The sequence below is a fragment of the Ambystoma mexicanum genome (assembly GCF_040938575.1).
Source record: "Ambystoma mexicanum isolate Mex_15411 chromosome 12 unlocalized genomic scaffold, UKY_AmexF1_1 Mex_chr12_unloc.1, whole genome shotgun sequence".
In the NCBI taxonomy this organism is placed as follows: Eukaryota; Metazoa; Chordata; class Amphibia; order Caudata; family Ambystomatidae; genus Ambystoma; species Ambystoma mexicanum.
This window is the reverse complement of record NW_027182322.1, coordinates 4995705-5067793: the sequence shown is the minus strand read 5'-3', so window position 1 is coordinate 5067793 and position 72089 is coordinate 4995705. Positions and strand designations below refer to the sequence as shown.

The 72089-nt window shown below is 46.2% G+C and overlaps 9 non-coding genes across 9 annotated transcripts; all 9 read right to left on the bottom strand.

Annotated features, from left to right (window-relative positions):
* Positions 1–334: 334 nt before the first annotated feature.
* Positions 335–406, bottom strand: TRNAH-GUG (transfer RNA histidin (anticodon GUG)). The gene has a single exon. It is a non-coding gene; the product is annotated as a tRNA-His (tRNA).
* Positions 407–22506: 22100 nt separating this feature from the next.
* On the bottom strand, positions 22507–22578 carry TRNAH-GUG (transfer RNA histidin (anticodon GUG)). The gene has a single exon. It is a non-coding gene; the product is annotated as a tRNA-His (tRNA).
* A 2160-nt stretch (positions 22579–24738) lies between these two features.
* TRNAH-GUG (transfer RNA histidin (anticodon GUG)) lies at positions 24739–24810 on the bottom strand. Its single transcript has one exon. It is a non-coding gene; the product is annotated as a tRNA-His (tRNA).
* A 2041-nt stretch (positions 24811–26851) lies between these two features.
* On the bottom strand, positions 26852–26923 carry TRNAH-GUG (transfer RNA histidin (anticodon GUG)). The gene has a single exon. It is a non-coding gene; the product is annotated as a tRNA-His (tRNA).
* Positions 26924–29083: 2160 nt separating this feature from the next.
* TRNAH-GUG (transfer RNA histidin (anticodon GUG)) lies at positions 29084–29155 on the bottom strand. The gene has a single exon. It is a non-coding gene; the product is annotated as a tRNA-His (tRNA).
* A 4273-nt stretch (positions 29156–33428) lies between these two features.
* TRNAH-GUG (transfer RNA histidin (anticodon GUG)) lies at positions 33429–33500 on the bottom strand. Its single transcript has one exon. It is a non-coding gene; the product is annotated as a tRNA-His (tRNA).
* Positions 33501–38139: 4639 nt separating this feature from the next.
* Positions 38140–38211, bottom strand: TRNAH-GUG (transfer RNA histidin (anticodon GUG)). The gene has a single exon. It is a non-coding gene; the product is annotated as a tRNA-His (tRNA).
* Positions 38212–40491: 2280 nt separating this feature from the next.
* TRNAH-GUG (transfer RNA histidin (anticodon GUG)) lies at positions 40492–40563 on the bottom strand. The gene has a single exon. It is a non-coding gene; the product is annotated as a tRNA-His (tRNA).
* Positions 40564–64690: 24127 nt separating this feature from the next.
* On the bottom strand, positions 64691–64762 carry TRNAH-GUG (transfer RNA histidin (anticodon GUG)). Its single transcript has one exon. It is a non-coding gene; the product is annotated as a tRNA-His (tRNA).
* Positions 64763–72089: the final 7327 nt, after the last annotated feature.

Below are 72089 nucleotides of genomic sequence, written 5' to 3'. Positions count from 1 at the left end.
CTCGCGGATGTTGTTTTTATTCCCATTTGTAACTGGGAAATACTGTCGCTGCAATACATATGTCTTAATCAAGCTAGTGGTTATTGACGTAAATGGCAGTGTTATAATGTTTCATGTACTGCAAATGTCACCACATAATGCGCTCTTAATTAGATTTGGTTGAAATACATTACAGTCACCCGATGAAAAAGTGTGCAAAGAGCATTAAAGAAACAAAAGGTTCATAACAGTAACAGGACATATCGAATTGTTTCAGTCCTCCACAGAGATTGCCAATGTATTAATGGAAATTCTAAAATATCTGCCCAACTGCCGTGACATTGCCTCACTGCAATGCCGTGACTCGGATTCGAACCGAGGTTGCTGCGGCCACAACGCAGAGTACTAACCACTATACGATCACGGCGAGCTACTTGGGCTGCTACAATGTGACGTTCCACCTCTATCATAAGCTGTACTCCATCTGTGATGTCATGACTCATGTTTGAATTAAAGGTTGGTTGTGATGTTATCCATGAGAATAAGTGGACACCTGATCCCCAGTCACTTATTAAAGATCTCAATAATCAAGTCAGAATCCAAATGAAAGTCATCAAAGTGGAGCCAATTAGAAATAATATAGTTACCCAAACCTGGCAATGGTGCGTCAGCCAGGGCCGATAATGGCCCGCCAGCCTGAGAGCAGGAAAGTGTGAGAGCAGTGATGGTCTTGTGAGAGTTTACAGCTGTTATTGACCCTGTCCCCTTCCATTGCAGAGTTTTCTCCCTATAAGAAGTGCAGAGGCTCCCTCCGGGGTGCTAATAGTACATTTATTTTTTTGCGCAGGAGAAGTGCTCTTCACCAATTGCACGTGCCAAATCACCCGAAGGCCACCACCATAAAATTCAGGTATTCATGTTCATGCGTCCTCCATGTTATGTCCTTATAAAGGGATGCATGTTCATGATGACTCCATGTCACACCTGCATACAAGGATGCATGTTCATGCCGCCTCGTTCTCTTGGCTTCATACAGGGATTTTATCTCCTCCCTGTCTCACCCTCATGCAGGGATGCATGACCAATGCTCCTTCCCTTCTCGCCCGCATACATGGATGCACGTTCATGTCTCCTCGTTCTCTCGGCTTCATACGGGGATTTTATCTCCTCCCTGTCTCACCCTCAGGAAGGGATGCATGACCAATGCTCCTTCCCGTCTCGCCTGCATACATGGATGCACGTTCACGCCTCCTCCTTCTCTCGGCTTCATACGGGGATCATATCTCCTCCCTGTCTCACCCTCATGCAGGGATGCATGACCAATGCTCCTTCCTGTCTCGCCCGCATACATGGATGCATGTTCACGCCTCCTCCTTCTCTCGGCTTCATACAGGGATCATATCTCCTCCCTGTCTCACCCTCATGCAGGGATGCATGACCAATGCTCCTTCCCTTCTCGCCTGCATACATGGATGCACGTTCACGCCTCCTCCTTCTCTCGGCTTCATACGGGGATCATATCTCCTCCCTGTCTCACCCTCATGCAGGGATGCATGACCAATGCTCCTTCCTGTCTCGCCCGCATACATGGATGCACGTTCACGCCTCCTCCTTCTCTCGGCTTCATACGGGGATCATATCTCCTCCCTGTCTCACCCTCATGCAGGGATGCATGACCAATGCTCCTTCCTGTCTCGCCCGCATACATGGATGCACGTTCACGCCTCCTCCTTCTCTCGGCTTCATACGGGGATCATATCTCCTCCCTGTCTCACCCTCATGCAGGGATGCATGACCAATGCTCCTTCCCTTCTCGCCTGCATACATGGATGCACGTTCACACCTCCTCCTTCTCTCGGCTTCATACGGGGATCATATCTCCTCAATGTCTCACCCTCACTTCCAACATGTGTAACTTCTTGTTCTCTTTGACGTCTGGGGCATGGGTGGCTACTGCACAGCTCTAGATGTCGCCCACCTGCAAGGTGCTATGGAAAGCACTTTTCCACATTGGACGTGCTATATTAACCCCCTCTCCCCAAATACAATAAAAATAAAGAAATATATGTGCTTCCATAATGTCTACCTTCTAATGTTTCATATGTGTATGCACATTGTCCTCCTCCTGACCACATTCTAAAACTATGTGCAAATTGTTCCTTCCATAAACTGTCACTTCCTTGGCCCTTTATTTATAATGACTGTTATACTCTCTCTCTTTCCGCCACAGTATAAAAAATCCTAGCACACCTCATGATTGGACTAAGAAATTCCTGTCATTTAGTTGGAAATGATTTTCCCATTATCCCCAAAAACTCCTCACTGTGTCTAAGAACGCTTTTTTTCACAGGACAATACAGATCAGATTGACTTGAAAGGTCCTTTCACGCGACTACAGAATGCCTCTCATTCCACTAAAAGATACGCCAGTGCCTACAATAGCCTAGGACTAGACTATGAGTCCCAATGTAGAAAGACCACAAGTCCACAGATATGCCTGTTTATTTAAACATCTGTATTATCATCAGCGTGTGACTGTAAAGGCGGGACCTCGCGCTCTCTGTAACGCGCTCCATTGGCAACATCAGTTAAATGTCGTTGGTTCAATCCCTCGCGGATGTTGTTTTTATTCCCATTTGTAACTGGGAAATACTGTCGCTGCAATACATTTGTCTTAATCAAGCTAGTGGTTATTGACGTAAATGGCAGTGTTATAATGTTTCATGTAATGCAAATGTCACCACATAATGCGCTCTTAATTAGATTTGGTTGAAATACATTACAGTCACCCGATGAAAAAGTGTGCAAAGAGCATTAAAGAAACAAAAGGTTCATAACAGTAACAGGACATATCAAATTGTTTCAGTCCTCCAAAGAGATTGCCAATGTATTAATGGAAATTCTAAAATATCTGCCCAACTGCCGTGACATTGCCTCACCGCAATGCCGTGACTCGGATTCGAACCGAGGTTGCTGCGGCCACAACGCAGAGTACTAACCACTATACGATCACGCGAGTGGGCTACTACGATGTGACGTTCCACCTCTGCCATAAGCTGTACTCCATCTGTGATGTCATGACTCATGTTTGAATTAAAGGTTGGTTGTGATGTTATCCATGAGAATAAGTGGACACCTGATCCCCAGTCACTTATTTAAGATCTCAATAATCAAGTCAGAATCCAAATGAAAGTCATCAAAGTGGAGCCAATTAGAAATAATATAGTTACACAAACCTGGCAATGGTGTGGCAGCCAGGGCCGATAATGGCCCGCCAGCCTGAGAGCAGGAAAGTGTGAGAGCAGTGATGGTCTTGTGAGAGTTTACAGCTGTTATTGACCCTGTCCCCTTCCATTGCAGAGTTTTCTCCCTATAGGAAGTACAGAGGCTCCCTCCGGGGTGCTAATAGTACATTTATTTTTTTGCGCAGGAGAAGTGCTCTTCACCAATTGCACGTGCCAAATCACCCGAAGGCCACCACCATAAAATTCAGGCATTCATGTGCATGCGTCCTCCATGTTATGTCCTTATAAAGGGATGCATGTTCATGATGACTCCATGTCACACCTGCATACAAGGATGCATGTTCATGCCGCCTCGTTCTCTTGGCTTCATACAGGGAATTTATCTCCTCCCTGTCTCACCCTCATGCAGGGATGCATGACCAATGCTCCTTCCCTTCTCGCCCGCATACATGGATGCACGTTCATGTCTCCTCGTTCTCTCGGCTTCATACGGGGATTTTATCTCCTCCCTGTCACACCCTCAGGAAGGGATGCATGACCAATGCTCCTTCCCGTCTCGCCTGCATACATGGATGCACGTTCACGCCTCCTCCTTCTCTCGGCTTCATACGGGGATCATATCTCCTCCCTGTCTCACCCTCATGCAGGGATGCATGACCAATGCTCCTTCCTGTCTCGCCCGCATACATGGATGCACGTTCACGCCTCCTCCTTCTCTCGGCTTCATACAGGGATCATATCTCCTCCCTGTCTCACCCTCATGCAGGGATGCATGACCAATGCTCCTTCCCTTCTCGCTCGCATACATGGATGCACGTTCATGCCTCCTCCTTCTCTCGGCTTCATACGGGGATCATATCTCCTCCCTGTCCCACCCTCATGCAGGGATGCATGACCAATGCTCCTTCCTGTCTCGCCCGCATACATGGATGCACGTTCACGCCTCCTCCTTCTCTCGGCTTCATACGGGGATCATATCTCCTCCCTGTCTCACCCTTATGCAGGGATGCATGACCAATGCTCCTTCCCTTCTCGCCTGCATACATGGATGCACGTTCATGCCTCCTCCTTCTCTCGGCTTCATACAGGGATCATATCTCCTCCCTGTCTCACCCTCATGCAGGGATGCATGACCAATGCTCCTTCCTGTCTCGCCCGCATACATGGATGCACGTTCACGCCTCCTCCTTCTCTCGGCTTCATACGGGGATCATATCTCCTCCCTGTCTCACCCTCATGCAGGGATGCATGACCAATGCTCCTTCCCTTCTCGCCTGCATACATGGATGCACGTTCACGCCTCCTCCTTCTCTCGGCTTCATACGGGGATCATATCTCCTCAATGTCTCACCCTCACTTCCAACATGTGTAACTTCTTGTTCTCTTTGACGTCTGGGGCATGGGTGGCTACTGCACAGCTCTAGATGTCGCCCACCTGCAAGGTGCTATGGAAAGCACTTTTCCACATTGGACGTGCTATATTAACCCCCTCTCCCCAAATACAATAAAAATAAAGAAATATATGTGCTTCCATAATGTCTACCTTCTAATGTTTCATATGTGTAAGCACATTGTCCTCCTCCTGACCACATTCTAAAACTATGTGCAAATTGTTTCTTCCATAAACTGTCACTTCCTTGGCCCTTTATTTATAATGACTGTTATACTCTCTCTCTTTCCGCCACAGTATAAAAAAGCCTAGCACACCTCATGATTGGACTAAGAAATTCCTGTCATTTAGTTGGAAATGATTTTCCCATTATCCCCAAAAACTCCTCACTGTGTCTAAGAACGCTTTTTTTCACAGGACAATACAGATCAGATTGACTTGAAAGGTCCTTTCACGCGACTACAGAATGCCTCTCATTCCACTAAAAGATACGCCAGTGCCTACAATAGCCTAGGACTAGACTATGAGTCCCAATGTAGAAAGACCACAAGTCCACAGATATGCCTGTTTATTTAAACATCTGTATTATCATCAGCGTGTGACTGTAAAGGCGGGACCTCGCGCTCTCTGTAACGCCCTCCATTAGCAACATCAGTTAAATGTCGTTGGTTCAATCCCTCGCGGATGTTGTTTTTATTCCCATTTGTAACTGGGAAATACTGTCGCTGCAATAGATATGTCTTAATCAAGCTAGTGGTTATTGACGTAAATGGCAGTGTTATAATGTTTCATGTACTGCAAATGTCACCACATAATGCGCTCTTAATTAGATTTGGTTGAAATACATTACAGTCACCCGATGAAAAAGTGTGCAAAGAGCATTAAAGAAACAAAAGGTTCATAACAGTAACAGGACATATCGAATTGTTTCAGTCCTCCACAGAGATTGCCAATGTATTAATGGAAATTCTAAAATATCTGCCCAACTGCTGTGACATTGCCTCACCGCAATGATCGAACCGAGGTTGCTGCGGCCACAACGCAGAGTACTAACCACTATACGATCACGGCGAGCTACTTGGGCTGCTACAATGTGACGTTCCACCTCTATCATAAGCTGTACTCCATCTGTGATGTCATGGCTCATGTTTGAATTAAAGGTTGGTTGTGATGTTATCCATGAGAATAAGTGGACACCTGATCCCCAGTCACTTATTTAAGATCTCAATAATCAAGTCAGAATCCAAATGAAAGTCATCAAAGTGGAGCCAATTAGAAATAATATAGTTACACAAACCTGGCAATGGTGCGGCAGCCAGGGCCGATAATGGCCCGCCAGCCTGAGAGCAGGAAAGTGTGAGAGCAGTGATGGTCTTGTGAGAGTTTACAGCTGTTAGTGACCCTGTCCCCTTCCATTGCAGAGTTTTCTCCCTATAAGAAGTGCAGAGGCTCCCTCCGGGGTGCTAATAGTACATTTATTTTTTTGCACAGGAGAAGTGCTCTTCACCAATTGCACGTGCCAAATCACCCGAAGGCCACCACCAAAAAATTCAGGCATTCATGTTCATGCGTCCTCCATGTTATGTCCTTATAAAGGGATGCATGTTCATGATGACTCCATGTCACACCTGCATACAAGGATGCATGTTCATGCCGCCTCGTTCTCTTGGCTTCATACAGGGATTTTATCTCCTCCCTGTCTCACCCTCATGCAGGGATGCATGACCAATGCTCCTTCCCTTCTCGCCCGCATACATGGATGCACGTTCATGTCTCCTCGTTCTCTCGGCTTCATACAGGGATTTTATCTCCTCCCTGTCTCACCCTCAGGAAGGGATGCATGACCAATGCTCCTTCCCGTCTCGCCCGCATACATGGATGCACGTTCACGCCTCCTCCTTCTCTCGGCTTCATACGGGGATCATATCTCCTCCCTGTCTCACCCTCATGCAGGGATGCATGACCAATGCTCCTTCCTGTCTCGCCCGCATACATGGATGCACGTTCACGCCTCCTCCTTCTCTCGGCTTCATACGGGGATCATATCTCCTCCCTGTCTCACCCTCATGCAGGGATGCATGACCAATGCTCCTTCCCTTCTCGCCTGCATACATGGATGCACGTTCACGCCTCCTCCTTCTCACGGCTTCATACGGGGATCATATCTCCTCCCTGTCTCACCCTCATGCAGGGATGCATGACCAATGCTCCTTCCTGTCTCGCCCGCATACATGGATGCACGTTCACGCCTCCTCCTTCTCTCGGCTTCATACGGGGATGATATCTCCTCCCTGTCTCACCCTCATGCAGGGATGCATGACCAATGCTCCTTCCCTTCTCGCCTGCATACATGGATGCACGTTCACGCCTCCTCATTCTCTCGGCTTCATACGGGGATCATATCTCCTCAATGTCTCACCCTCACTTCCAACATGTGTAACTTCTTGTTCTCTTTCACGTCTGGGGCATAGGTGGCTACTGCACAGCTCTAGATGTCGCCCACCTGCAAGGTGCTATGGAAAGCACTTTTGCACATTGGACGTGCTATATTAACCCCCTCTCCCCAAATACAATAAAAATAAAGAAATATATGTGCTTCCATAATGTCTACCTTCTAATGTTTCATATGTGTAAGCACATTGTCCTCCTCCTGACCACATTCTAAAACTATGTGCAAATTGTTCCTTCCATAAACTGTCACTTCCTTGGCCCTTTATTTATAATGACTGTTATACTCTCTCTCTTTCCGCCACAGTATAAAAAAGCCTAGCACACCTCATGATTGGACTAAGAAATTCCTGTCATTTAGTTGGAAATGATTTTCCCATTATCCCCAAAAACTCCTCACTGTGTCTAAGAACGCTTTTTTTCACAGGACAATACAGATCAGATTGACTTGAAAGGTCCTTTCACGCGAATACAGAATGCCTCTCATTCCACTAAAAGATACGCCAGTGCCTACAATAGCCTAGGACTAGACTATGAGTCCCAATGTAGAAAGACCACAAGTCCACAGATATGCCTGTTTATTTAAACATCTGTATTATCATCAGCGTGTGACTGCAAAGGCGGGACCTCGCGCTCTCTGTAACGCGCTCCATTGGCAACATCAGTTAAATGTCGTTGGTTCAATCCCTCGCGGATGTTGTTTTTATTCGAATTTGAAACTGGGAAATACTGTCGCTGCAATACATATGTCTTAATCAAGTTGTGGTTATTGATGTAAATGGCAGTGTTATAATGTTTCACGTACTGCAAATGTCACCACATAATGCGCTCTTAATTAGATTTGGTTGAAATACATTACAGTCACCCGATGAAAAAGTGTGCAAACAGCATTAAAGAAACAAAAGGTTACATAACAGTAACAGGACATAACGAATTGTTTCAGTCCTCCTCAGAGATTGCCAATGTATTAATGGAAATTCTAAAATATCTGCCCAACTGCCGTGACATTGCCTCACCGCAATGCCGTGACTCGGATTCGAACCGAGGTTGCTGCGGCCAATACGCAGAGTACTAACCACTATACGATCACGGCGAGCGACTTGGGCTGCTACAATGTGACGTTCCACCTCTGTCATAAGCTGTACTCCATCTGTGATGTCATGACTCATGTTTGAATTAAAGGTTGGTTGTGATGTTATCCATGAGAATAAGTGGACACCTGATCCCCAGTCAGAATCTAAATGAAAGTCATCAAAGTGGAGCCAATTAGAAATAATATAGTTACACAAACCTGGCAATGGTGTGGCAGCCAGGGCCGATAATGGCCCGCCAGCCTGAGAGCAGGAAAGTGTGAGAGCAGTGATGGTCTTGTGAGAGTTTACAGCTGTTATTGACCCTGTCCCCTTCCATTGCAGAGTTTTCTCCCTATAAGAAGTGCAGAGGCTCCCTCCAGGGTGCTAATAGTAGATTTATTTTTTTGCGCAGGAGAAGTGCTCTTCACCAATTGCACATGCCAAATCACCCGAAGGCCACCACCATAAAATTCAGGCATTCATGTTCATGCGTCCTCCATGTTATGTCCTTATAAAGGGATGCATGTTCATGATGACTCCATGTCACACCTGCATACAAGGATGCATGTTCATGCCGCCTCGTTTTCTTGGCTTCATACAGGGATTTTATCTCCTCCCTGTCTCACCCTCATGCAGGGATGCATGACCAATGCTCCTTCCCTTCTCGCCCGCATACATGGATGCACGTTCATGTCTCCTCATTCTCTTGGCTTCATACGGGGATTTTATCTCCTCCCTGTCTCACCCTCAGGAAGGGATGCATGACCAATGCTCCTTCCCGTCTCGCCCGCATACATGGATGCACGTTCACGCCTCCTCCTTCTCTCGGCTTCATACGGGGATCATATCTCCTCCCTGTCTCACCCTCATGCAGGGATGCATGACCAATGCTCCTTCCTGTCTCGCCCGCATACATGGATGCACGTTCACGCCTCCTCCTTCTCTCGGCTTCATACGGGGATCATATCTCCTCCCTGTCTCACCCTCATGCAGGGATGCATGACCAATGCTCCTTCCTGTCTCGCCCGCATACATGGATGCACGTTCACGCCTCCTCCTTCTCTCGGCTTCATACGGGGATCATATCTCCTCCCTGTCTCAATCTCATGCAGGGATGCATGACCAATGCTCCTTCCCTTCTCGCCTGCATACATGGATGCACGTTCACGCCTCCTCCTTCTCTCGGCTTCATACGGGGATCATATCTCCTCAATGTCTCACCCTCACTTCCAACATGTGTAACTTCTTGTTCTCTTTGACGTCTGGGGCATGGGTGGCTACTGCACAGCTCTAGATGTCGCCCACCTGCAAGGTGCTATGGAAAGCACTTTTCCACATTGGACGTGCTATATTAACCCCCTCTCCCCAAATACAATAAAAATAAAGAAATATATGTGCTTCCATAATGTCTACCTTCTAATGTTTCATATGTGTAAGCACATTGTCCTCCTCCTGACCACATTCTAAAACTATGTGCAAATTGTTCCTTCCATAAACTGTCACTTCCTTGGCCCTTTATTTATAATGACTGTTATACTCTCTCTCTTTCCGCCACAGTATAAAAAAGCCTAGCACACCTCATGATTGGACTAAGAAATTCCTGTCATTTAGTTGGAAATGATTTTCCCATTATCCCCAAAAACTCCTCACTGTGTCTAAGAACGCTTTTTTTCACAGGACAATACAGATCAGATTGACTTGAAAGGTCCTTTCACGCGACTACAGAATGCCTCTCATTCCACTAAAAGATACGCCAGTGCCTACAATTGCCTAGGACTAGACTATGAGTCCCAATGTAGAAAGACCACAAGTCCACAGATATGCCTGTTTATTTAAACATCTGTATTATCATCAGCGTGTGACTGTAAAGGCGGGACCTTGCGCTCTCTGTAACGCGCTCCATTGGCAACATCAGTTAAATGTCGTTGGTTCAATCCCTGGCGGATGTTGTTTTTATTCCCATTTGTAACTGGGAAATACTGTTGCTGCAATACATATGTCTTAATCAAGCTAGTGGTTATTGACTTAAATGGCAGTGTTATAATGTTTCATGTACTGCAAATGTCACCACATAATGCGCTCTTAATTAGATTTGGTTGAAATACATTACAGTCACCCGATGAAAAAGTGTGCAAAGAGCATTAAAGAAACAAAAGGTTCATAACAGTAACAGGACATATCGAATTGTTTCAGTCCTCCACAGAGATTCCCAATGTATTAATGGAAATTCTAAAATATCTGCCCAACTGCCGTCACATTGCCTCACCGCAATGCCGTGACTCGGATTCGAACGGAGGTTGCTGCGGCCACAACACAGAGTATTAACCACTATACGATCACGGCGAGCTACTTGGGCTGCCACAATGTGATGTCCCACCTCTGTCATAAGCTGTACTCCATCTGTGATGTCATGACTCATGTTTGAATTAAAGGTTGGTTGTGATGTTATCCATGAGAATAAGTGGACACCTGATCCCCAGTCACTTATTTAAGATCTCAATAATCAAGTCAGAATCCAAATGAAAGTCATCAAAGTGGAGCCAATTAGAAATAATATAGTTACACAAACCTGGCAATGGTGCGGCAGCCAGGGCCGATAATGGCCCGCCAGCCTGAGAGCAGGAAAGTGTGAGAGCAGTGATGGTCTTGTGAGAGTTTACAGCTGTTATTGACCCTGTCCCCTTTCATTGCAGAGTTTTCTCCCTATAAGAAGTGCAGAGGCTCCCTCCGGGGTGCTAATAGTACATTTATTTTTTTGCGCAGGAGAAGTGCTCTTCACCAATTGCACGTGCCAAATCACCCGAAGGCCACCACCATAAAATTCAGGCATTCATGTTCATGCGTCCTCCATGTTATGTCCTTATAAAGGGATGCATGTTCATGACGACTCCATGTCACACCTGCATACAAGGATGCATGTTCATGCCGCCTCATTCTCTTGGCTTCATACAGGGATTTTATCTCCTCCCTGTCTCACCCTCATGCAGGGATGCATGACCAATGCTCCTTCCCTTCTCGCCCGCATACATGGATGCACGTTCATGTCTCCTCGTTCTCTCGGCTTCATACGGGGATTTTATCTCCTCCCTGTTTCACCCTCAGGAAGGGATGCATGACCAATGCTCCTTCCCGTCTCGCCCGCATACATGGATGCACGTTCACGCCTCCTCCTTTTCTCGGCTTCATACGGGGATCATATCTCCTCCCTGTCTCACCCCCATGCAGGGATGCATGACCAATGCTCCTTCCTGTCTCGCCCGCATACATGGATGCACGTTCACGCCTCCTCCTTCTCTCGGCTTCATACGGGGATCATATCTCCTCCCTGTCTCACCCTCATGCAGGGATGCATGACCAATGCTCCTTCCCTTCTCGCCTGCATACATGGATGCACGTTCACGCCTCCTCCTTCTCTCGGCTTCATACGGGGATCATATCTCCTCCCTGTCTCACCCTCATGCAGGGATGCATGACCAATGCTCCTTCCTGTCTCGCCCGCATACATGGATGCACGTTCACGCCTCCTCCTTCTCTCGGCTTCATACGGGGATCATATCTCCTCCCTGTCTCACCCTCATGCAGGGATGCATGACCAATGCTCCTTCCCTTCTCGCCTGCATACATGGATGCACGTTCACGCCTCCTCCTTCTCTCGACTTCATTCGGGGATCATATCTCCTCAATGTCTCACCCTCACTTCCAACATGTGTAACTTCTTGTTCTCTTTGACGTCTGGGGCATGGGTGGCTACTGCACAGCTCTAGATGTCGCCCCCCTGCAAGGTGCTATGGAAAGCACTTTTCCACATTGGACGTGCTATATTAACCCCCTCTTCCCAAATACAATAAAAATAAAGAAATATTTGTGCTTCCATAATGTCTACCTTCTAATGTTTCATATGTGTAAGCACATTGTCCTCCTCCTGACCACATTCTAAAACTATGTGCAAATTGCTCCTTCCATAAACTGTCACTTCCTTGGCCCTTTATTTATAATGAGTGTTATACTCTCTCTCTTTCCGCCACAGTATAAAAAAGCCTAGCACACCTCATGATTGGACTAAGAAATTCCTGTCATTTAGTTGGAAATGATTTTCCCATTATCCCCAAAAACTCCTCACTGTGTCTAAGAACGCTTTTTTTCACAGGACAATACAGATCAGATTGACTTGAAAGGTCCTTTCACGCGACTACAGAATGCCTCTCATTCCACTAAAAGATACACCAGTGCCTACAATAGCCTAGGACTAGACTATGAGTCCCAATGTAGAAAGACCACAAGTCCACAGATATGCCTGTTTATTTAAACATCTGTATTATCATCAGCGTGTGACTGTAAAGGCGGGACCTCGCGCTCTCTGTAACGCGCTCCATTGGCAACATCAGTTAAATGTCGTTGGTTCAATCCCTCGCGGATGTTGTTTTTATTCCCATTTGTAACTGGGAAATACTGTCGCTGCAATACATATGTCTTAATCAAGCTAGTGGTTATTGACGTAAATGGCAGTGTTATAATGTTTCATGTACTGCAAATGGCACCACATAATGCGCTCTTAATTAGATTTGGTTGAAATACATTACAGTCACCCGATGAAAAAGTGTGCAAAGAGCATTAAAGAAACAAAAGGTTCATAACAGTAACAGGACATATCGAATTGTTTCAGTCCTCCACAGAGATTCCCAATGTATTAATGGAAATTCTAAAATATCTGCCCAACTGCCGTGACATTGCCTCACCGCAATGCCGTGACTCGGATTCGAACGGAGGTTGCTGCGGCCACAACACAGAGTACTAACCACTATACGATCACGGCGAGCTACTTGGGCTGCCACAATGTGATGTCCCACCTCTGTCATAAGCTGTACTCCATCTGTGATGTCATGACTCATGTTTGAATTAAAGGTTGGTTGTGATGTTATCCATGAGAATAAGTGGACACCTGATCCCCAGTCACTTATTTAAGATCTCAATAATCAAGTCAGAATCCAAATGAAAGTCATCAAAGTGGAGCCAATTAGAAATAATATAGTTACACAAACCTGGCAATGGTGCGGCAGCCAGGGCCGATAATGGCCCGCCAGCCTGAGAGCAGGAAAGTGTGAGAGCAGTGATGGTCTTGTGAGAGTTTACAGCTGTTATTGACCCTGTCCCCTTTCATTGCAGAGTTTTCTCCCTATAAGAAGTGCAGAGGCTCCCTCCGGGGTGCTAATAGTACATTTATTTTTTTGCGCAGGAGAAGTGCTCTTCACCAATTGCACGTGCCAAATCACCCGAAGGCCACCACCATAAAATTCAGGCATTCATGTTCATGCGTCCTCCATGTTATGTCCTTATAAAGGGATGCATGTTCATGATGACTCCATGTCACACCTGCATACAAGGATGCATGTTCAAGCCGCCTCGTTCTCTTGGCTTCATACAGGGATTTTATCTCCTCCCTGTCTCACCCTCATGCAGGGATGCATGACCAATGCTCCTTCCCTTCTCGCCCGCATACATGGATGCACGTTCATGTCTCCTCGTTCTCTCGGCTTCATACAGGGATTTTATCTCCTCCCTGTCTCACCCTCAGAAAGGGATGCATGACCAATGCTCCTTCCCGTCTCGCCCGCATACATGGATGCACGTTCACGCCTCCTCCTTCTCTCAGCTTCATACGGGGATCATATCTCCTCCCTGTCTCACCCTCATGCAGGGATGCATGACCAATGCTCCTTCCTGTCTCGCCCGCATACATGGATGCACGTTCACGCCTCCTCCTTCTCTCGGCTTCATACGGGGATCATATCTCCTCCCTGTCTCACCCTCATGCAGGGATGTATGACCAATGCTCCTTCCCTTCTCGCCTGCATACATGGATGCACGTTCACGCCTCCTCCTTCTCTCGGCTTCATACGGGGATCATATCTCCTCCCTGTCTCACCCTCATGCAGGGATGCATGACCAATGCTCCTTCCTGTCTCGCCCGCATACATGGATGCACGTTCACGCGTCCTCCTTCTCTCGGCTTCATACGGGGATCATATCTCCTCCCTGTCTCACCCTCATGCAGGGATGCATGACCAATGCTCCTTCCCTTCTCGCCTGCATACATGGATGCACGTTCACGCCTCCTCCTTCTCTCGGCTTCATACGGGGATCATATCTCCTCAATGTCTCACCCTCACTTCCAACATGTGTAACTTCTTGTTCTCTTTGACGTCTGGGGAATGGGTGGCTACTGCACAGCTCTAGATGTCGCCCACCTGCAAGGTGCTATGGAAATCACTTTTCCACATTGGACGTGCTATATTAACCCCCTCTCCCCAAATACAATAAAAATAAAGAAATATATGTGCTTCCATAATGTCTACCTTCTAATGTTTCATATGTGTAAGCACATTGTCCTCCTCCTGACCACATTCTAAAACTATGTGCAAATTGTTCCTTCCATAAACTGTCACTTCCTTGGCCCTTTACTTATAATGACTGTTATACTCTCTCTCTTTCCGCCACAGTATAAAAAAGCCTAGCACACCTCATGATTGGACTAAGAAATTCCTGTCATTTAGTTGGAAATGATTTTCCCATTATCCCCAAAAACTCCTCACTGTGTCTAAGAACGCTTTTTTTCACAGGACAATACAGATCAGATTGACTTGAAAGGTCCTTTCACGCGACTACAGAATGCCTCTCATTCCACTAAAAGATACGCCAGTGCCTACAATAGCCTAGGACTAGAGTATGACTCCCAATGTAGAAAGACCACAAGTCCACAGATATGCCTGTTTATTTAAACATCTGTATTATCATCAGCGTGTGACTGTAAAGGCGGGACCTCGCGCTCTCTGTAACGCGCTCCATTGGCAACATCAGTTAAATGTCGTAGGTTCAATCCCTCGCGGATGTTGTTTTTATTCCCATTTGTAACTGGGAAATACTGTCGCTGCAATACATATGTCTTAATCAAGCTAGTGGTTATTGACGTAAATGGCAGTGTTATAATGTTTCATGTACTGCAAATGTCACCACATAATGCGCTCTTAATTAGATTTGGTTGAAATACATTACAGTCACCCGATGAAAAAGTGTGCAAAGAGCATTAAAGAAACAAAAGGTTCATAACAGTAACAGGACATATCGAATTGTTTCAGTCCTCCACAGAGATTGCCAATGTATTAATGGAAATTCTAAAATATCTGCCCAACTGCCGTGACATTGCCTCACCGCAATGCCGTGACTCGGATCCGAACCGAGGTTGCTGCGGCCACAACGCAGAGTACTAACCACTATACAATCACGGCAAGCTACTTGGGCTGCTACAATGTGTCGTTCCACCTCTATCATAAGCTGTACTCCATCTGTGATGTCATGGCTCATGTTTGAATTAAAGGTTGGTTGTGATGTTATCCATGAGAATAAGTGGACACCTGATCCCCAGTCACTTATTTAAGATCTCAATAATCAAGTCAGAATCCAAATGAAAGTCATCAAAGTGGAGCCAATTAGAAATAATATAGTTACACAAACCTGGCAATGGTGCGGCAGCCAGGGCCGATAATGGCCCGCCAGCCTGAGAGCAGGAAAGTGTGAGAGCAGTGATGGTCTTGTGAGAGTTTACAGCTGTTATTGACCCTGTCCCCTTTCATTGCAGAGTTTTCTCCCTATAAGAAGTGCAGAGGCTCCCTCCGGGGTGCTAATAGTACTTTTATTTTTTTGCGCAGGAGAAGTGCTCTTCACCAATTGCACGTGCCAAATCACCCGAAGGCCACCACCATAAAATTCAGGCATTCATGTTCATGCGTCCTCCATGTTTTGTCCTTATAAAGGGATGCATGTTCATGATGACTCCATGTCACACCTGCATACAAGGATGCATGTTCATGCCGCCTCGTTCTCTTGGCTTCATACAGGGATTTTATCTCCTCCCTGTCTCACCCTCATGCAGGGATGCATGACCAATGCTCCTTCCCTTCTCGCCCGCATACATGGATGCACGTTCATGTCTCCTCGTTCTCTCGGCTTCATACAGGGATTTTATCTCCTCCCTGTCTCACCCTCAGAAAGGGATGCATGACCAATGCTCCTTCCCGTCTCGCCCGCATACATGGATGCACGTTCACGCCTCCTCCTTCTCTCAGCTTCATACGGGGATCATATCTCCTCCCTGTCTCACCCTCATGCAGGGATGCATGACCAATGCTCCTTCCTGTCTCGCCCGCATACATGGATGCACGTTCACGCCTCCTCCTTCTCTCGGCTTCATACGGGGATCATATCTCCTCCCTGTCTCACCCTCATGCAGGGATGTATGACCAATGCTCCTTCCCTTCTCGCCTGCATACATGGATGCACGTTCACGCCTCCTCCTTCTCTCGGCTTCATACGGGGATCATATCTCCTCCCTGTCTCACCCTCATGCAGGGATGCATGACCAATGCTCCTTCCTGTCTCGCCCGCATACATGGATGCACGTTCACGCGTCCTCCTTCTCTCGGCTTCATACGGGGATCATATCTCCTCCCTGTCTCACCCTCATGCAGGGATGCATGACCAATGCTCCTTCCCTTCTCGCCTGCATACATGGATGCACGTTCACGCCTCCTCCTTCTCTCGGCTTCATACGGGGATCATATCTCCTCAATGTCTCACCCTCACTTCCAACATGTGTAACTTCTTGTTCTCTTTGACGTCTGGGGAATGGGTGGCTACTGCACAGCTCTAGATGTCGCCCACCTGCAAGGTGCTATGGAAATCACTTTTCCACATTGGACGTGCTATATTAACCCCCTCTCCCCAAATACAATAAAAATAAAGAAATATATGTGCTTCCATAATGTCTACCTTCTAATGTTTCATATGTGTAAGCACATTGTCCTCCTCCTGACCACATTCTAAAACTATGTGCAAATTGTTCCTTCCATAAACTGTCACTTCCTTGGCCCTTTACTTATAATGACTGTTATACTCTCTCTCTTTCCGCCACAGTATAAAAAAGCCTAGCACACCTCATGATTGGACTAAGAAATTCCTGTCATTTAGTTGGAAATGATTTTCCCATTATCCCCAAAAACTCCTCACTGTGTCTAAGAACGCTTTTTTTCACAGGACAATACAGATCAGATTGACTTGAAAGGTCCTTTCACGCGACTACAGAATGCCTCTCATTCCACTAAAAGATACGCCAGTGCCTACAATAGCCTAGGACTAGAGTATGACTCCCAATGTAGAAAGACCACAAGTCCACAGATATGCCTGTTTATTTAAACATCTGTATTATCATCAGCGTGTGACTGTAAAGGCGGGACCTCGCGCTCTCTGTAACGCGCTCCATTGGCAACATCAGTTAAATGTCGTAGGTTCAATCCCTCGCGGATGTTGTTTTTATTCCCATTTGTAACTGGGAAATACTGTCGCTGCAATACATATGTCTTAATCAAGCTAGTGGTTATTGACGTAAATGGCAGTGTTATAATGTTTCATGTACTGCAAATGTCACCACATAATGCGCTCTTAATTAGATTTGGTTGAAATACATTACAGTCACCCGATGAAAAAGTGTGCAAAGAGCATTAAAGAAACAAAAGGTTCATAACAGTAACAGGACATATCGAATTGTTTCAGTCCTCCACAGAGATTGCCAATGTATTAATGGAAATTCTAAAATATCTGCCCAACTGCCGTGACATTGCCTCACCGCAATGCCGTGACTCGGATCCGAACCGAGGTTGCTGCGGCCACAACGCAGAGTACTAACCACTATACAATCACGGCAAGCTACTTGGGCTGCTACAATGTGTCGTTCCACCTCTATCATAAGCTGTACTCCATCTGTGATGTCATGGCTCATGTTTGAATTAAAGGTTGGTTGTGATGTTATCCATGAGAATAAGTGGACACCTGATCCCCAGTCACTTATTTAAGATCTCAATAATCAAGTCAGAATCCAAATGAAAGTCATCAAAGTGGAGCCAATTAGAAATAATATAGTTACACAAACCTGGCAATGGTGCGGCAGCCAGGGCCGATAATGGCCCGCCAGCCTGAGAGCAGGAAAGTGTGAGAGCAGTGATGGTCTTGTGAGAGTTTACAGCTGTTATTGACCCTGTCCCCTTTCATTGCAGAGTTTTCTCCCTATAAGAAGTGCAGAGGCTCCCTCCGGGGTGCTAATAGTACTTTTATTTTTTTGCGCAGGAGAAGTGCTCTTCACCAATTGCACGTGCCAAATCACCCGAAGGCCACCACCATAAAATTCAGGCATTCATGTTCATGCGTCCTCCATGTTTTGTCCTTATAAAGGGATGCATGTTCATGATGACTCCATGTCACACCTGCATACAAGGATGCATGTTCATGCCGCCTCGTTCTCTTGGCTTCATACAGGGATTTTATCTCCTCCCTGTCTCACCCTCATGCAGGGATGCATGACCAATGCTCCTTCCCTTCTCGCCCGCATACATGGATGCACGTTCATGTCTCCTCGTTCTCTCGGCTTCATACGGGGATTTTATCTCCTCCCTGTCTCACCCTCAGGAAGGGATGCATGACCAATGCTCCTTCCCGTCTCGCCCGCATACATGGATGCACGTTCATGCCTCCTCCTTCTCTCGGCTTCATACGGGGATCATATCTCCTCCCTGTCTCACCCTCATGCAGGGATGCATGACCAATGCTCCTTCCTGTCTCGCCCGCATACATGGATGCACGTTCACGCCTCCTCCTTCTCTCGGCTTCATACGGGGATCATATCTCCTCCCTGTCTCACCCTCATGCAGGGATGCATGACCAATGCTCCTTCCCTTCTCGCCTGCATACATGGATGCACGTTCACGCCTCCTCCTTCTCTCGGCTTCATACGGGGATCATATCTCCTCCCTGTCTCACCCTCATGCAGGGATGCATGACCAATGCTCCTTCCTGTCTCGCCCGCATACATGGATGCATGTTCACGCGTCCTCCTTCTCTCGGCTTCATACGGGGATCATATCTCCTCCCTGTCTCACCCTCATGCAGGGATGCATGACCAATGCTCCTTCCCTTCTCGCCTGCATACATGGATGCACGTTCACGCCTCCTCCTTCTCTCGGCTTCATACGGGGATCATATCTCCTCAATGTCTCACCCTCACTTCCAACATGTGTAACTTCTTGTTCTCTTTGACGTCTGGGGCATGGGTGGCTACTGTACAACTCTAGATGTCGCCCACTTGCAAGGTGCTATGGAAAGCACTTTTCCACATTGGACGTGCTATATTAACCCCCTCTCCCCAAATACAATAAAAATAAAGAAATATATGTGCTTCCATAATGTCTACCTTCTAATGTTTCATATGTGTAAGCACATTGTCCTCCTCCTGACCACATTCTAAAACTATGTGCAAATTGTTCCTTCCATAAACTGTCACTTCCTTGGCCCTTTATTTATAATGACTGTTATACTCTCTCTCTTTCCGCCACAGTATAAAAAAGCCTAGCACACCTCATGATTGGACTAAGAAATTCCTGTCATTTAGTTGGAAATGATTTTCCCATTATCCCCAAAAACGCCTCACTGTGTCTAAGAACGCTTTTTTTCACAGGACAATACAGATCAGATTGACTTGAAAGGTCCTTTCAGGCGACTACAGAATGCCTCTCATTCCACTAAAAGATACGCCAGTGCCTACAATAGCCTAGGACTAGACTATGAGTCCCAATGTAGAAAGACCACAAGTCCACAGACATGCCTGTTTATTTAAACATCTGTATTATCATCAGCGTGTGACTGTAAAGGCGGGACCTCGCGCTCTCTGTAACGCGCTCCATTGGCAACATCAGTTAAATGTCGTTGGTTCAATCCCTCGCGGATGTTGTTTTTATTCCCATTTGTAACTGGGAAATACTGTCGCTGCAATACATATGTCTTAATCAAGCTAGTGGTTATTGACGTAATTGGCAGTGTTATAATGTTTCATGTACTGCAAATGTCACCACATAATGCGCTCTTAATTAGATTTGGTTGAAATACATTACAGTCACCCGATGAAAAAGTGTGCAAAGAGCATTAAAGAAACAAAAGGTTCATAACAGTAACAGGACATATCAAATTGTTTCAGTCCTCCACAGAGATTGCCAATGTATTAATGGAAATTCTAAAATATCTGCCCAACTGCGGTGACATTGCCTCACCGCAATGCCGTGACTCGGATTCGAACCGAGGTTGCTGCCGCCACAACGCAGAGTACTATCACGGTGAGCTAACTGGGCTGCTACAATGTGACGTTCCACCTCTATCATAAGCTGTACTCCATCTGTGATGTCATGACTCATGTTTGAATTAAAGGTTGGTTGTGATGTTATAAATGAGAATAAGTGGACACCTGATCCCCATTCACTTATTTAAGATCTCAATAATCAAGTCAGAATCCAAATGAAAGTCATCAAAGTGGAGCCAATTAGAAATAATACAGTTACACAAACCTGGCAATCGTGCGGCAGCCAGGGCCGATAATGGCCCGCCAGCCTGAGAGCAGGAAAGTGTGAGAGCAGTGATGGTCTTGTGAGAGTTTACAGCTGTTATTGACCCTGTCCCCTTCCATTGCAGAGTTTTCTCCCTATAAGAAGTGCAGAGGCTCCCTCCGGGGTGCTAATAGTACATTTATTTTTTTGCGCAGGAGAAGTGCTCTTCACCAATTGCACGTGCCAAATCACCCGAAGGCCACCACCATAAAATTCAGGCATTCATGTTCATGCGTCCTCCATGTTATGTCCTTATAAAGGGATGCATGTTCATGATGACTCCATGTCACACCTGCATACAAGGATGCATGTTCATGCCGCCTCGTTCTCTTGGCTTCATACAGGGATTTTATCTCCTCCCTGTCTCACCCTCATGCAGGGATGCATGACCAATGCTCCTTCCCTTCTCGCCCGCATACATGGATGCACGTTCACGCCTCCTTCTTCTCTCGGCTTCATACGGGGATCATATCTCCTCCCTGTCTCACCCTCATGCAGGGATGCATGACCAATGCTCCTTCCCTTCTCGCCTGCATACATGGATGCACGTTCACGCCTCCTCCTTCTCTCGGCTTCATACGGGGATCATATCTCCTCCCTGTCTCACCCTCATGCAGGGATGCATGACCAATGCTCCTTCCTGTCTCGCCCGCATACATGGATGCACGTTCACGCCTCCTCCTTCTCTCGGCTTCATACGGGGATCATATCTCCTCCCTGTCTCACCCTCATGCAGGGATGCATGACCAATGCTCCTTCCCTTCTTGCCTGCATACATGGATGCACGTTCATGCCTCCTCCTTCTCTCGGCTTCATACGGGGATCATATCTCCTCAATGTCTCACCCTCACTTCCAACATGTGTAACTTCTTGTTCTCTTTGACGTCTGGGGCATGGGTGGCTACTGCACAGCTCTAGATGTCGCCCACCTGCAAGGTGCTATGGAAAGCACTTTTCCACATTGGACGTGCTATATTAACCCCCTCTCCCCAAATACAATAAAAATAAAGAAATATATGTGCTTCCATAATGTCTACCTTCTAATGTTTCATATGTGTAAGCACATTGTCCTCCTCCTGACCACATTCTAAAACTATGTGCAAATTGTTCCTTCCATAAACTGTCACTTCCTTGGCCCTTTATTTATAATGACTGTTATACTCTCTCTCTTTCCGCCACAGTATAAAAAAGCCTAGCACACCTCATGATTGGACTAAGAAATTCCTGTCATTTAGTTGGAAATGATTTTCCCATTATCCCCAAAAACTCCTCACTGTGTCTAAGAACGCTTTTTTTCACAGGACAATACAGATCAGATTGACTTGAAAGGTCCTTTCACGCGACTACAGAATGCCTCTCATTCCACTAAAAGATACGCCAGTGCCTACAATAGCCTAGGACTAGACTATGAGTCCCAATGTAGAAAGACCACAAGTCCACAGATATGCCTGTTTATTTAAACATCTGTATTATCATCAGCGTGTGACTGTAAAGGCGGGACCTCGCGCTCTCTGTAACGCGCTCCATTGGCAACATCAGTTAAATGTCGTTGGTTCAATCCCTCGCGGATGTTGTTTTTATTCCCATTTGTAACTGGGAAATACTGTCGCTGCAATACATATGTCTTAATCAAGCTAGTGGTTATTGACGTAAATGGCAGTGTTATAATGTTTCATGTACTGCAAATGTCACCACATAATGCGCTCTTAATTAGATTTGGTTGAAATACATTACAGTCACCCGATGAAAAAGTGTGCAAAGAGCATTAAAGAAACAAAAGGTTCATAAAAGTAACAGGACATATCGAATTGTTTCAGTCCTCCACAGAGATTGCCAATGTATTAATGGAAATTCTAAAATATCTGCCCAACTGCCGTGACATTGCCTCACCGCAATGCCGTGACTCGGATTCGAACCGAGGTTGCTGCGGCCACAACGCAGAGTACTAACCACTATACGATCACGGCGAGATACTTGGGCTGCTACAATGTGTCGTTCCACCTCTATCATAAGCTGTACTCCATCTGTGATGTCATGACTCATGTTTGAATTAAAGGTTGGTTGTGATGTTATCCATGAGAATAAGTGGACACCTGATCCCCAGTCACTTATTTAAGATCTCAATAATCAAGTCAGAATCCAAATGAAAGTCATCAAAGTGGAGCCAATTAGAAATAATATAGTTACACAAACCTGGCAATGGTGCGGCAGCCAGGGCCGATAATGGCCCGCCAGCCTGAGAGCAGGAAAGTGTGAGAGCAGTGATGGTCTTGTGAGAGTTTACAGCTGTTATTGACCCTGTCCCCTTCCATTGCAGAGTTTTCTCCCTATAAGAAGTGCAGAGGCTCCCTCCGGGGTGCTAATAGTAAATTTATTTTTTTGCGCAGGAGAAGTGCTCTTCACCAATTGCACGTGCCAAATCACCCGAAGGCCACCACCATAAAATTCAGGCATTCATGTTCATGCGTCCTCCATGTTATGTCCTTATAAAGGGATGCATGTTCATGATGACTCCATGTCACACCTGCATACAAGGATGCATGTTCATGCCGCCTCATTCTCTTGGCTTCATACAGGGATTTTATCTCCTCCCTGTCTCACCCTCATGCAGGGATGCATGACCAATGCTCCTTCCCTTCTCTCCCGCATACATGGATGCACGTTCATGTCTCCTCGTTCTCTCGGCTTCATACAGGGATTTTATCTCCTCCCTGTCTCACCCTCAGGAAGGGATGCATGATCAATGCTCCTTCCCGTCTCGCCCGCATACATGGATGCACGTTCACGCCTCCTCCTTCTCTCGGCTTCATACGGGGATCATATCTCCTCCCTGTCTCACCCTCATGCAGGGATGCATGACCAATGCTCCTTCCCTTCTCGCCTGCATACATGGATGCACGTTCACGCCTCCTCCTTCTCTCGGCTTCATACGGGGATCATATCTCCTCCCTGTCTCACCCTCATGCAGGGATGCATGACCAATGCTCCTTCCCTTCTCGCCTGCATACATGGATGCACGTTCACGCCTCCTCCTTTTCTCGGCTTCATACGGGGATCATATCTCCTCAATGTCTCACCCTCACTTCCAACATGTGTAACTTCTTGTTCTCTTTGACGTCTGGGGCATGGGTGGCTACTGCACAGCTCTAGATGTCGCCCACCTGCAAGGTGCTATGGAAAGCACTTTTCCACATTGGACGTGCTATATTAACCCCCTCTCCCCAAATACAATAAAAATAAAGAAATATATGTGCTTCCATAATGTCTACCTTCTAATGTTTCATATGTGTAAGCACATTGTCCTCCTCCTGACCACATTCTAAAACTATGTGCAAATTGTTCCTTCCATAAACTGTCACTTCCTTGGCCCTTTATTTATAATGACTGTTGTACTCTCTCTCTTTCCGCCACAGTATAAAAAAGCCTAGCACACCTCATGATTGGACTAAGAAATTCCTGTCATTTAGTTGGAAATGATTTTCCCATTATCCCCAAAAACTCCTCACTGTGTCTAAGAACGCTTTTTTTCACAGGACAATACAGATCAGATTGACTTGAAAGGTCCTTTCACGCGACTACAGAATGCCTCTCATTCCACTAAAAGATACGCCAGTGCCTACAATAGCCTAGGACTAGACTATGAGTCCCAATGTAGAAAGACCACAAGTCCACAGATATGCCTGTTTATTTAAACATCTGTATTATCATCAGCGTGTGACTGTAAAGGCGGGACCTCGCGCTCTCTGTAACGCGCTCCATTGGCAACATCAGTTAAATGTCGTTGGTTCAATCCCTAGCGGATGTTGTTTTTATTCCCATTTGTAACTGGGAAATACTGTCGCTGCAATACATATGTCTTAATCAAGCTAGTGGTTATTGACGTAAATGGCAGTGTTATAATGTTTCATGTACTGCAAATGTCACCACATAATGCGCTCTTAATTAGATTTGGTTGAAATACATTACAGTCACCCGATGAAAAAGTGTGCAAAGAGCATTAAAGAAACAAAAGGTTCATAACAGTAACAGGACATATCGAATTGTTTCAGTCCTCCACAGAGATTGCCAATGTATTAATGGAAATTCTAAAATATCTGCCCAACTGCCGTGACATTGCCTCACCGCAATGCCGTGACTCGGATTCGAACCGAGGTTGCTGCGGCCACAACGCAGAGTACTAACCACTATACGATCACGGCGAGCTACTTGGGCTGCTACAATGTGTCGTTCCACCTCTATCATAAGCTGTACTCCATCTGTGATGTCATGACTCATGTTTGAATTAAAGGTTGGTTGTGATGTTATCCAGGAGAATAAGTGGACACCTGATCCCCAGTCACTTATTTAAGATCTCAATAATCAAGTCAGAATCCAAATGAAAGTCATCAAAGTGGAGCCAATTAGAAATAATATAGTTACACAAACCTGGCAATCGTGCGGCAGCCCGGGCCGATAATGGCCCGCCAGCCTGAGAGCAGGAAAGTGTGAGAGCAGTGATGGTCTTGTGAGAGTTTACAGCTGTTATTGACCCTGTCCCCTTCCATTGCAGAGTTTTCTCCCTATAAGAAGTGCAGAGGCTCCCTCCGGGGTGCTAATAGTAAATTTATTTTTTTGCGCAGGAGAAGTGCTCTTCACCAATTGCACGTGCCAAATCACCCGAAGGCCACCACCATAAAATTCAGGCATTCATGTTCATGCGTCCTCCATGTTATGTCCTTATAAAGGGATGCATGTTCATGATGACTCCATGTCACACCTGCATACAAGGATGCATGTTCATGCCGCCTCATTCTCTTGGCTTCATACAGGGATTTTATCTCCTCCCTGTCTCACCCTCATGCAGGGATGCATGACCAATGCTCCTTCCCTTCTCGCCCGCATACATGGATGCACGTTCATGTCTCCTCGTTCTCTCGGCTTCATACAGGGATTTTATCTCCTCCCTGTCTCACCCTCATGCAGGGATGCATGACCAATGCTCCTTCCCTTCTCGCCTGCATACATGGATGCACGTTCACGCCTCCTCCTTCTCTCGGCTTCATGCGGGGATCATATCTCCTCCCTGTCTCACCCTCATGCAGGGATGCATGACCAATGCTCCTTCCCTTCTCGCCTGCATACATGGATGCACGTTCACGCCTCCTCCTTTTCTCGGCTTCATACGGGGATCATATCTCCTCAATGTCTCACCCTCACTTCCAACATGTGTAACTTCTTGTTCTCTTTGACGTCTGGGGCATGGGTGGCTACTGCACAGCTCTAGATGTCGCCCACCTGCAAGGTGCTATGGAAAGCACTTTTCCACATTGGACGTGCTATATTAACCCCCTCTCCCCAAATACAATAAGAATAAAGAAATATATGTGCTTCCATAATGTCTACCTTCTAATGTTTCATATGTGTAAGCACATTGTCCTCCTCCTGACCACATTCTAAAACTATGTGCAAATTGTTCCTTCCATAAACTGTCACTTCCTTGGCCCTTTATTTATAATGACTGTTATACTCTCTCTCTTTCCGCCACAGTATAAAAAAGCCTAGCACACCTCATGATTGGACTAAGAAATTCCTGTCATTTAGTTGGAAATGATTTTCCCATTATCCCCAAAAACTCCTCACTGTGTCTAAGAACGCTTTTTTTCACAGGACAATACAGATCAGATTGACTTGAAAGGTCCTTTCACGCGACTACAGAATGCCTCTCATTCCACTAAAAGATACGCCAGTGCCTACAATAGCCTAGGACTAGACTACGAGTCCCAATGTAGAAAGACCACAAGTCCACAGATATGCCTGTTTATTTAAACATCTGTATTATCATCAGCGTGTGACTGTAAAGGCGGGACCTCGCGCTCTCTGTAACGCGCTCCATTGGCAACATCAGTTAAATGACGTTGGTTCAATCCCTCGCGGATGTTGTTTTTATTCCCATTTGTAACTGGGAAATACTGTCGCTGCAATACATATGTCTTAATCAAGCTAGTGGTTATTGACGTAAATGGCAGTGTTATAATGTTTCATGTACTGCAAATGTCACCACATAATGCGCTCTTAATTAGATTTGGTTGAAATACATTACAGTCACCCGATGAAAAAGTGTGCAAAGAGCATTAAAGAAACAAAAGGTTCATAACAGTAACAGGACATATCGAATTGTTTCAGTCCTCCACAGAGATTGCCAATGTATTAATGGAAATTCTAAAATGTCTGCCCAACTGCCGTGACATTGCCTCACCGCAATGTCGTGACTCGGATTCGAACCGAGGTTGCTGCGGCCACAACGCAGAGTACTAACCACTATACGATCACGGCGAGCTACTTGGGCTGCTACAATGTGTCGTTCCACCTCTATCATAAGCTGTACTCCATCTGTGATGTCATGACTCATGTTTGAATTAAAGGTTGGTTGTGATGTTATCCATGAGAATAAGTGGACACCTGATCCCCAGTCACTTATTTAAGATCTCAATAATCAAGTCAGAATCCAAATGAAAGTCATCAAAGTGGAGCCAATTAGAAATAATATAGTTACACAAACCTGGCAATGGTGCGGCAGCCAGGGCCGATAATGGCCCGCCAGCCTGAGAGCAGGAAAGTGTGAGAGCAGTGATGGTCTTGTGAGAGTTTACAGCTGTTATTGACCCTGTCCCCTTCCATTGCAGAGTTTTCTCCCTATAAGAAGTGCAGAGGCTCCCTCCGGGGTGCTAATAGTAAATTTATTTTTTTGCGCAGGAGAAGTGCTCTTCACCAATTGCACGTGCCAAATCACCCGAAGGCCACCACCATAAAATTCAGGCATTCATGTTCATGCGTCCTCCATGTTATGTCCTTATAAAGGGATGCATGTTCATGATGACTCCATGTCACACCTGCATACAAGGATGCATGTTCATGCCGCCTCATTCTCTTGGCTTCATACAGGGATTTTATCTCCTCCCTGTCTCACCCTCATGCAGGGATGCATGACCAATGCTCCTTCCCTTCTCTCCCGCATACATGGATGCACGTTGATGTCTCCTCGTTCTCTCGGCTTCATACAGGGATTTTATCTCCTCTCTGTCTCACCCTCAGGAAGGGATGCATGATCAATGCTCCTTCCCGTCTCGCCCGCATACATGGATGCACGTTCACGCCTCCTCCTTCTCTCGGCTTCATACGGGGATCATATCTCCTCCCTGTCTCACCCTCATGCAGGGATGCATGACCAAGGCTCCTTCCCTTCTCGCCTGCATACATGGATGCACGTTCACGCCTCCTCCTTCTCTCGGCTTCATACGGGGATCATATCTCCTCCCTGTCTCACCCTCATGCAGGGATGCATGACCAATGCTCCTTCCCTTCTCGCCTGCATACATGGATGCACGTTCACGCCTCCTCCTTTTCTCGGCTTCATACGGGGATCATATCTCCTCAATGTCTCACCCTCACTTCCAACATGTGTAACTTCTTGTTCTCTTTGACGTCTGGGGCATGGGTGGCTACTGCACAGCTCTAGATGTCGCCCACCTGCAAGGTGCTATGGAAAGCACTTTTCCACATTGGACGTGCTATATTAACCCCCTCTCCCCAAATACAATAAAAATAAAGAAATATATGTGCTTCCATAATGTCTACCTTCTAATGTTTCATATGTGTAAGCACATTGTCCTCCTCCTGACCACATTCTAAAACTATGTGCAAATTGTTCCTTCCATAAACTGTCACTTCCTTGGCCCTTTATTTATAATGACTGTTGTACTCTCTCTCTTTCCGCCACAGTATAAAAAAGCCTAGCACACCTCATGATTGGACTAAGAAATTCCTGTCATTTAGTTGGAAATGATTTTCCCATTATCCCCAAAAACTCCTCACTGTGTCTAAGAACGCTTTTTTTCACAGGACAATACAGATCAGATTGACTTGAAAGGTCCTTTCACGCGACTACAGAATGCCTCTCATTCCACTAAAAGATACGCCAGTGCCTACAATAGCCTAGGACTAGACTATGAGTCCCAATGTAGAAAGACCACAAGTCCACAGATATGCCTGTTTATTTAAACATCTGTATTATCATCAGCGTGTGACTGTAAAGGCGGGACCTCGCGCTCTCTGTAACGCGCTCCATTGGCAACATCAGTTAAATGTCGTTGGTTCAATCCCTCGCGGATGTTGTTTTTATTCCCATTTGTAACTGGGAAATACTGTCGCTGCAATACATATGTCTTAATCAAGCTAGTGGTTATTGACGTAAATGGCAGTGTTATAATGTTTCATGTACTGCAAATGTCACCACATAATGCGCTCTTAATTAGATTTGGTTGAAATACATTACAGTCACCCGATGAAAAAGTGTGCAAAGAGCATTAAAGAAACAAAAGGTTCATAACAGTAACAGGACATATCGAATTGTTTCAGTCCTCCACAGAGATTGCCAATGTATTAATGGAAATTCTAAAATATCTGCCCAACTGCCGTGACATTGCCTCACCGCAATGCCGTGACTCGGATTCGAACCGAGGTTGCTGCGGCCACAACGCAGAGTACTAACCACTATACGATCACGGCGAGCTACTTGGGCTGCTACAATGTGTCGTTCCACCTCTATCATAAGCTGTACTCCATCTGTGATGTCATGACTCATGTTTGAATTAAAGGTTGGTTGTGATGTTATCCAGGAGAATAAGTGGACACCTGATCCCCAGTCACTTATTTAAGATCTCAATAATCAAGTCAGAATCCAAATGAAAGTCATCAAAGTGGAGCCAATTAGAAATAATATAGTTACACAAACCTGGCAATCGTGCGGCAGCCCGGGCCGATAATGGCCCGCCAGCCTGAGAGCAGGAAAGTGTGAGAGCAGTGATGGTCTTGTGAGAGTTTACAGCTGTTATTGACCCTGTCCCCTTCCATTGCAGAGTTTTCTCCCTATAAGAAGTGCAGAGGCTCCCTCCGGGGTGCTAATAGTAAATTTATTTTTTTGCGCAGGAGAAGTGCTCTTCACCAATTGCACGTGCCAAATCACCCGAAGGCCACCACCATAAAATTCAGGCATTCATGTTCAGGCGTCCTCCATGTTATGTCCTTATAAAGGGATGCATGTTCATGATGACTCCATGTCACACCTGCATACAAGGATGCATGTTCATGCCGCCTCATTCTCTTGGCTTCATACAGGGATTTTATCTCCTCCCTGTCTCACCCTCATGCAGGGATGCATGACCAATGCTCCTTCCCTTCTCGCCCGCATACATGGATGCACGTTCATGTCTCCTCGTTCTCTCGGCTTCATACAGGGATTTTATCTCCTCCCTGTCTCACCCTCAGGAAGGGATGCATGATCAATGCTCCTTCCCGTCTCGCCCGCATACATGGATGCACGTTCACGCCTCCTCCTTCTCTCGGCTTCATACGGGGATCATATCTCCTCCCTGTCTCACCCTCATGCAGGGATGCATGACCAATGCTCCTTCCCTTCTCGCCTGCATACATGGATGCACGTTCACGCCTCCTCCTTCTCTCGGCTTCATACGGGGATCATATCTCCTCCCTGTCTCACCCTCATGCAGGGATGCATGACCAATGCTCCTTCCCTTCTCGCCTGCATACATGGATGCACGTTCACGCCTCCTCCTTTTCTCGGCTTCATACGGGGATCATATCTCCTCAATGTCTCACCCTCACTTCCAACATGTGTAACTTCTTGTTCTCTTTGACGTCTGGGGCATGGGTGGCTACTGCACAGCTCTAGATGTCGCCCACCTGCAAGGTGCTATGGAAAGCACTTTTCCACATTGGACGTGCTATATTAACCCCCTCTCCCCAAATACAATAAAAATAAAGAAATATATGTGCTTCCATAATGTCTACCTTCTAATGTTTCATATGTGTAAGCACATTGTCCTCCTCCTGACCACATTCTAAAACTATGTGCAAATTGTTCCTTCCATAAACTGTCACTTCCTTGGCCCTTTATTTATAATGACTGTTATACTCTCTCTCTTTCCGCCACAGTATAAAAAAGCCTAGCACACCTCATGATTGGTCTAAGAAATTCCTGTCATTTAGTTGGAAATGATTTTCCCATTATCCCCAAAAACTCCTCACTGTGTCTAAGAACGCTTTTTTTCACAGGACAATACAGATCAGATTGACTTGAAAGGTCCTTTCACGCGACTACAGAATGCCTCTCATTCCACTAAAAGATACGCCAGTGCCTACAATAGCCTAGGACTAGACTATGAGTCCCAATGTAGAAAGACCACAAGTCCACAGATATGCCTGTTTATTTAAACATCTGTATTATCATCAGCGTGTGACTGTAAAGGCGGGACCTCGCGCTCTCTGTAACGCGCTCCATTGGCAACATCAGTTAAATGTCGTTGGTTCAATCCCTCGCGGATGTTGTTTTTATTCCCATTTGTAACTGGGAAATACTGTCGCTGCAATACATATGTCTTAATCAAGCTAGTGGTTATTGACGTAAATGGCAGTGTTATAATGTTTCATGTACTGCAAATGTCACCACATAATGCGCTCTTAATTAGATTTGGTTGAAATACATTACAGTCACCCGATGAAAAAGTGTGCAAAGAGCATTAAAGAAACAAAAGGTTCATAACAGTAACAGGACATATCGAATTGTTTCAGTCCTCCACAGAGATTGCCAATGTATTAATGGAAATTCTAAAATATCTGCCCAACTGCCGTGACATTGCCTCACCGCAATGCCGTGACTCGGATTCGAACCGAGGTTGCTGCGGCCACAACGCAGAGTACTAACCACTATAAGATCACGGCGAGCTACTTGGGCTGCTACAATGTGTCGTTCCACCTCTATCATAAGCTGTACTCCATCTGTGATGTCATGACTCATGTTTGAATTAAAGGTTGGTTGTGATGTTATCCAGGAGAATAAGTGGACACCTGATCCCCAGTCACTTATTTAAGATCTCAATAATCAAGTCAGAATCCAAATGAAAGTCATCAAAGTGGAGCCAATTAGAAATAATATAGTTACACAAACCTGGCAATCGTGCGGCAGCCAGGGCCGATAATGGCCCGCCAGCCTGAGAGCAGGAAAGTGTGAGAGCAGTGATGGTCTTGTGAGAGTTTACAGCTGTTATTGACCCTGTCCCCTTCCATTGCAGAGTTTTCTCCCTATAAGAAGTGCAGAGGCTCCCTCCGGGGTGCTAATAGTAAATTTATTTTTTTGCGCAGGAGAAGTGCTCTTCACCAATTGCACGTGCCAAATCACCCGAAGGCCACCACCATAAAATTCAGGCATTCATGTTCATGCGTCCTCCATGTTATGTCCTTATAAAGGGATGCATGTTCATGATGACTCCATGTCACACCTGCATACAAGGATGCATGTTCATGCCGCCTCATTCTCTTGGCTTCATACAGGGATTTTATCTCCTCCCTGTCTCACCCTCATGCAGGGATGCATGACCAATGCTCCTTCCCTTCTCGCCCGCATACATGGATGCACGTTCATGTCTCCTCGTTCTCTCGGCTTCATACAGGGATTTTATCTCCTCCCTGTCTCACCCTCATGCAGGGATGCATGACCAATGCTCCTTCCCTTCTCGCCTGCATACATGGATGCACGTTCACGCCTCCTCCTTCTCTCGGCTTCATGCGGGGATCATATCTCCTCCCTGTCTCACCCTCATGCAGGGATGCATGACCAATGCTCCTTCCCTTCTCGCCTGCATACATGGATGCACGTTCACGCCTCCTCCTTTTCTCGGCTTCATACGGGGATCATATCTCCTCAATGTCTCACCCTCACTTCCAACATGTGTAACTTCTTGTTCTCTTTGACGTCTGGGGCATGGGTGGCTACTGCACAGCTCTAGATGTCGCCCACCTGCAAGGTGCTATGGAAAGCACTTTTCCACATTGGACGTGCTATATTAACCCCCTCTCCCCAAATACAATAAAAATAAAGAAATATATGTGCTTCCATAATGTCTACCTTCTAATGTTTCATATGTGTAAGCACATTGTCCTCCTCCTGACCACATTCTAAAACTATGTGCAAATTGTTCCTTCCATAAACTGTCACTTCCTTGGCCCTTTATTTATAATGACTGTTATACTCTCTCTCTTTCCGCCACAGTATAAAAAAGCCTAGCACACCTCATGATTGGACTAAGAAATTCCTGTCATTTAGTTGGAAATGATTTTCCCATTATCCCCAAAAACTCCTCACTGTGTCTAAGAACGCTTTTTTTCACAGGACAATACAGATCAGATTGACTTGAAAGGTCCTTTCACGCGACTACAGAATGCCTCTCATTCCACTAAAAGATACGCCAGTGCCTACAATAGCCTAGGACTAGACTACGAGTCCCAATGTAGAAAGACCACAAGTCCACAGATATGCCTGTTTATTTAAACATCTGTATTATCATCAGCGTGTGACTGTAAAGGCGGGACCTCGCGCTCTCTGTAACGCGCTCCATTGGCAACATCAGTTAAATGTCGTTGGTTCAATCCCTCGCGGATGTTGTTTTTATTCCCATTTGTAACTGGGAAATACTGTCGCTGCAATACATATGTCTTAATCAAGCTAGTGGTTATTGACGTAAATGGCAGTGTTATAATGTTTCATGTACTGCAAATGTCACCACATAATGCGCTCTTAATTAGATTTGGTTGAAATACATTACAGTCACCCGATGAAAAAGTGTGCAAAGAGCATTAAAGAAACAAAAGGTTCATAACAGTAACAGGACATATCGAATTGTTTCAGTCCTCCACAGAGATTGCCAATGTATTAATGGAAATTCTAAAATGTCTGCCCAACTGCCGTGACATTGCCTCACCGCAATGCCGTGACTCGGATTCGAACCGAGGTTGCTGCGGCCACAACGCAGAGTACTAACCACTATACGATCACGGCGAGCTACTTGGGCTGCTACAATGTGTCGTTCCACCTCTATCATAAGCTGTACTCCATCTGTGATGTCATGACTCATGTTTGAATTAAAGGTTGGTTGTGATGTTATCCATGAGAATAAGTGGACACCTGATCCCCAGTCACTTATTTAAGATCTCAATAATCAAGTCAGAATCCAAATGAAAGTCATCAAAGTGGAGCCAATTAGAAATAATATAGTTACACAAACCTGGCAATGGTGCGGCAGCCAGGGCCGATAATGGCGAGCCAGCCTGAGAGCAGGAAAGTGTGAGAGCAGTGATGGTCTTGTGAGAGTTTACAGCTGTTATTGACCCTGTCCCCTTCCATTGCAGAGTTTTCTCCCTATAAGAAGTGCAGAGGCTCCCTCTGGGGTGCTAATAGTACATTTATTTTTTTGCGCAGGAGAAGTGCTCTTCACCAATTGCACGTGCCAAATCACCCGAAGGCCACCACCATAAAATTCAGGCATTTATGTTCATGCGTCCTCCATGTTATGTCCTTATAAAGGGATGCATGTTCATGATGACTCCATGTCACACCTGCATACAAGGATGCATGTTCATGCCGCCTCGTTCTCTTGGCTTCATACAGGGATTTTATCTCCTCCCTGTCTCACCCTCATGCAGGGATGTATGACCAATGCTCCTTCCCTTCTCGCCCGCATACATGGATGCACGTTCATGTCTCCTCGTTCTCTCGGCTTCATACAGGGATTTTATCTCCTCCCTGTCTCACCCTCAGGAAGGGATGCATGATCAATGCTCCTTCCCGTCTCGCCCGCATACATGGATGCACGTTCACGCCTCCTCCCCTCCTCCTTCTCTCGGCTTCATACGGGGATCATATCTCCTCCCTGTCTCACCCTCATGCAGGGATGCATGACCAATGCTCCTTCCCTTCTCGCCTGCATACATGGATGCACGTTCACGCCTCCTCCTTCTCTCGGCTTCATACGGGGATCATATCTCCTCCCTGTCTCACCCTCATGCAGGGATGCATGACCAATGCTCCTTCCTGTCTCGCCCGCATACATGGATGCACGTTCACGCCTCCTCCTTCTCTCGGCTTCATACGGGGATCATATCTCCTCCCTGTCTCACCGTCATGCAGGGATGCATGACCAATGCTCCTTCCCTTCTCGCCTGCATACATGGATGCACGTTCACGCCTCCTCCTTCTCTCGGCTTCATACGGGGATCATATCTCCTCAATGTCTCACCCTCACTTCCAACATGTGTAACTTCTTGTTCTCTTTGACGTCTGGAGCATGGGTGGCTACTGCACAGCTCTAGATGTCGCCCACCTGCAAGGTGCTATGAAAAGCACTTTTCCACATTGGACGTGCTATATTAACCCCCTCTCCCCAAATACAATAAAAATAAAGAAATATATGTGCTTCCATAATGTCTACCTTCTAATGTTTCATATGTGTAAGCACATTGTCCTCCTCCTGACCACATTCTAAAACTATGTGCAAATTGTTCCTTCCATAAACTGTCACTTCCTTGGCCCTTTATTTATAATGACTGTTATACTCTCTCTCTTTCCGCCACAGTACAAAAAAGCCTAGCACACCTCATGATTGGACTAAGAAATTCCTGTCATTTAGTTGGAAATTATTTTCCCATTATCCCCAAAAACTCCTCACTGTGTCTAAGAACGCTTTTTTTCACAGGACAATACAGATCAGATTGACTTGAAAGGTCCTTTCACGCGACTACAGAATGCCTCTCATTCCACTAAAAGATACGCCAGTGCCTACAATAGCCTAGGACTAGACTATGAGTCCCAATGTAGAAAGACCACAAGTCCACAGATATGCCTGTTTATTTAAACATCTGTATTATCATCAGCATGTGACTGTAAAGGCGGGACCTTGCGCTCTCTGTAACGCGCTCCATTGGCAACATCAGTTAAATGTCGTTGGTTCAATCCCTCGCGGATGTTGTTTTTATTCCCATTTGTAACTGGGAAATACTGTCGCAGCAATAGATATGTCTTAATCAAGCTAGTGGTTATTGACGTAAATGGCAGTGTTATAATGTTTCATGTACTGCAAATGTCACCACATAATGCGCTCTTAATTAGATTTGGTTGAAATACATTACAGTCACCCGATGAAAAAGTGTGCAAAGAGCATTAAAGAAACAAAAGGTTCATAACAGTAACAGGACATATCGAATTGTTTCAGTCCTCCACAGAGATTGCCAATGTATTAATGGAAATTGTAAAATATCTGCCCAACTGCGGTGACATTGCCTCACCGCAATGCCGTGACTCGGATTCAAACCGAGGTTGCTGCGGCCACAACGCAGAGTACTAACCACTATACGATCACGGCAAACTACTTGGGCTGCTACAATGTGACGTTCCACCTCTATCATAAGCTGTACTCCATCTGTGATGTCATGACTCATGTTTGAATTAAAGGTTGGTTGTGATGTTATCCATGAGAATAAGTGGACACCTGATCCCCAGTCACTTATTTAAGATCTCAATAATCAAGTCAGAATCCAAATGAAAGTCATCAAAGTGGAGCCAATTAGAAATAATATAGTTACACAAACCTGGCAATCGTGCGGCAGCCAGGGCCGATAATGGCCCGCCAGCCTGAGAGCAGGAAAGTGTGAGAGCAGTGATGGTCTTGTGAGAGTTTACAGCTGTTATTGACCCTGTCCCCTTCCATTGCAGAGTTTTCTCCCTATAAGAAGTGCAGAGGCTCCCTCCGGGGTGCTAATAGTACATTTATTTTTTTGCGCAGGAGAAGTGCTCTTCACCAATTGCACGTGCCAAATCACCCGAAGGCCACCACCATAAAATTCAGGCATTCATGTTCATGCGTCCTCCATGTTATGTCCTTATAAAGGGATGCATGTTCATGATGACTCCATGTCGCACCTGCATACAAGGATGCATGTTCATGCCGCCTCGTTCTCTTGGCTTTATACAGGGATTTTATCTCCTCCCCTGTCTCACCCTCATGCAGGGATGCATGACCAATGCTCCTTCCCTTCTCGCCCGCATACATGGATGCACGTTCATGTCTCCTCGTTCTCTCGGCTTCATACGGGGATTTTATCTCCTCCCTGTCTCACCCTCAGGAAGGGATGCATGACCAATGCTCCTTCCCGTCTCGCCCGCATACATGGATGCACGTTCACGCCTCCTCCTTCTCTCGGCTTCATACGGGGATCATATCTCCTCCCTGTCTCACCCTCATGCAGGGATGCATGACCAAGGCTCCTTCCTGTCTCGCCCGCATACATGGATGTACGTTCACGCCTCCTCCTTCTCTCGGCTTCATACGGGGATCATATCTCCTCCCTGTCTCACCCTCATGCAGGGATGCATGACCAATGCTCCTTCCCTTCTCGCCTGCATACATGGATGCACGTTCACGCCTCCTCCTTCTCTCGGCTTCATACGGGGATCATATCTCCTCCCTGTCTCACCGTCATGCAGGGATGCATGACCAATGCTCCTTCCCTTCTCGCCTGCATACATGGATGCACGTTCACGCCTCCTCCTTCTCTCGGCTTCATACGGGGATCATATCTCCTCAATGTCTCACCCTCACTTCCAACATGTGTAACTTCTTGTTCTCTTTGACGTCTGGAGCATGGGTGGCTACTGCACAGCTCTAGATGTCGCCCACCTGCAAGGTGCTATGAAAAGCACTTTTCCACATTGGACGTGCTATATTAACCCCCTCTCCCCAAATACAATAAAAATAAAGAAATATATGTGCTTCCATAATGTCTACCTTCTAATGTTTCATATGTGTAAGCACATTGTCCTCCTCCTGACCACATTCTAAAACTATGTGCAAATTGTTCCTTCCATAAACTGTCACTTCCTTGGCCCTTTATTTATAATGACTGTTATACTCTCTCTCTTTCCGCCACAGTACAAAAAAGCCTAGCACACCTCATGATTGGACTAAGAAATTCCTGTCATTTAGTTGGAAATTATTTTCCCATTATCCCCAAAAACTCCTCACTGTGTCTAAGAACGCTTTTTTTCACAAGACAATACAGATCAGATTGACTTGAAAGGTCCTTTCACGCGACTACAGAATGCCTCTCATTCCACTAAAAGATACGCCAGTGCCTACAATAGCCTAGGACTAGACTATGAGTCCCAATGTAGAAAGACCACAAGTCCACAGATATGCCTGTTTATTTAAACATCTGTATTATCATCAGCATGTGACTGTAAAGGCGGGACCTTGCGCTCTCTGTAACGCGCTCCATTGGCAACATCAGTTAAATGTCGTTGGTTCAATCCCTCGCGGATGTTGTTTTTATTCCCATTTGTAACTGGGAAATACTGTCGCAGCAATACATATGTCTTAATCAAGCTAGTGGTTATTGACGTAAATGGCAGTGTTATAATGTTTCATGTACTGCAAATGTCACCACATAATGCGCTCTTAATTAGATTTGGTTGAAATACATTACAGTCACCCGATGAAAAAGTGTGCAAAGAGCATTAAAGAAACAAAAGGTTCATAACAGTAACAGGACATATCGAATTGTTTCAGTCCTCCACAGAGATTGCCAATGTATTAATGGAAATTGTAAAATATCTGCCCAACTGCGGTGACATTGCCTCACCGCAATGCCGTGACTCGGATTCGAACCGAGGTTGCTGCGGCCACAACGCAGAGTACTAACCACTATACGATCACGGCGAACTACTTGGGCTGCTACAATGTGACGTTCCACCTCTATCATAAGCTGTACTCCATCTGTGATGTCATGACTCATGTTTGAATTAAAGGTTGGTTGTGATGTTATCCATGAGAATAAGTGGACACCTGATCCCCAGTCACTTATTTAAGATCTCAATAATCAAGTCAGAATCCAAATGAAAGTCATCAAAGTGGAGCCAATTAGAAATAATATAGTTACACAAACCTGGCAATCGTGCGGCAGCCAGGGCCGATAATGGCCCGCCAGCCTGAGAGCAGGAAAGTGTGAGAGCAGTGATGGTCTTGTGAGAGTTTACAGCTGTTATTGACCCTGTCCCCTTCCATTGCAGAGTTTTCTCCCTATAAGAAGTGCAGAGGCTCCCTCCGGGGTGCTAATAGTACATTTATTTTTTTGCGCAGGAGAAGTGCTCTTCACCAATTGCACGTGCCAAATCACCCGAAGGCCACCACCATAAAATTCAGGCATTCATGTTCATGCGTCCTCCATGTTATGTCCTTATAAAGGGATGCATGTTCATGATGACTCCATGTCGCACCTGCATACAAGGATGCATGTTCATGCCGCCTCGTTCTCTTGGCTTCATACAGGGATTTTATCTCCTCCCCTGTCTCACCCTCATGCAGGGATGCATGACCAATGCTCCTTCCCTTCTCGCCCGCATACATGGATGCACGTTCATGTCTCCTCGTTCTCTCGGCTTCATACGGGGATTTTATCTCCTCCCTGTCTCACCCTCAGGAAGGGATGCATGACCAATGCTCCTTCCCGTCTCGCCCGCATACATGGATGCACGTTCACGCCTCCTCCTTCTCTCGGCTTCATACGGGGATCATATCTCCTCCCTGTCTCACCCTCATGCAGGGATGCATGACCAAGGCTCCTTCCTGTCTCGCCCGCATACATGGATGCACGTTCACGCCTCCTCCTTCTCTCGGCTTCATACGGGGATCATATCTCCTCCCTGTCTCACCCTCATGCAGGGATGCATGACCAATGCTCCTTCCCTTCTCGCCTGCATACATGGATGCACGTTCACGCCTCCTCCTTCTCTCGGCTTCATACGGGGATCATATCTCCTCCCTGTCTCACCGTCATGCAGGGATGCATGACCAATGCTCCTTCCCTTCTCGCCTGCATACATGGATGCACGTTCACGCCTCCTCCTTCTCTCGGCTTCATACGGGGATCATATCTCCTCAATGTCTCACCCTCACTTCCAACATGTGTAACTTCTTGTTCTCTTTGACGTCTGGAGCATGGGTGGCTACTGCACAGCTCTAGATGTCGCCCACCTGCAAGGTGCTATGAAAAGCACTTTTCCACATTGGACGTGCTATATTAACCCCCTCTCCCCAAATACAATAAAAATAAAGAAATATATGTGCTTCCATAATGTCTACCTTCTAATGTTTCATATGTGTAAGCACATTGTCCTCCTCCTGACCACATTCTAAAACTATGTGCAAATTGTTCCTTCCATAAACTGTCACTTCCTTGGCCCTTTATTTATAATGACTGTTATACTCTCTCTCTTTCCGCCACAGTACAAAAAAGCCTAGCACACCTCATGATTGGACTAAGAAATTCCTGTCATTTAGTTGGAAATTATTTTCCCATTATCCCCAAAAACTCCTCACTGTGTCTAAGAACGCTTTTTTTCACAGGACAATACAGATCAGATTGACTTGAAAGGTCCTTTCACGCGACTACAGAATGCCTCTCATTCCACTAAAAGATACGCCAGTGCCTACAATAGCCTAGGACTAGACTATGAGTCCCAATGTAGAAAGACCACAAGTCCACAGATATGCCTGTTTATTTAAACATCTGTATTATCATCAGCATGTGACTGTAAAGGCGGGACCTTGCGCTCTCTGTAACGCGCTCCATTGGCAACATCAGTTAAATGTCGTTGGTTCAATCCCTCGCGGATGTTGTTTTTATTCCCATTTGTAACTGGGAAATACTGTTGCAGCAATACATATGTCTTAATCAAGCTAGTGGTTATTGACGTAAATGGCAGTGTTATAATGTTTCATGTACTGCAAATGTCACCACATAATGCGCTCTTAATTAGATTTGGTTGAAATACATTACAGTCACCCGATGAAAAAGTGTGCAAAGAGCATTAAAGAAACAAAAGGTTCATAACAGTAACAGGACATATCGAATTGTTTCAGTCCTCCACAGAGATTGCCAATGTATTAATGGAAATTGTAAAATATCTGCCCAACTGCGGTGACATTGCCTCACCGCAATGCCGTGACTCGGATTCGAACCGAGGTTGCTGCGGCCACAACGCAGAGTACTAACCACTATACGATCACGGCGAACTACTTGGGCTGCTACAATGTGACGTTCCACCTCTATCATAAGCTGTACTCCATCTGTGATGTCATGACTCATGTTTGAATTAAAGGTTGGTTGTGATGTTATCCATGAGAATAAGTGGACACCTGATCCCCAGTCACTTATTTAAGATCTCAATAATCAAGTCAGAATCCAAATGAAAGTCATCAAAGTGGAGCCAATTAGAAATAATATAGTTACACAAACCTGGCAATCGTGCGGCAGCCAGGGCCGATAATGGCCCGCCAGCCTGAGAGCAGGAAAGTGTGAGAGCAGTGATGGTCTTGTGAGAGTTTACAGCTGTTATTGACCCTGTCCCCTTCCATTGCAGAGTTTTCTCCCTATAAGAAGTGCAGAGGCTCCCTCCGGGGTGCTAATAGTACATTTATTTTTTTGCGCAGGAGAAGTGCTCTTCACCAATTGCACGTGCCAAATCACCCGAAGGCCACCACCATAAAATTCAGGCATTCATGTTCATGCGTTCTCCATGTTATGTCCTTATAAAGGGATGCATGTTCATGATGACTCCATGTCGCACCTGCATACAAGGATGCATGTTCATGCCGCCTCGTTCTCTTGGCTTCATACAGGGATTTTATCTCCTCCCCTGTCTCACCCTCATGCAGGGATGCATGACCAATGCTCCTTCCCTTCTCGCCCGCATACATGGATGCACGTTCATGTCTCCTCGTTCTCTCGGCTTCATACGGGGATTTTATCTCCTCCCTGTCTCACCCTCAGGAAGGGATGCATGACCAATGCTCCTTCCCGTCTCGCCCGCATACATGGATGCACGTTCACGCCTCCTCCTTCTCTCGGCTTCATACGGGGATCATATCTCCTCCCTGTCTCACCCTCATGCAGGGATGCATGACCAAGGCTCCTTCCTGTCTCGCCCGCATACATGGATGCACGTTCACGCCTCCTCCTTCTCTCGGCTTCATACGGGGATCATATCTCCTCCCTGTCTCACCCTCATGCAGGGATGCATGACCAATGCTCCTTCCCTTCTCGCCTGCATACATGGATGCACGTTCACGCCTCCTCCTTCTCTCGGCTTCATACGGGGATCATATCTCCTCCCTGTCTCACCCTCATGCAGGGATGCATGACCAATGCTCCTTCCTGTCTCGCCCGCATACATGGATGCACGTTCACGCCTCCTCCTTCTCTCGGCTTCATACGGGGATCATATCTCCTCCCTGTCTCACCCTCATGCAGGGATGCATGACCAATGCTCCTTCCCTTCTCGCCTGCATACATGGATGCACGTTCACGCCTCCTCCTTCTCTCGGCTTCATACGGGGATCATATCTCCTCAATGTCTCACCCTCACTTCCAACATGTGTAACTTCTTGTTCTCTTTGACGTCTGGGGCATGGGTGGCTACTGCACAGCTCTAGATGTCGCCCACCTGCAAGGTGCTATGGAAAGCACTTTTCCACATTGGACGTGCTATATTAACCCCCTCTCCCCAAATACAATAAAAATAAAGAAATATATGTGCTTCCATAATGTCTACCTTCTAATGTTTCATATGTGTAAGCACATTGTCCTCCTCCTGACCACATTCTAAAACTATGTGCAAATTGTTCCTTCCATAAACTGTCACTTCCTTGGCCCTTTATTTATAATGACTGTTATACTCTCTCTCTTTCCGCCAAAGTATAAAAAAGCCTAGCACACCTCATGATTGGACTAAGAAATTCCTGTCATTTAGTTGGAAATGATTTTCCCATTATCCCCAAAAACTCCTCACTGTGTCTAAGAACGCTTTTTTTCACAGGACAATACAGATCAGATTGACTTGAAAGGTCCTTTCACGCGACTACAGAATCCCTCTCATTCCACTAAAAGATACGCCAGTGCCTACAATAGCCTAGGACTAGACTATGAGTCCCAATGTAGAAAGACCACAAGTCCACAGATATGCCTGTTTATTTAAACATCAGTATTATCATCAGCGTGTGACTGTAAAGGCGGGACCTTGCGCTCTCTGTAACGCGCTCCATTGGCAACATCAGTTAAATGTCGTTGGTTCAATCCCTCGCGGATGTTGTTTTTATTCCCATTTGTAACTGGGAAATACTGTCGCTGCAATACATATGTCTTAATCAAGCTAGTGGTTATTGACGTAAATGGCAGTGTTATAATGTTTCATGTACTGCAAATGTCACCACATAATGCGCTCTTAATTAGATTTGGTTGAAATACATTACAGTCACCCGATGAAAAAGTGTGCAAAGAGCATTAAAGAAACAAAAGGTTCATAACAGTAACAGGACATATCGAATTGTTTCAGTCCTCCACAGAGATTGCCAATGTATTAATGGAAATTCTAAAATATCTGCCCAACTGCCGTGACATTGCCTCACCGCAATGCTGTGACTCGGATTCCAACCGAGGTTGCTGCGGCCACCACGCAGAGTACTAACCACTATACGATCACGGCGAGCTACTTGGGCTGCTACAATGTGACGTTCCACCTCTATCATAAGCTGTACTCCATCTGTGATGTCATGACTCATGTTTGAATTAAAGGTTGGTTGTGATGTTATCCATGAGAATAAGTGGACACCTGATCCCCAGTCACTTATTTAAGATCTCAATAATCAAGTCGGAATCCAAATGAAAGTCATCAAAGTGGAGCCAATTAGAAATATTACAGTTACACAAACCTGGCAATGGTGCGGCAGCCAGGGCCGATAATGGCCCGCCAGCCTGAGAGCAGGAAAGTGTGAGAGCAGTGATGGTCTTGTGAGAGTTTACAGCTGTTATTGACCCTGTCCCCTTCCATTGCAGAGTTTTCTCCCTATAAGAAGTGCAGAGGCTCCCTCCGGGGTGCTAATAGTACATTTATTTTTTTGCGCAGGAGAAGTGCTCTTCACCAATTGCACGTGCCAAATCACCCGAAGGCCACCACCATAAAATTCAGGCATTCATGTTCATGCGTCCTCCATGTTATGTCCTTATAAAGGGATGCATGTTCATGATGACTCCATGTCACACCTGCATACAAGGATGCATGTTCATGCCGCCTCGTTCTTTTGGCTTCATACAGGGATTTTATCTCCTCCCTGTCTCACCCTCATGCAGGGATGCATGACCAATGCTCCTTCCCTTCTCGCCCGCATACATGGATGCCCGTTCATGTCTCCTCGTTCTCTCGGCTTCATACGGGGATTTTATCTCCTCCCTGTCTCACCCTCAGGAAGGGATGCATGACCAATGCTCCTTCCCGTCTCGCCCGCATAAATGGATGCACATTCACGCCTCCTCCTTCTCTCGGCTTCATACGGGGATCATATCTCCTCCCTGTCTCACCCTCATGCAGGGATGCATGACCAATGCTCCTTCCCTTCTCGCCTGCATACATGGATGCACGTTCACGCCTCCTCCTTCTCTTGGCTTCATACGGGGATCATATCTCCTCCCTGTCTCACCCTCATGCAGGGATGCATGACCAACGCTCCTTCCTTTCTCGCTCGCATACATGGATGCACGTTCACGCCTCCTCCTTCTCTCGGCTTCATACGGGGATCATATCTCCTCCCTGTCTCACCCTCATGCAGGGATGCATGACCAATGCTCCTTCCCTTCTCGCCTGCATACATGGATGCACGTTCACGCCTCCTCCTTCTCTCGGCTTCATACGGGGATCATATCTTCTCAATGTCTCACCCTCACTTCCAACATGTGTAACTTCTTGTTCTCTTTGACGTCTGGGGCATGGGTGGCTACTGCACAGCTCTAGATGTCGCCCACCTGCAAGGTGCTATGGAAAGCACTTTTCCACATTGGACGTGCTATATTAACCCCCTCTCCCCAAATACAATAAAAATAAAGAAATATATGTGCTTCCATAATGTCTACCTTCTAATGTTTCATATGTGTAAGCACATTGTCCTCCTCCTGACCACATTCTAAAACTATGTGCAAATTGTTCCTTCCATAAACTGTCACTTCCTTGGCCCTTTATTTATAATGACTGTTATACTCTCTCTCTTTCCGCCACAGTATAAAAAAGCCTAGCACACCTCATGATTGGACTAAGAAATTCCTGTCATTTAGTTGGAAATGATTTTCCCATTATCCCCAAAAACTCCTCACTGTGTCTAAGAACGCTTTTTTTCACAGGACAATACAGATCAGATTGACTTGAAAGGTCCTTTCACGCGACTACAGAATGCCTCTCATTCCACTAAAAGATACGCCAGTGCCTACAATAGCCTAGAACTAGACTATGAGTCCCAATGTAGAAAGACCACAAGTCCACAGATATGCCTGTTTATTTAAACATCTGTATTATCATCAGAGTGTGACTGTAAAGGCGGGACCTCGCACTCTCTGTAACGCGCTCCATTGGCAACATCAGTTAAATGTCGTTGGTTCAATCCCTCGCGGATGTTGTTTTTATTCCCATTTGTAACTGGGAAATACTGTCACTGCAATACATATGTCTTAATCAAGCTAGTGGTTATTGACGTAAATGGCAGTGTTATAATGTTTCATGTACTGCAAATGTCACCACATAATGCGCTCTTAATTAGATTTGGTTGAAATACATTACAGTCACCCGATGAAAAAGTGTGCAAAGAGCATTAAAGAAACAAAAGGTTCATAACAGTAACAGGACATATCGAATTGTTTCAGTCCTCCACAGAGATTGCCAATGTATTAATGGAAATTCTAAAATATCTGCCAAACTGCCGTGACATTGCCTCACCGCAATGCCGTGACTCGGATTCAAACCGAGGTTGCTGCGGCCACAACGCAGAGTACTAACCACTATACGATCACAGCGAGCTACTTGGGCTGCTACAATGTGACGTTCCAACTCTATCATAAGCTGTACTCCATCTGTGATGTCATGACTCATGTTTGAATTAAAGGTTGGTTGTGATGTTATCCATGAGAATAAGTGGACACCTGATCCCCAGTCACTTATTTAAGATCTCAATAATCAAGTCAGAATCCAAATGAAAGTCATCAAAGTGGAGCCAATTAGAAATAATATAGTTACACAAACCTGGCAATGGTGCGGCAGCCAGGGCCGATAATGGCCCGCCAGCCTGAGAGCAGGAAAGTGTGAGAGCAGTGATGGTCTTGTGAGAGTTTACAGCTGTTATTGACCCTATCCCCTTCCATTGCAGAGTTTTATCCCTATAAGAAGTGCAGAGGCTCCCTCCGGGGTGCTAATAGTACATTTATTTTTTTGCGCAGGAGAAGTGCTCTTCACCAATTGCACGTGCCAAATCACCCGAAGGCCACCACCATAAAATTCAGGCATTCATGTTCATGCGTCCTCCATGTTATGTCCTTATAAAGGGATGCATGTTCATGATGACTCCATGTCACACCTGCATACAAGGATGCATGTTCATGCCACCTCGTTCTCTTGGCTTCATACAGGGATTTTATCTCCTCCCTGTCTCACCCTCATGCAGGGATGCATGACCAATGCTCCTTCCCTTCTCGCCCGCATACATGGATGCACGTTCATGTCTCCTCGTTCTCTCGGCTTCATACTGGGATTTTATCTCCTCCCTGTCTCACCCTCAGGAAGGGATGCATGACCAATGCTCCTTCCCGTCTCGCCCGCATACATGGATGCACGTTCACGCCTCCTCCTTCTCTCGGCTTCATACGGGGATCATATCTACTCCCTGTCTCACCCTCATGCAGGGATGCATGACCAATGCTCCTTCCTGTCTCGCCAGCATACATGGATGCACGTTCACGCCTCCTCCTTCTCTCGGCTTCATACGGGGATCATATCTCCTCCCTGTCTCACCCTCATGCAGGGATGCATGACCAATGCTCCTTCCCTTCTCGCCTGCATACATGGATGCACGTTCACGCCTCCTCCTTCTCTCGGCTTCATACGGGGATCATATCTCCTCCCTGTCTCACCCTCATGCAGGGATGCATGACCAACGCTCCTTCCTGTCTCGCCCGCATACATGGATTCACGTTCACGCCTCCTCCTTCTCTCGGCTTCATACGGGGATCATATCTCCTCCCTGTCTCACCCTCATGCAGGGATGCATGACCAACGCTCCTTCCTGTCTCGCCCGCATACATGGATGCACGTTCACGCCTCCTCCTTCTCTCGGCTTCATACAGGGATCATATCTCCTCCCTGTCTCACCCTCATGCAGGGATGCAATGCTCCTTTCCTTCTCGCCTGCATACATGGATGCACGTTCACGCCTCCTCCTTCTCTCGGCTTCATACGGGGATCATATCTCCTCAATGTCTCACCCTCACTTCCAACATGTGTAACTTCTTGTTCTCTTTGACGTCTGGGGCATGGGTGGCTACTGCACAGCTCTAGATGTCGCCCACCTGCAAGGTGCTATGGAAAGCACTTTTCCACATTGGACGTGCTATATTAACCCCCTCTCCCCAAATACAATAAAAATAAAGAAATATATGTGCTTCCATAATGTCTACCTTCTAATGTTTCATATGTGTAAGCACATTGTCCTCCTCCTGACCACATTCTAAAACTATGTGCAAATTGTTCCTTCCATAAACTGTCACTTCCTTGGCCCTTTATTTATAATGACTGTTATACTCTCTCTCTTTCCGCCACAGTATAAAAAAGCCTAGCACACCTCATGATTGGACTAAGAAATTCCTGTCATTTAGTTGGAAATGATTTTCCCATTATCCCCAAAAACTCCTCACTGTGTCTAAGAACGCTTTTTTTCACAGGACAATACAGATCAGATTGACTTGAAAGGTCCTTTCACGCGACTACAGAATGCCTCTCATTCCACTAAAAGATACGCCAGTGCCTACAATAGCCTAGGACTAGACTATGAGTCCCAATGTAGAAAGACCACAAGTCCACAGATATGCCTGTTTATTTAAACATCTGTATTATCATCAGCGTGTGACTGTAAAGGCGGGACCTCGCGCTCTCTGTAACGCGCTCCATTGGCAACATCAGTTAAATGTCGTTGGTTCAATCCCTCGCGGATGTTGTTTTTATTCCCATTTGTAACTGGGAAATACTGTCGCTGCAATACATATGTCTTAATCAAGCTAGTGGTTATTGACGTAAATGGCAGTGTTATAATGTTTCATGTACTGCAAATGTCACCACATAATGCGCTCTTAATTAGATTTGGTTGAAATACATTACAGTCACCCGATGAAAAAGTGTGCAAAGAGCATTAAAGAAACAAAAGGTTCATAACAGTAACAGGACATATCGAATTGTTTCAGTCCTCCACAGAGATTGCCAATGTATTAATGGAAATTCTAAAATATCTGCCAAACTGCCGTGACATTGCCTCACCGCAATGCCGTGACTCGGATTCAAACCGAGGTTGCTGCGGCCACAACGCAGAGTACTAACCACTATATGATCAAGGCGAGCTACTTGAGCTGCTACAATGTGACGTTCCACCTCTATCATAAGCTGTACTCCATCTGTGATGTCATGACTCATGTTTGAATTAAAGGTTGGTTGTGATGTTATCCATGAGAATAAGTGGACACCTGATCCAGAGTCACTTATTTAAGATCTCACTAATCAAGTCATAATCCAAATGAAAGACATCAAAGTGGAGCCAATTAGAAATAATATAGTTACACAAACCTGGCAATGGTGCGGCAGCCAGGGCCGATAATGGCCCGCCAGCCTGAGAGCAGGAAAGTGTGAGAGCAGTGATGGTCTTGTGAGAGTTTACAGCTGTTATTGACCCTGTCCCCTTCCATTGCAGAGTTTTCTCCCTATAAGAAGTGCAGAGGCTCCCTCCGGGGTGCTAATAGTAAATTAATTTTTTTGCGCAGGAGAAGTGCTCTTCACCAATTGCACGTGCCAAATCACCCGAAGGCCACCACCATAAAATTCAGGCATTCATGTTCATGCGTCCTCCATGTTATGTCCTTATAAAGGGATGCATGTTCATGATGACTCCATGTCACACCTGCATACAAGGATGCATGTTCATGCCGCCTCGTTCTTTTGGCTTCATACAGGCATTTTATCTCCTCCCTGTCTCACCCTCATGCAGGGATGCATGACCAATGCTCCTTCCCTTCTCGCCCGCATACATGGATGCCCGTTCATGTCTCCTCGTTCTCTCGGCTTCATACGGGGATTTTATCTCCTCCCTGTCTCACCCTCAGGAAGGGATGCATGACCAATGCTCCTTCCCGTCTCGCCCGCATACATGGATGCACATTCACGCCTCCTCCTTCTCTCGGCTTCATACGGGGATCATATCTCCTCCCTGTCTCACCCTCATGCAGGGATGCATGACCAATGCTCCTTCCTGTGTCGCCCGCATACATGGATGCACGTTCACGCCTCCTCCTTCTCTCGGCTTCATACGGGGATCATTTCTCCTCCCTGTCTCACCCTCATGCAGGGATGCATGACCAATGCTCCTTCCCTTCTCGCCTGCATACATGGATGCACGTTCACGCCTCCTCCTTCTCTCGGCTTCATACGGGGATCATATCTCCTCCCTGTCTCACCCTCATGCAGGGATGCATGACCAACGCTCCTTCCTTTCTCGCCCGCATACATGGATGCACGTTCACGCCTCCTCCTTCTCTCGGCTTCATACGGGGATCATATCTCCTCCCTGTCTCACCCTCATGCAGGGATGCATGACCAATGCTCCTTCCCTTCTCGCCTGCATACATGGATGCACGTTCACGCCTCCTCCTTCTCTCGGCTTCATACGGGGATCATATCTTCTCAATGTCTCACCCTCACTTCCAACATGTGTAACTTCTTGTTCTCTTAGACGTCTGGGGCATGGGTGGCTACTGCACAGCTCTAGATGTCGCCCACCTGCAAGGTGCTATGGAAAGCACTTTTCCACATTGTACGTGCTATATTAACCCCCTCTCCCCAAATACAATAAAAATAAAGAAATATATGTGCTTCCATAATGTCTACCTTCTAATGTTTCATATGTGTAAGCACATTGTCCTCCTCCTGACCACATTCTAAAACTATGTGCAAATTGTTCCTTCCATAAACTGTCACTTCCTTGGCCCTTTATTTATAATGACTGTTATACTCTCTCTCTTTCCGCCACAGTATAAAAAAGCCTAGCACACCTCATGATTGGACTAAGAAATTCCTGTCATTTAGTTGGAAATGATTTTCCCATTATCCCCAAAAACTCCTCACTGTGTCTAAGAACGCTTTTTTTCACAGGACAATACAGATCAGATTGACTTGAAAGGTCCTTTCAAGCGACTACAGAATGCCTCTCATTCCACTAAAAGATACGCCAGTGCCTACAATAGCCTAGGACTAGACTATGAGTCCCAATGTAGAAAGACCACAAGTCCACAGATATGCCTGTTTATTTAAACATCTGTATTATCATCAGCGTGTGACTGTAAAGGCGGGACCTCGCGCTCTCTGTAACGCGCTCCATTGGCAACATCAGTTAAATGTCGTCGGTTCAATCCCTCGCGGATGTTGTTTTTATTCCCATTTGTAACTGGGAAATACTGTCGCTGCAATACATATGTCTTAATCAAGCTAGTGGTTATTGACGTAAATGGCAGTGTTATAATGTTTCATGTACTGCAAATGTCACCACATAATGCGCTCTTAATTAGATTTGGTTGAAATACATTACAGTCACCCGATGAAAAAGTGTGCAAAGAGCATTAAAGAAACAAAAGGTTCATAACAGTAACAGGACATATCGAATTGTTTCAGTCCTCCACAGAGATTGCCAATGTATTAATGGAAATTCTAAAATATCTGCCCAACTGCCGCAATGCCGTGACTCGGATTCGAACTGAGGTTGCTGCGGCCACAACGCAGAGTACTAACCACTATACGATCACGGCGAGCTATTTGGGCTGCTACAATGTGACGTTCCACCTCTATCATAAGCTGTACTCCATCTGTGATGTCATGACTCATGTTTGAATTAAAGGTTGGTTGTGATGTTATCCATGAGAATAAGTGGACACCTGATCCCCAGTCACTTATTTAAGATCTCAATAATCAAGTCAGAATCCAAATGAAAGTCATCAAAGTGGAGCCAATTAGAAATAATATAGTTACACAAACCTGGCAATGGTTCGGCAGCCAGGGCCGATAATGGCCCACCAGCCTGAGAGCAGGAAAGTGTGAGAGCAGTGATGGTCTTGTGAGAGTTTACAGCTGTTATTGACCCTGTCCCCTTCCATTGCAGAGTTTTCTCCCTATAAGAAGTGCAGAGGCTCCCTCCGGGGTGCTAATAGTACATTTATTTTTTTGCGCAGGAGAAGTGCTCTTCACCAATTGCACGTGCCAAATCACCCGAAGGCCACCACCATAAAATTCAGGCATTCATGTTCATGCGTCCTCCATGTTATGTCCTTATAAAGGGATGCATGTTCATGATGACTCCATGTCACACCTGCATACAAGGATGCATGTTCATGCCGCCTCGTTCTCTTGGCTTCATACAGGGATTTTATCTCCTCCCTGTGTCACCCTCATGCAGGGATGCATGACCAATGCTCCTTCCCTTCTCGCCCGCATACATGGATGCACGTTCATGTCTCCTCGTTCTCTCGGCTTCATACAGGGATTTTATCTCCTCCCTGTCTCACCCTCAGGAAGGGATGCATGACCAATGCTCCTTCCCGTCTCGCCCGCATACATGGATGCACGTTCACGCCTCCTCCTTCTCCCGGCTTCATACGGGGATCATATCTCCTCCCTGTCTCACCCTCATGCAGGGATGCATGACCAATGCTCCTTCCTGTCTCGCCCGCATTCATGGATGCACGTTCACGCCTCCTCCTTCTCTTGGCTTCATACGGGGATCATATCTCCTCCCTGTCTCACCCTCATGCAGGGATGCATGACCAATGCTCCTTCCCTTCTCGCCTGCATACATGGATGCACGTTCACGCCTCCTCCTTCTCTCGGCTTCATACGGGGATCATATCTCCTCCCTGTCTCACCCTCATGCAGGGATGCATGACCAACGCTCCTTCCTGTCTCGCCCGCATACATGGATGCACGTTCACGCCTCCTCCTTCTCTCGGCTTCATACGGAGATCATATCTCCTCCCTGTCTCACCCTCATGCAGGGATGCATGACCAATGCTCCTTCCCTTCTCGCCTGCATACATGGATGCACGTTCACGCCTCCTCCTTCTCACGGCTTCATACGGGGATCATATCTCCTCAATGTCTCACCCTCACTTCCAACATGTGTAACTTCTTGTTCTCTTTGACGTCTGGGGCATGGGTGGCTACTGCACAGCTCTAGATGTCGCCCAACTGCAAGGTGCTATGGAAAGCACTTTTCCACATTGGACGTGCTATATTAACCCCCTCTCCCCAAATACAATAAAAAAAAAGAAATATATGTGCTTCCATAATGTCTACCTTCTAATGTTTCATATGTGTAAGCACATTGTCCTCCTCCTGACCACATTCTAAAACTATGTGCAAATTGTTCCTTCCATAAACTGTCCCTTCCTTGGCCCTTGATTTATAATGACTGTTATACTCTCTCTCTTTCCGCCACAGTATAAAAAAGCCTAGTACACCTCATGATTGGACTAAGAAATTCCTGTCATTTAGTTGGAAATGATTTTCCCATTATCCCCAAAAACTCCTCACTGTGTCTAAGAACGCTTTTTTTCACAGGACAATACAGATCAGATTGACTTGAAAGGTCCTTTCACGTGACTACAGAATGCCTCTCATTCCACTAAAAGATACGCCAGTGCCTACAATAGCCTAGGACTAGACTATGAGTCCCAATGTAGAAAGACCACAAGTCCACAGATATGCCTGTTTATTTAAACATCTGTATTATCATCAGCGTGTGACTGTAAAGGCGGGACCTCGCGCTCTCTGTAACGCGCTCCATTGGCAACATCAGTTAAATGTCGTTGGTTCAATCCCTCGCGGATGTTGTTTTTATTCCCATTTGTAACTGGGAAATACTGTCGCTGCATGTCATGATCTCTGCTTCCAAAAGGTCAGGGTTTTCCCAACTCCCTTGGAAGCAGATCCATAACCCAGGTTCCGAGTGCCAACCAGTCCCAATTGGGACCTTTTGGACCCAGTCCTGGCGCCAGTGGCACCAGGCTCATAAATATGCCCAGTCCCAGCGCTGGAAGCGCCGGGCTCATAATGCTTGGGTGGACTTACCTTCAGCAGACCATGCTGCTTACTTGCCTGCCAGTTGAGCCTCTGATCCTCTTCTGTTTGGAACTACTTTTCCTGTTGGGTGGGGCTGGAGCCACTCCCTAGATTCAGAACACTGGAACTCTTCTGGAAGGCAGGAACTCTTTTCTTACCAGGAACTCTTTTCTTACTTAGGCGTGGCTGTGGAAGGAGACACCTAAGCACTACAGGAGGCTATTTAAACCACACCCGGTGGATGAATCTTGCTTTGCGTTATTCTGCAACCTCTGCAGCAGAACGCTCATCGTTTCTTCTGCATCCGGTCCTGGGCCTAAGGAAAAAGGCTTACCATCCTGAATCCAGTCTTCAGCAACACCTATAAAGACAAGAAAGAACAGGTTAGCATTCCGGCATCTGAAAGGCAAAGGCTTACCATCCTGAATCCAGTCTTCAGCAACACCTATAAAGACAAGAAAGAACAGGTTAGCATTCCGGCATCTGAAAGACAAAAGTTTACCAACTCTTTGCACGCTCCGGAGGCCTTCGGCGCTGCATCCCGCATCTGAAAGACAAAACAAGGTGCGTTTAAAGACATTGGGGAACTTTAATACTCACGTGCCATTACTCCTTTCCACATCTAATCCAGTGGGTATTCCGGCACCCTGCAGCCGCTCCGAACTCGTACCTGCAAAATAAAAAGACAGTTAGAGCGCATAGTGAAGCAGGCAACAAGCGCTTACTTACGTGCTTCCAGGCGCTTCTATTCATCACACAGGCTCCATCTTCAACTCACTTCAGCCCGTCATCCGCCATCGCCGGAACCCTGCAAAACAAGAGACATCATTACTAAAGACTTTAAAGACATTTGAATGACTTGAAACTTACCGTTCGTGCAGTAAACGACGGACAGCAGTCCTCTGAAGTCAAGAGGCCTGCGCTACCTATCCAGTGAAGAAACTGGTTACAGCACCCTGCCCCGAGGCAGATGGAGAGCTCGGCATTCACTTACCTAAGGTGAGAGCGTTAACCTTTGGGGGTCTACAGGAGAGGAGAAGAGGAAAGAGATAGGGACACCCCAATAACCCCAGTTCATTAACCCCATATTTTCTATCTGCAGACATCTTACTCTACACGTCAGGCATACAGTGCACAGAGGTCCAGCCCAAAGAGCCAACCGGGTGCTACACATCACCTTTGAAGATACGGTAGTCGCCCAGTCAAGACCGGCGCCTCTGCGAGAATCAGGTGAGCGTTACAGAACGCAAAGCCTACCGCAAAACTCTCGCCCCGGCGCTATGGAAACCTCGGATACTGACACCCTAGCCCGGTTACTTGGGGAACTAAGGGCAGAAGTGCATGCAGCTCGTCAGGAAACGAATGCTCTAAGAAGGGAACTAATTATTTCCAAGGAGAGAACAGACAATCTTGCTAGACAAGTGCTACAGTCACAAGCCGGACAGACCCCGTTACCCGCATCAGGGGCAAATCTTCCTTCAACATCCTCTATGAATCCAGTGCAGATCAACCTACCTGGGAATGTACCTCTGGCTCCGCCCGAACGATTTTCTGGTGACCCAAAGAGGTTTGCAGTATTTATCAATCAGTGCCGGTTGCACTTCTTATGCCGGCCAGCAGCCTTTCCAACTGATCAAGCAAAAGTAGCTTTTGTACTTTCATACCTTAGTGGCAATGCGGCAGACTGGTCGATCCCTCTAGTTAATCAAGATGATCCGGTTCTCCATGATTTTCAAGCCTTTCAGCTTAGTATGGAAAAACTGTTCGCAAGACATTCACAGGGGCAGGCCTTGGACAATGAGCTTCTTTCGTTGCGACAGGGTAATCAAGACCTTTTGGCTTATATTGCATCTTTCAATAGACTAATAGTGGAAACTCAATGGCCTGAGGACAAAAGGATTACGCTGTTTTATAGAGGTCTACGTGGAGAGCTCAAAGACATTTTAGCCCAAGTAGTGAATCCCCCACAAGACTGTTCGGATTATATAGACTTGGTCGTTCAAATAGATCACAGGCTGCAGAACAGGAAGGCCGATCGTTCCAAGTTTGATGCTCGAGTATTTTCCAAACCGCCAACTCCTTCCAAAGGAGTAGACTCCGGGGAACCCATGCAAATAGGGGGTCTGAAAGGTCCTCTAACACAAAGGGAGCGGGAAAGGAGGAAACAGTTGCAATTATGCCTATATTGCGGAAACTCAGGGCACTTTCTTCGAGACTGTCCGGTGAAACCTGCCAGGAAGGCAGTAGGAGCTGCAGTTACCAAAGTTACAAACTCTGAGCAGGGAAACGACCTCGCCCGACAAGAATAGAGATCCTCTTGCCGAGCGTGAAAACCAGTTCCGTGACCTCGCATTTCGTGATACCTATGGTCCTCATTAGCCCTGATAATCCGGATCGATTACATGCAATTGAAGCTTACGTCGACAGCGGTGCCATCGGCAATTATGTGGATCATGAAATGGTTTTAAGGATGAATCTAACTCTTTGTCCCAAGGCTGTAAAGGACGTCATTACTACGGTGGATGGTACGGAGATAGCCTCCGGGCCAGTAACGCTTACCACTCAAGAGGTGACGCTAGTAAGTCAAGATGGACACCATGAGAAGATCGTGTTCGATGTGATCAAGGCCCCTCAGTTTCAGATTATTCTAGGAATACCTTGGTTAGAGAAACACAATCCTCTGATCGATTGGCGAGCAAGAACGGTCCAGTTTCCAGAATGTGTCTCTACTTGTCACCCTCCACCTGGTGTTGCACTGGCCGCAATTTCTTCAGAGACTCCCCAGTTACCTCCCGAATACCTAGAATACCAAGATGTTTTCCGGAAGGATCAGGCTAACTCTCTACCTCCTCATAGGTCTTATGACTGCCAGATAGACCTGATACCTGGATCTACTCCTCCTTGTAGTAGAATTTATGCCCTCACCGAGCCTGAGAACCTTCACCTTCGACAATACCTGGATCAATACCTGGCAAATGGGTTTATTCGTCCTTCCAAGTCCCCTGCTTCTTCAGCTTTGTTCTTCGTTCCAAAAAAGGAAGGAGACCTTAGAACTTGTATCGATTATCGCTCCCTGAACCAGATCACCGTTAAGAATAGATATCCGTTACCTTTGATCCCTGAACTCCTGGACCAAGTCAGAAAAGCATGCATATATACAAAGCTGGATCTTAGAGGAGCTTACCACTTGGTACGAGTAAAAGAGGGCGATGAATGGAAGACGGCCTTCCGCACCAAGTATGGGCTATTTGAATATCAGGTCATGCCCTTCGGACTTTGCAATGCCCCGGCCGCCTTTCAATATTTTATGAACGATGTCCTCAGAGAGCTCATAGATGTATGTGTTGTTGTTTACATTGACGACATCCTCGTTTATTCTTCATCGGAATCTGAACATCGGAAACATGTGAAAATGGTCCTCGAAAGATTGCGTCAACACAAACTTTTCGCTAAGTTGGAAAAATGTGTTTTCAACGTGACTGAAGTTGAATTCTTGGGATTCATATTATCACCTGGCGGAGTGCGTATGGATTCAAAGAAGGTCGATGCAGTTCTCAAATGGCCATCACCATCCTCCGTAAAAGGTATGCAAAGCATGTTAGGCTTCGCTAACTTTTACCGCAGGTTTATCCCCGAATTCTCTCGAATAGTCCAGCCCATCACTGCCTTGTTAAAGAAAAACAAACGTTTTGAATGGTCTACCGAGGCGGAACAAGCTTTCCAGGATTTGAAGACTAAATTTATCTCTGCACCAATCTTAAAACACCCTCGCCCCGAACTCCCCTACATCGTGGAAACTGATGCTTCAAGCCTTGCCATGGGGGCAGTTCTATCACAAAAGGACCCGGTAACCAATCAGTTGCATCCCGTGGCATTTTGGTCCCGCAAATTCTCGCCTCCTGAAATCAATTACACGATTACTGACAAGGAACTTCTGGCTATCAAGTCTGCCTTTAAGGCTTGGCGGCATTATCTGCTGGGGGCCCGACACACCGTTACTGTGATTACGGATCACCGAAACCTGCAATATTTGAAGACCGCAAAAGCCCAATCCTCTAGACAACTCCGTTGGGCATTATTCTTTGCCGAGTTTGACTTCATAATTACCTATCGACCTGGTACAAAGAACGGTAAAGCCGATGCCCTTTCTCGGATGGGAGTGGAAGAACACCTGGTCAACCCTAAACTTGTACCAATCATTCCCGAACAAAGAATTCTGGGTGTAATCGCCACAGGATCCATAGAGGAAGTTAAGGATAAAGCCAGGCAACTTGTAACTCCAGCAGACATACAGAATTGGCATCTGCAGGGAAAGGACTTTGCAGTAAAGGACAACTTATTGTATTTCCAAGAACGATTATACCTACCCAGCACAGATTTACAGAAAAAAGTAATCTCTTGTTATCACGACTCTTTAATGGAAGGTCATCCCGGTATAGCCAAGACCTCAGAAAAGATCAAGCGCTACTTCTGGTGGCCATCTTGGAAAAAAGATATCAGAGACTTTATAATGTCCTGTGGAGTATGCGCCCAAAACAAGAGTCAAAAGGAAAGACCAGCAGGCCTCTTACGCCCTATTGACATCCCACCTCGCCCTTGGCATACGCTTTCTATGGACTTCATCACCGATCTACCTCCATGCTCCGGATACAATACGATTCTAGTAATCGTGGACTTATTCTCCAAGATGGCGCATTTCATTCCGCTCAAAGGCTTGCCAACAGCAGCAACTCTGGCCCGAGAATTTCTCGAAAACATCGTCCGACTGCACGGTTTTCCTTCGGTTCTAATTTCGGATCGAGGTAGTCAATTTATTTCTCATTTTTGGCGAAGTTGCTGTCGGTCGGCTCAAATTGATGTGAGACTATCGACCAGTCACCACCCTCAGACCGACGGACAAACCGAGAGGACCAATCAAACTCTGGAACAGTATTTACGCTGCATGCTGCAACAAACTGAAAAAACTTGGAATGATATCCTTTGGATAGCCGAGTATGCCTACAATAACTCTGTCCATTCGGGAACTGGGAAAACCCCGTTTTTTCTTTTGTACGGCAGTCACCCTCGAACCTCGGAGTTGGATCCCCTCCAAGATCTTGAAACACCAGCAGTAGACTACCTGCATTCTACAATCACCCAAGCCTTTAAGGAAGCTGTTTCTCACCTTCAAAGGGCTAAAGAACAATACAAGAAAGGAGCAGATCAACATCGGAAGGAAGCCCCTCACTATCAAGTAGGGGATCAAGTCTGGTTATCCACCAAATATCTATCTCTAAAAGGGCCATGCACATTCAACCCAAGATACCTTGGTCCCTATTCCATCACTACCATAGTAAACCCAGTAGCGGTCAAGTTGGACTTGCCCCCGCACATGAAGATACATCCGGTCTTCCACGTCTCTCTATTAAAACCCGTGCAACCTCAAACCCGACTAACCAAATCTCCAAAACCTATCCTAGTGGATGGAGAACTCGAGTTTGAAGTCAAAAGCATTCTGGACTCCAATATCTCCAAATCTAAACTATTCTACCTAATTGACTGGAAAGGCTACGGCCCCCAAGAGAGATCCTGGGAACCTGCTGAATATGTCCACGCTCCTCGCCTAATCAAAAGATTTCACCGAACATTTCCTGACAAGCCAAAACCCCCGGAGAAGCCCGGTTTGGGAGGGGCCTTGAGGGGGGGTACTGTCATGATCTCTGCTTCCAAAAGGTCAGGGTTTTCCCAACTCCCTTGGAAGCAGATCCATAACCCAGGTTCCGAGTGCCAACCAGTCCCAATTGGGACCTTTTGGACCCAGTCCTGGCGCCAGTGGCACCAGGCTCATAAATATGCCCAGTCCCAGCGCTGGAAGCGCCGGGCTCATAATGCTTGGGTGGACTTACCTTCAGCAGACCATGCTGCTTACTTGCCTGCCAGTTGAGCCTCTGATCCTCTTCTGTTTGGAACTACTTTTCCTGTTGGGTGGGGCTGGAGCCACTCCCTAGATTCAGAACACTGGAACTCTTCTGGAAGGCAGGAACTCTTTTCTTACCAGGAACTCTTTTCTTACTTAGGCGTGGCTGTGGAAGGAGACACCTAAGCACTACAGGAGGCTATTTAAACCACACCCGGTGGATGAATCTTGCTTTGCGTTATTCTGCGACCTCTGCAGCAGAACGCTCATCGATTCTTCTGCATCCGGTCCTGGGCCTAAGGAAAAAGGCTTACCATCCTGAATCCAGTCTTCAGCAACACCTATAAAGACAAGAAAGAACAGATTAGCATTCCGGCATCTGAAAGGCAAAGGCTTACCATCCTGAATCCAGTCTTCAGCAACACCTATAAAGACAAGAAAGAACAGGTTAGCATTCCGGCATCTGAAAGACAAAGGTTTACCAACTCTTTGCACGCTCCGGAGGCCTTCGGCGCTGCATCCCGCATCTGAAAGACAAAACAAGGTGCGTTTAAAGACATTGGGGAACTTTAATACTCACGTGCCATTACTCCTTTCCACATCTAATCCAGTGGGTATTCCGGCACCCTGCAGCCGCTCCGAACTCGTACCTGCAAAATAAAAAGACAGTTAGAGCGCATAGTGAAGCAGGCAACAAGCGCTTACTTACGTGCTTCCAGGCGCTTCTATTCATCACACAGGCTCCATCTTCAACTCACTTCAGCCCGTCATCCGCCATCGCCGGAACCCTGCAAAACAAGAGACATCATTACTAAAGACTTTAAAGACATTTGAATGACTCGAAACTTACCGTTCGTGCAGTAAACGACGGACAGCAGTCCTCTGAAGTCAAGAGGCCTGCGCTACCTATCCAGTGAAGAAACTGGTTACAGCACCCTGCCCCGAGGCAGATGGAGAGCTCGGCATTCACTTACCTAAGGTGAGAGCGTTAACCTTTGGGGGTCTACAGGAGAGGAGAAGAGGAAAGAGATAGGGACACCCCAATAACCCCAGTTCATTAACCCCATATTTTCTATCTGCAGACATCTTACTCTACACGTCAGGCATACAGTGCACAGAGGTCCAGCCCAAAGAGCCAACCGGGTGCTACACATCACCTTTGAAGATACGGTAGTCGCCCAGTCAAGACCGGCGCCTCTGCGAGAATCAGGTGAGCGTTACACTGCAATACATATGTCTTAATCAAGCTAGTGGTTATTGACGTAAATGGCAGTGTTATAATGTTTCATGTACTGCAAATGTCACCACATAATGCGCTCTTAATTAGATTTGGTTGAAATACATTACAGTCACCCGATGAAAAAGTGTGCAAAGAGCATTAAAGAAACAAAAGGTTCATAACAGTAACAGGACATATCAAATTGTTTCAGTCCTCCACAGAGATTGCCAATGTATTAATGGAAATTCTAAAATATCTGCCCAACTGCCGTGACATTGCCTCACCGCAATGCCGTGACTCGGATTTGAACTGAGGTTGCTGCGGCCACAACGCAGAGTACTAACCACTATATGATCACAGCGAGCTACTTGGGCTGCTACAATGTGACGTTCCACCTCTATCATAAGCTGTACTCCATCTGTGATGTCATGACTCATGTTTGAATTAAAGGTTGGTTGTGATGTTATCCATGAGAATAAGTGGACACCTGATCCCCAGTCACTTATTTAAGATCTCAATAATCAAGTCAGAATCCAAATGAAAGTCATCAAAGTGGAGCCAATTAGAAATAATATAGTTACACAAACCTGGCAATGGTGCGGCAGCCAGGGCTGATAATGGCCCGCCAGCCTGAGAGCAGGAAAGTGTGAGAGCAGTGATGGTCTTGTGAGAGTTTACAGCTGTTATTGACCCTGTCCCCTTCCATTGCAGAGTTTTCTCCCTATAAGAAGTGCAGAGGCTCCCTCCGGGGTGCTAATAGTACATTTATTTTTTTGCGCAGGAGAAGTGCTCTTCACCAATTGCACGTGCCAAATCACCCGAAGGCCACCACCATAAAATTCAGGCATTCATGTTCATGCGTCCTCCATGTTATGTCCTTATAAAGGGATGCATGTTCATGATGACTCCATGTCACACCTGCATACAAGGATGCATGTTCATGCCACCTCGTTCTCTTGGCTTCATACAGGGATTTTATCTCCTCCCTGTCTCACCCTCATGCAGGGATGCATGACCAATGCTCCTTCCCTTCTCGCCCGCATACATGGATGCACGTTCATGTCTCCTCGTTCTCTCGGCTTCATACTGGGATTTTATCTCCTCCCTGTCTCACCCTCAGGAAGGGATGCATGACCAATGCTCCTTCCCGTCTCGCCCGCATACATGGATACACGTTCACGCCTCCTCCTTCTCTCGGCTTCATACGGGGATCATATCTCCTCCCTGTCTCACCCTCATGCAGGGATGCATGACCAATGCTCCTTCCTGTCTCGCCCGCATACATGGATGCACGTTCACGCCTCCTCCTTCTCTCGGCTTCATACGGGGATCATATCTCCTCCCTGTCTCACCCTCATGCAGGGATGCATGACCAACGCTCCTTCCTGTCTCGCCCGCATACATGGATGCACGTTCACGCCTCCTCCTTCTCTCAGCTTCATACGGGGATCATATCTCCTCCCTGTCTCACCCTCATGCAGGGATGCATGACCAACGCTCCTTCCTGTCTCGCCCGCATACATGGATGCACGTTCACGCCTCCTCCTTCTCTCGGCTTCATACGGGGATCATATCTCCTCAATGTCTCACCCTCACTTCCAACATGTGTAACTTCTTGTTCTCTTTGACGTCTGGGGCATGGGTGGTTACTGCACAGCTCTAGATGTCGCCCACCTGCAAGGTGCTATGGAAAGCACTTTTCCACATTGGACGTGCTATATTAACCCCCTCTCCCCAAATACAATAAAAATAAAGAAATATATGTGCTTCCATAATGTCTACCTTCTAATGTTTCATATGTGTAAGCACATTGTCCTCCTCCTGACCACATTCTAAAACTATGTGCAAATTGTTCCTTCCATAAACTGTCACTTCCTTGGCCCTTTATTTATAATGACTGTTATACTCTCGCTCTTTCCGCCACAGTATAAAAAAGCCTAGCACACCTCATGATTGGACTAAGAAATTCCTGTCATTTAGTTGGAAATGATTTTCCCATTATCCCCAAAAACTCCTCACTGTGTCTAAGAACGCTTTTTTTCACAGGACAATACAGATCAGATTGACTTGAAAGGTCCTTTCACGCGACTACAGAATGCCTCTCATTCCACTAAAAGATACGCCAGTGCCTACAATAGCCTAGGACTAGACTATGAGTCCCAATGTAGAAAGACCACAAGTCCACAGATATGCCTGTTTATTTAAACATCTGTATTATCATCAGTGTGTGACTGTAAAGGCGGGACCTCGCGCTCTCTGTAACGCGCTCCATTGGCAACATCAGTTAAATGTCGTTGGTTCAATCCCTCGCGGATGTTGTTTTTATTCCCATTTGTAACTGGGAAATACTGTCGCTGCAATACATATGTCTTAATCAAGCTAGTGGTTATTGACGTAAATGGCAGTGTTATAATGTTTCATGTACTGCAAATGTCACCACATAATGCGCTCTTAATTAGATTTGGTTGAAATACATTACAGTCACCCGATGAAAAAGTGTGCAAAGAGCATTAAAGAAACAAAAGGTTCATAACAGTAACAGGACATATCGAATTGTTTCAGTCCTCCACAGAGATTGCCAATGTATTAATGGAAATTCTAAAATATCTGCCCAACTGCCGTGACTCGGATTCGAACCGAGGTTTCTGTGGCCACAAAGCAGAGTACTAACCACTATACGATCACAGCGAGCTACTTGGGCTGCTACAATGTGACGTTCCACCTCTATCATAAGCTGTACTCCATCTGTGATGTCATGACTCATGTTTGAATTAAAGGTTGGTTGTGAGGTTATCCATGAGAATAAGTGGACACCTGATCCCCAGTCACTTATTTAAGACCTCAATAATCAAGTCAGAATCCAAATGAAAGTCATCAAAGTGGAGCCAATTAGAAATAATATAGTTACACAAACCTGGCAATGGTGCGGCAGCCAGGGCCGATAATGGCCCGCCAGCCTGAGAGCAGGAAAGTGTGAGAGCAGTGATGGTCTTGTGAGAGTTTACAGCTGTTATTGACCCTGTCCCCTTCCATTGCAGAGTTTTCTCCCTATAAGAAGTGCAGAGGCTCCCTCCGGGGTGCTAATAGTACATTTATTTTTTTGTGCAGGAGAAGTGCTCTTCACCAATTGCACGTGCCAAATCACCCGAAGGCCACCACCATAAAATTCAGGCATTCATGTTCATGCGTCCTCCATGTTATGTCCTTATAAAGGGATGCATGTTCATGATGACTCCATGTCACACCTGCATACAAGGATGCATGTTCATGCCAGCTCGTTCTCTTGGCTTCATACAGGGATTTTATCTCCTCCCTGTCTCACCCTCAGGAAGGGATGCATGACCAATGCTCCTTCCCGTCTCGCCCGCATACATGGATGCACGTTCACGCCTCCTCCTTCTCTCGGCTTCATACGGGGATCATATCTCCTCCCTGTCTCACCCTCATGCAGGGATGCATGACCAATGCTCCTTCCCTTCTCGCCTGCATACATGGATGCACGTTCACGCCTCCTCCTTCTCTCGGCTTCATACGGGGATCATATCTCCTCCCTGTCTCACCCTCATGCAGGGATGCATGACCAACGCTCCTTCCTGTCTCGCCCGCATACATGGATGCACGTTCACGCCTCCTCCTTCTCTCGGCTTCATACGGGAATCATATCTCCTCCCTGTCTCACCCTCATGCAGGGATGCATGACCAACGCTCCTTCCCTTCTCGCCTGCATACATGGATGCACGTTCACGCCTCCTCCTTCTCTTGGCTTCATACGGGGATCATATCTCCTCAATGTCTCACCCTCACTTCCAACATGTGTAACTTCTTGTTCTCTTTGACGTCTGGGGCATGGGTGGCTACTGCACAGCTCTAGATGTCGCCCACCTGCAAGGTGCTATGGAAAGCACTTTTCCACATTGGACGTGCTATATTAACCCCCTCTCCCCAAATACAATAAAAATAAAGAAATATATGTGCTTCCATAATGTCTACCTTCTAATGTTTCATATGTGTAAGCACATTGTCCTCCTCCTGACCACATTCTAAAACTATGTGCAAATTGTTCCTTCCATAAACTGTCAATTCCTTGCCCCTTTATTTATAATGACTGTTATACTCTCTCTCTTTCCGCCACAGTATAAAAAAGCCTAGCACACCTCATGATTGGACTAAGAAATTCCTGTCATTTAGTTGGAAATGATTTTCCCATTATCCCCAAAAACTCCTCACTGTGTCTAAGAACGCTTTTTTTCACAGGACAATACAGATCAGATTGACTTGAAAGGTCCTTTCACGCGACTACAGAATGCCTCTCATTCCACTAAAAGATACGCCAGTGCCTACAATAGCCTAGGACTAGACTATGAGTCCCAATGTAGAAAGACCACAAGTCCACAGATATGCCTGTTTATTTAAACATCTGTATTATCATCAGCGTGTGACTGTAAAAGCGGGACCTCGCGCTCTCTGTAACGCGCTCCATTGGCAACATCAGTTAAATGTCGTTGGTTCAATCCCTCGCGGATGTTGTTTTTATTCCCATTTGTAACTGGGAAATACTGTCGCTGCAATACATATGTCTTAATCAAGCTAGTGGTTATTGACGTAAATGGCAGTGTTATAATGTTTCATGTACTGCAAATGTCACCACATAATGCGCTCTTAATTAGATTTGGTTGAAATACATTACAGTCACCCGATGAAAAAGTGTGCAAAGAGCATTAAAGAAACAAAAGGTTCATAACAGTAACAGGACATATCGAATTGTTTCAGTCCTCCACAGAGATTGCCAATGTATTAATGGAAATTCTAAAATTTCTGCCCAACTGCCGTGACATTGCCTCACCGCAATGTCGTGACTCGGATTCGAACCGAGGTTGCTGCGGCCACAACGCAGAGTACTAACCACTATACGATCACGGCGAGCTACTTGGGCTGCTACAATGTGACGTTCCACCTCTATCATAAGCTGTACTCCATCTGTGATGTCATGACTCATGTTTGAATTAAAGGTTGGTTGTGATGTTATCCATGAGAATAAGTGGACACCTGATCCCCAGTCACTTATTTAAGATCTCAATAATCAAGTCAGAATCCAAATGAAAGTCATCAAAGTGGAGCCAATTAGAAATAATATAGTTACACAAACCTGGCAATGGTGCGGCAGCCAGGGCTGATAATGGACCACCAGCCTGAGAGCAGGAAAGTGTGAGAGCAGTGATGGTCTTGTGAGAGTTTACAGCTGTTATTGACCCTGTCCCCTTCCATTGCAGAGTTTTCTCCCTATAAGAAGTGCAGAGGCTCCCTCCGGGGTGCTAATAGTACATTTATTTTTTTGCGCAGGAGAAGTGCTCTTCACCAATTGCACGTGCCAAATCACCCGAAGGCCACCACCATAAAATTCAGGCATTCATGTTCATGCGTCCTCCATGTTATGTCCTTATAAAGGGATGCATGTTCATGATGACTCCATGTCACACCTGCATACAAGGATGCATGTTCATGCCACCTCGTTCTCTGGGCTTCATACAGGGATTTTATCTCCTCCCTGTCTCACCCTCATGCAGGGATGCATGACCAATGCTCCTTCCCTTCTCGCCCGCATACATGGATGCACGCTCATGTCTCCTCGTTCTCTCGGCTTCATACAGGGATTTTATCTCCTCCCTGTCTCACCCTCAGGAAGGGATGCATGACCAATGCTCCTTCCCGTCTCGCCCGCATACATGGATGCATGTTCACGCCTCCTCCTTCTCTCGGCTTCATACGGGGATCATATCTCCTCCCTGTCTCACCCTCATGCAGGGATGCATAACCAATGCTCCTTCCTGTCTCGCCCGCATACATGGATGCACGTTCACGCCTCCTCCTTCTCTCGGCTTCATACGGGGATCATATCTCCTCCCTGTCTCACCCTCATGCAGGGATGCATGACCAATGCTGCTTCCCTTCTCGCCTGCATGCATGGATGCACGTTCACGCCTCCTCCTTCTCTCGGCTTCATACGGGGATCATATCTCCTCCCTGTCTCACCCTCATGCAGGGATGCATGACCAATGCTCCTTCCTGTCTCGCCCGCATACATGGATGCACGTTCACGCCTCCTCCTTCTCTCGGCTTCATACGGGGATCATATCTCCTCAATGTCTCACCCTCACTTCCAACATGTGTAACTTCTTGTTCTCTTTGACGCCTGGGGCATGGGTGGCTACTGCACAGCTCTAGATGTCGCCCACCTGCAAGGTGCTATGGAAAGCACTTTTCCACATTGGACGTGCTATATTAACCCCCTCTCCCCAAATACAATAAAAATAAAGAAATATATGTGCTTCCATAATGTCTACCTTCTAATGTTTCATATGTGTAAGCACATTGTCCTCCTCCTGACCACATTCTAAAACTATGTGCAAATTGTTCCTTCCATAAACTGTCACTTCCTTGGCCCTTTATTTATAATGACTGTTATACTCTCTCTCTTTCCGCCACAGTATAAAAAAGCCTAGCACACCTCATGATTGGACTAAGAAATTCCTGTCATTTAGTTGGAAATGATTTTCCCATTATCCCCAAAAACTCCTCACTGTGTCTAAGAACGCTTTTTTTCACAGGACAATACAGATCAGATTGACTTGAAAGGTCCTTTCACGCGACTACAGAATGCCTCTCATTCCACTAAAAGATACGCCAGTGCCTACAATAGCCTAGGACTAGACTATGAGTCCCAATGTAGAAAGACCACAAGTCCACAGATATGCCTGTTTATTTAAACATCTGTATTATCATCAGCGTGTGACTGTAAAGGCGGGACCTCGCGCTCTCTGTAACGCGCTCCATTGGCAACATCAGTTAAATGTCGTTGGTTCAATCCCTCGCGGATGTTGTTTTTATTCCCATTTGTAACTGGGAAATACTGTCGCTGCAATACATATGTCTTAATCAAGCTATTGGTTATTGACGTAAATGGCAGTGTTATAATGTTTCATGTACTGCAAATGTCACCACATAATGCGCTCTTAATTAGATTTGGTTGAAATACATTACAGTCACCCGATGAAAAAGTGTGCAGAGAGCATTAAAGAAACAAAAGGTTCATAACAGTAACAAGACATATCGAATTGTTTCAGTCCTCCACAGAGATTGCCAATGTATTAATGGAAATTCTAAAATATCTGCCCAACTGCCGTGACATTGCCTCACCGCAATGCCGTGACTCGGACTCGAACCGAGGTTGCTGCGGCCACAATGCAGAGTACTAACCACTATACGATCACGGCGAGCTACTTGGGCTGCTACAATGTGACGTTCCACCTCTATTATAAGCTGTACTCCATCTGTGATGTCATGACTCATGTTTGAATTAAAGGTTGGTTGTGATGTTATCCATGAGAATAAGTGGACACCTGATCCCCAGTCACTTATTTAAGATCTCAATAATCAAGTCAGAATCCAAATGAAAGTCATCAAAGTGGAGCCAATTAGAAATAATATAGTTACACAAACCTGGCAATGGTGCGGCAGCCAGGGCCGATAATGGCCCGTCAGCCTGAGAGCAGGAAAGTGTGAGAGCAGTGATGGTCTTGTGAGAGTTTACAGCTGTTATTGACCCTGTCCCCTTCCATTGCAGAGTTTTCTCCCTATAAGAAGTGCAGAGGCTCCCTCCGGGGTGCTAATAGTACATTTTTTTTTTGCGCTGGAGAAGTGCTCTTCACCAATTGCACGTGCCAAATCACCCGAAGGCCACCACCATAAAATTCAGGCATTCATGTTCATGCGTCCTCCATGTTATGTCCTTATAAAGGGATGCATGTTCATGATGACTCCATGTCACACCTGCATACAAGGATGCATGTTCATGCCGCCTCGTTCTCTTGGCTTCATACAGGGATTTTATCTCCTCCCTGTCTCACCCTCATGCAGGGATGCATGACCAATGCTCCTTCCCGTCTCGCCCGCATACATGGATGCACATTCATGCCTCCTCCTTCTCTCGGCTTCATACGGGGATCATATCTCCTCCCTGTCTCACCCTCATGCAGGGATGCATGACCAATGCTCCTTCCTGTCTCGCCCGCATACATGGATGCACGTTCACGCCTCCTCCTTCTCTCTGCTTCATACGGGGATCATATCTCCTCCCTGTCTCACCCTCATGCAGGGATGCATGACCAATGCTCCTTCCCTTCTCGCCTGCATACATGGATGCACGTTCACGCCTCCTCCTTCTTTCGGCTTCATACGGGGATCATATCTCCTCCCTGTCTCACCCTCATGCAGGGATGCATGACCAATGCTCCTTCCTGTCTCGCCCGCATACATGGATGCACGTTCACGCCTCCTCCTTCTCTCGGCTTCATACGGGGATCATATCTCCTCCCTGTCTCACCCTCATGCAGGGATGCATGACCAATGCTCCTTCCCTTCTCGCCTGCATACATGGATGCACGTTCACGCCTCCTCCTTCTCTCAGCTTCATACGGGGATCATATCTCCTCAATGTCTCACCCTCACTTCCAACATGTGTAACTTCTTGTTCTCTTTGACGTCTGGGGCATGGGTGGCTACTGCACAGCTCTAGATGTCGCCCACCTGCAAGGTGCTATGGAAAGCACTTTTCCACATTGGACGTGCTATATTAACCCCCTCTCCACAAATACAATAAAAATAAAGAAATATATGTGCTTCCATAATGTCTACCTTCTAACGTTTCATATGTGCAAGCACATTGTCCTCCTCCTGACCACATTCTAAAACTATGTGCAAATTGTTCCTTCCATAAACTGTCACTTCCTTGGCCCTTTATTTATAATGACTGTTATACTCTCTCTCTTTCCGCCACAGTAAAAAAAAGCCTAGCATACCTCATGATTGGACTAAGAAATTCCTGTCATTTAGTTGGAAATGATTTTCCCATTATCCCCAAAAACTCCTCACTGTGTCTAAGAACGCTTTTTTTCACAGGACAATACAGATCAGATTGACTTGAAAGGTCCTTTCACGCGACTACAGAATGCCTCTCATTCCACTAAAAGATACGCCAGTGCCTACAATAGCCTAGGACTAGACTATGAGTCCCAATGTAGAAAGACCACAAGTCCACAGATATGCCTGTTTATTTAAACATCTGTATTATCATCAGCGTGTGACTGTAAAGGCGGGACCTCGCACTCTCTGTAACGCGCTCCATTGGCAACATCAGTTAAATGTCGTTGGTTCAATCCCTCGCGGATGTTGTTTTTATTCCCATTTGTAACTGGGAAATACTGTTGCTGCAATACATATGTCTTAATCAAGCTAGTGGTTATTGACTTAAATGGCAGTGTTATAATGTTTCATGTACTGCAAATGTCACCACATAATGCGCTCTTAGTTAGATTTGGTTGAAATACATTACAGTCACCCGATGAAAAAGTGTGCAAAGAGCATTAAAGAAACAAAAGGTTCATAACAGTAACAAGACATATCGAATTGTTTCTGTCCTCCACAGAGATTGCCAATGTATTAATGGAAATTCTAAAATATCTGCCCAACTGCCGTGACATTGCCTCACCGCAATGCCGTGACTCGAACTCGAACCGAGGTTGCTGCGGCCACAATGCAGAGTACTAACCACTATACGATCACGGCGAGCTACTTGGGCTGCTACAATGTGACGTTCCACCTCTATCATAAGCTGTACTCCATCTGTGATGTCATGACTCATGTTTGAATTAAAGGTTGGTTGTGATGTTATCCATGAGAATAAGTGGACACCTGATCCCCAGTCACTTATTTAAGATCTCAATAATCAAGTCAGAATCCAAATGAAAGTCATCAAAGTGGAGCCAATTAGAAATAATATAGTTACACAAACCTGGCAATGGTGCGGCAGCCAGGGCCGATAATGGCCCGTCAGCCTGAGAGCAGGAAAGTGTGAGAGCAGTGATGGTCTTGTGAGAGTTTACAGCTGTTATTGACCCTGTCCCCTTCCATTGCAGAGTTTTCTCCCTATAAGAAGTGCAGAGGCTCCCTCCGGGGTGCTAATAGTACATTTTTTTTTTGCGCTGGAGAAGTGCTCTTCACCAATTGCACGTGCCAAATCACCCGAAGGCCACCACCATAAAATTCAGGCATTCATGTTCATGCGTCCTCCATGTTATGTCCTTATAAAGGGATGCATGTTCATGATGACTCCATGTCACACCTGCATACAAGGATGCATGTTCATGCCGCCTCGTTCTCTTGGCTTCATACAGGGATTTTATCTCCTCCCTGTCTCACCCTCATGCAGGGATGCATGACCAATGCTCCTTCCCGTCTCGCCCGCATACATGGATGCACATTCATGCCTCCTCCTTCTCTCGGCTTCATACGGGGATCATATCTCCTCCCTGTCTCACCCTCATGCAGGGATGCATGACCAATGCTCCTTCCTGTCTCGCCCGCATACATGGATGCACGTTCACGCCTCCTCCTTCTCTCGGCTTCATACGGGGATCATATCTCCTCCCTGTCTCACCCTCATGCAGGGATGCATGACCAATGCTCCTTCCCTTCTCGCCTGCATACATGGATGCACGTTCACGCCTCCTCCTTCTCTCGGCTTCATACGGGGATCATATCTCCTCCCTGTCTCACCCTCATGCAGGGATGCATGACCAACGCTCCTTCCTGTCTCGCCCGCATACATGGATGCACGTTCACACCTCCTCCTTCTCTCGGCTTCATACGGGGATTATATCTCCTCCCTGTCTCACCCTCATGCAGGGATGCATGACCAATGCTCCTTCCCTTCTCGCCTGCATACATGGATGCACGTTCACGCCTCCTCCTTCTCTCGGCTTCATACGGGGATCATATCTCCTCAATGTCTCACCCTCACTTCCAACATGTGTAACTTCTTGTTCTCTTTGACGTCTGGGGCATGGGTGGCTACTGCACAGCTCTAGATGTCGCCCACCTGCAAGGTGCTATGGAAAGCACTTTTCCACATTGGACGTGCTATATTAACCCCCTCTTCCCAAATACAATAAAAATAAAGAAATATATGTGCTTCCATAATGTCTACCTTCTAATGTTTCATATGTGTAAGCACATTGTCCTCCTCCTGACCACATTCTAAAACTATGTGCAAATTGTTCCTTCCATAAACTGTCACTACCTTGGCCCTTTATTTATAATGACTGTTATACTCTCTCTCTTTCCGCCACAGTATAAAAAAGCCTAGCACACCTCATGATTGGACTAAGAAATTCCTGTCATTTAGTTGGAAATGATTTTCCCATTATCCCCAAAAACTCCTCACTGTGTCTAAGAACGCTTTTTTTCACAGGACAATACAGATCAGATTGACTTGAAAGGTCCTTTCACGCGACTACAGAATGCCTCTCATTCCACTAAAAGATACGCCTTTGCCTACAATAGCCTAGGACTAGACTATGAGTCCCAATGTAGAAAGACCACAAGTCCACAGATATGCCTGTTTATTTAAACATCTGTATTATCATCAGCGTGTGACTGTAAAGGCGGGACCTCGCGCTCTCTGTAACGCGCTCCATTGGCAACATCAGTTAAATGTCGTTGGTTCAATCCCTCGCGGATGTTGTTTTTATTCCCATTTGTAACTGGGAAATACTGTCGCTGCAATACATATGTCTTAATCAAGCTAGTGGTTATTGACGTAAATGGCAGTGTTATAATGTTTCATGTACTGCAAATGTCACCACATAATGCGCTCTTAATTAGATTTGGTTGAAATACATTACAGTCACCCGATGAAAAAGTGTGCAAAGAGCATTAAAGAAACAAAAGGTTCATAACAGTAACAGGACAAATCGAATTGTTTCAGTCCTCCACAGAGATTGCCAATGTATTAATGGAAATTCTAAAATATCTGCCCAACTGCCGTGACATTGCCTCACCGCAATGCCGTGCGAACCGAGGTTGCTGCGGCCACAACGCAGAGTACTAACCACTATACGATCACGGCGAGCTACTTGGGCTGCTACAATGTGACGTTCCACCTCTATCATAAGCTGTACTCCATCTGTGATGTCATGACTCATGTTTAAATTAAAGGTTGGTTGTGATGTTATCCATGAGAATAAGTGGACACCTGATCCCCAGTCACTTATTTAAGATCTCAATAATCAAGTCAGAATCCAAATGAAAGTCATCAAAGTGGAGCCAATTAGAAATAATATAGTTACACAAACCTGGCAATGGTGCGGCAGCCAGGGCCGATAATGGCCCGCCAGCCTGAGAGCAGGAAAGT